Source organism: Cydia amplana, chromosome 24 (genome assembly GCF_948474715.1).
Source record: "Cydia amplana chromosome 24, ilCydAmpl1.1, whole genome shotgun sequence".
In the NCBI taxonomy this organism is placed as follows: Eukaryota; Metazoa; Arthropoda; class Insecta; order Lepidoptera; family Tortricidae; genus Cydia; species Cydia amplana.
In genome coordinates, this window is record NC_086092.1 from 1,238,810 (window position 1) to 1,310,898 (window position 72,089).

A 72,089-nucleotide genomic window follows, 5' to 3' on the forward strand; every position below is an offset into this window, starting at 1 on the left:
ATTTAGTTTAAAAGTCATAAAACACGTTTTATCTTTATTGAGTGCCAGACCGTTCAACTGGAACCATTCGTGCAGCTGTTCCGATACGTGATTAAGCGCCTCTTCCAGGTCCTGCTCAGCGGTTGTGCTGACGACTGCCGTGACGTCATCGGCATACATAAATAACTCCGCGCCTTGTATCGCCGTTGGCAAGTCGTTCAGTAGGATGGTGAACAAGGTGTTAGAGAGGCACGATCCCTGAGGAACACCCATCAGGTTCCGCAGCTCTGAGGACACAACGGCACCCCCGTCACCGACAACAACTTGGGCTCTGTTCGTCATGAAAGAGAGTATCAGTTGATTAGCTGGGCCGCGGATTCCGTAATGGGCGAGTTTGTCGGCGATAAGCGAGTGGTCGGCAGTGTCGAACGCGCGTGACAAATCACAACATATGACCCCCACCGGTCTTTTTGCTTCGCGGGCGCTCATCACACAGCGCACCACTTTACGCACTAGATCTGTGGTGGATCGGCCGTGGCGGTAGGCGTATTGGTTATCGGACAGTACGTTTCTTGATGTCCAGAAATTGAGTAACCTTTTATTTATGCCCACTTCGAAGCACTTGCTGAGGCCTGGGACCAGGGATATTGGGCGGTAAGACTTGATGGCCGATTTCTTACCTTTTCCTTTGTATAGTGGACATATCTTAACCTTTTTCATACTGTCCGGGTACACTCCTGATCTCATGCAACTGTTGTACAGTTGGTCGAGCACGTGACAGATTGACGGGCTGGCTTGTTTCAATAACTTAGAGGATAGGCCGTAAGTGTCTGTGCTGTTTTTAGGGGCAATAAAGTTTTTAAAAATACTTACAACCTCGTCAGGTGTGAATGGCTTCAGTCTCATAGAAGAGTCACATGCGCCATACCCGCGCGATAATAAAGCGATACAACAGTCGCGGTTTGCTGCGGGCGCTCCGCAGGCGGCGGCTGCTGTCACAAACTCGTGATTGAGAGCGTCCACTGCATGTTGTTTGGTCGCGAACGGGCGGTCGGCGCTGTCCACCAGAAGTTCGGTGTAATCAACGCGTTCGCGGGCCTTGCGACCTAACTCAGTGTTTATGGCTTTCCACATCGCCTTGTTCTTATTTGGGTTGTTAGTAATCAGCGAGTTGAAATAAGCAGTACGTTTAGCCTTAAGTTTCCGATTGTAAGAGTCTAAAACTTGCTCGGAGGACTGAATCAAGGAGGTATTACTTGAGTATTTTTTTGAAAGGTTGCTAAGTTCGTTCGCTAAAAGTTTCAATTCAATTATTTCAGAATCTATCCAAGGACATACTTTACGTTGTGATACAATTTTTTTTAATGGTATGTGGATATCCAATAAGTTAGTCAGAATTATTATTACCTTGCTTGCAAATATGTTACAGTTACTGTGATGGGTAGCTATAATCCTATCCCAATCTATCGATTCCAACGCGGAAACAAAGGATGCTCTGTTTATGCTACTAAAAACCCGTTTCGTTATCGGTGCAGGTGTTGAATGGCGGGAGGGGCGCGGGACGACTAGTCTTTGCGCTACGTGGTCGCTCAGATTAGTATCTAGACAGGTGGCGGCTACTCGGTCGTCTCGGATGTTGCAGTACGCGTGGTCCAGTAAGGTGGCGCTTGCGCCGTCCCGCCTGGTGACGCCTTCGACGTACTGACTAAACCCGTGTGAACTTAAAATGTCTAATGTCTAATGGTAGGGATAATGTCGGCTGTACACACTTTTCTTGAGGTGAAGATCTAAATAGGTAACGTTGTAAACTGAAATAGATGTCATTATATTAAAGAAAAAGTGACGAAGTCACGAAGCCCTCCAGTAAAGGATTCGAAATTTCGAACCGGCGTCTTTAGCAATCCGGGCTAACGCCTTGAACCCCTTGGCCGCCCCGCCACGGTGGAACCCGTCCCAATTTCTCGACTATATGCCATCTTACTAAGACTAAAATAAATAATTTGATTTGTTCCCAAAAGTTGTGTAGGTAACGAGTGTAAGGCCTGAGTGGACGCTCGCTCGGCGACGCGTGCAGCGTGGCTGTGGGCTCACTTGTGATGTGAGCAGCGTGCGCTAAGGCCGCTCCTATACGCTTGCATTTGTTTAATATGCACGCCGCACGCCCCGCCCCGCTGCGTCCACAAGAGCGTCCACTCAGGCCTTACACTAACGTTGTCTTACCTTTTGCAAAGATGCATGATCATTTCCTTCTTGCAAATGAACGCGCAGAAGATGTAGCATCCGGACAAGCAGTTGAGGATGTCGACCGCCAGCCACCCCCAATGATCGGGTTCTATGAACGCCCCGACCACATCCAGAATCCAGCTGATGCCGGTAATAATCACCAGCTTCAGGTAAATGATGAATCTGGGGATAGAAATAGTGTTGATTAGGACTCGAGCACAGGGCGGACACGCCATACATCAAATATCATTTGCGTTTATATGTGTGCGCGGCGCGCGGTGTGTCTGTACACGCGTCATTGTATATGTGTGAGTAAGTCGCTTTACTGAGAGCACGCCAGAAATCCGCCAAATTTATGTCGCGGGGCGAGCACGGGGCGAGGTAATGCGAGTCGGGGCGGGGCGGTGCGTGGCCGTTCTGTATGATAATACTATTTTAATGCAAGCGTATAGGAGCGGCCTTAGTTCACGCTGCTCAAATTACTTGTGAGCCCGACGTCACGCTGCACGCCCCGCCGAACGCTCCGCTTCGAGCGTCCACTCAGGCCTTACACTTAGGTAATCACCTGTTCTGAGCTTTCTTAGTGTTCCTGCTGTCGCCGCTGCCGCCGGGCTTGGCGCTGTTCCGACAGATGTAACGCGCCGTCATCGCGAAGAAGCAGATGTTGATGATGGTGGTCACCAGCATGGGCCCGTTCACGTATAGCCGACGCTCATCCTCTGTCGGTTAAACCATTAGATTGCTCACTCCATACATCAGTTTTGATACCAACAAGACTATTAATTTCAGTGTCTACATCTAGCATCGAGTAGCGGAACTATCAGTACTGCTACTTGACAATAGATGTAGCAGTACTGATAGTTCCGCTACTCGATGCTAGATGCTAATAGTCTTTTTGGTATCAAAACTGATGTATGGAGTGAGTACTCTTGTCTTACTATATTTCTCTATGGTTAAACATAGAGAAATATAAGTAAAGACAGAGTGGTAACTCCATACATCAGTTTTCTTACCGAAACGCGAGTTATTTCTTAGTCGATATCTAACGTCAAGCTAGTGGAACTATCAGTCCCGCTACTTGACACCAGATGGCATAAGTTTCGCTACTGACGAAAAACGTACTAAAACAATTTACAACCAATATTATTAAGCAGAAGGAGTTGAAAATATAGTTTCGGTTCGTCTAAATCATAGAGAAATATAAGTAAAGAAAGAGTGGTAACTCCATACATCAATTTTCTTACCAAAACGCGAGTTATTTCGTAGTCGACATCTAGCGTTAAGTAGCGGACATTATAAGTTCTGCTAGTGGACAATAGATGTCGCGGCAAAGTAAAACTTTAATGCTCAACAATTTTTAGCTAATATTATAACCGGATGCACCGGATGTCTATTTTCAACTCCCTCTGCTTATAATATTAGTTGTAAATTGTTTTAGTAGTACATTTTTCGTCAGTAGCGACACTTGTGATATCTGGTGTCAAGTAGCATTACTGACAGTTCCACTACTTGACGTTAGATGTCGACTACGAAATAACTCGCGTTTTTGTAAGAAAACTGATGGAGTTACCACTCCTTCTTTACTTATATTTATCTATGGTCTAACTAAATAAATGAATAAATCTTACCTTTCTCGAAGTAGCAATAAGGGCTGTTGACGAAGTGTGGCTGCACGAAGTCCGGTACCGAAGTCAGGTCGACGTGGTCGATGCCGACCATGAAGGCAACCATCAGAAAGGGTACTCCGAACCCGTATGCGCTGTACCAGTAGAACTTCGTGAGGATCTTGCTTCGGGGCTGCCAGTATTGAATGTAGACGTTGCTGTGTGCAATGAGGTACAAGTTAATCCATATTATATAATATTATAGCCCGCCGAGTTTGTTGCCGGTCCCATATTGCGATACCCTTCTCCAATTGAGGGAGGATTTAAATCTTCTCGAGGCAGAGGTGTAGGGTTGGAGCCGGTGTAGCTTTATTTGACGTTCATAAGCGCATTGAAATATGCCTACTTGAATAAACTATCTTTTACCTTTATTTATCTTATCTATAAATGCGAAAGTGTGTCTGTCTGTCTGTTACCTCTTCACGCTTAAACCGCTGAACCATAGAGAAATATAGTAAGACAAGAGTGCTCACTCCATACATCAGTTCAGACTATTAATTTCAGTGTCTACATCTAGCATCGAGTAGCGGAACTATCAGTACTGCTACTTGACAATAGATGTAGCACCGACCGGAAAGTCTTATTTCAACAACATAAGACTTTCCGGTCGGTGCTAAATCTATTGTCAAGTAGCAGTACTGATAGTTCCGCTACTCGATGCTAGATGCTAATAGTCTTTTTGGTACTAAAACTGATGTATGGAGTGAGCACTCTATGTATTTTTTTCTCTATGGCTGAACCGATTTAGTTGAAAATTGGCACAGAGATAGTTTGAGTCCCGGAGGAGGACATATGATAGTTTTTATGTCGGAAATCATCCCTGAAGAGAGTACAAAGGAGGGTGGAATTGAAAGGGTTAATGAATTGCCTAATAATTGAATTGAATGATTGCTATTAGCATTATCCAGGCGCCATACTTTAGCTGTTCTCGCTAATTCCACGCAGACAAAGTCGCGGGCAAAAGCTAGTAAAACATAATTTAAAAATGTAGTCTGTACCAGGGACACAGCCGCAATGGTTTACGTGAAACGTGATGTCAGCTGTTACAAAGGCCGAAGGCCCAGCGCCGCGTAGGGCCGAAGGCTCGAAGCGTCTAGAAGGTTGCCTACTACTGCTCAAACACAGTACAATAGTACAAATGTCTAACTGCGCAGGCCGAGCTTCGCGTGAGGCCGAAGACCATTGCTCAAAAACAGTAAGTATCTTAATGCAAAGACCGAAGGTGAAGAATTTCTATATTAAAACATATTTTCCTGCTGCAAATATTTAAATCGAGTAGTTATATAATATTGGGAATACCTACCATTAATAATGTATCTATATACAGGAAATTTGATATCTTTTTATTCAAGGAAATCAAATAAATAATTTGTTAGTTGATATTATAATTTAACACATATATGTACGTACTTTGTCCATACTTGTTTATGAATAATTACCTACATGTTACGAACCAAGGGTTAGCTACCTCATTACGTGCTATTCACATTTGATAAGGTGTTATTATTGATTGAATAATAAATACATTATGTTAATTAATGAATACCATGCATAAAGCATGACTCACTCTAGACCGGGCCGAGCCCGGGTCGAGTCATCTATGACGGCTGATCGGTGATCGAAAACGAAGCGATAAATAAATACAATAAAAATCATTTATTCAGGTCTTTAAACCCCATAATACACCACACATCACATTACAAAAAAAAGAGAAAAAAATACATTAACAGTGATATAACAGTGATAGACATAATACATCTGTGTGTGTATAGTAAGGTAAACGTCGTAGGTACTAGTGCTCGACATGCTAATGGCCAATAGATGACACCCTGCTGTCACCTCTATTGACAATGACTTAAGTTTTAAGATGACATGTGCTGGGACCACGTCGAACACCAGTACGTTTACCTTATACATCTCTTTCAGTTTACGTTCGATTTTCATAATATAATAATAAATTATAGACATTAATTCAGGGATCGGAACCGGCGTTTTGCAAAAACTTCGAGATAACCATATTTTTCTAATTATTTTATACTCAAAATGTAGGACTCAGTTGTGATTTTAGGTAACGACTTCGTATTATTAGATTGCCTAATTTTAAATGAAATAAATAGCAAAGAACGAAAAAACACCGTTTTCGTTCCCGTAAAATAAATACCGGTTACCGATCCCTAATAGACATTATAGTCAGTACAACATCTTACCATGTGGTCGTCCACATGTCGTACGACATCACGTTCATCCACGTGAAGCTGGCCCACATTGAATAATACAGCACTAGGCCTGCAATTCATAATTATTAACTAATTATCGATACATATAAATCAAATCAATACATGTTATAAAACAAAGTCCCCTGCCGCGTCTGTCTGTCTGTATGTTCGCGATAAACTCAAAAACTACTGGACGGATTTACATGCGGTTTTCACCGAATAATAGAGTGATTCTTGAGGAAGGTTTTGGTGTATAATTTGTAAAGGTTTTGTTTAAATTGGTTGAACTACTCGTGCGAAGCCGGGGCGGGTCGCTAGTAATAAATAAAAGAGAGTAACATTTATCTTACAAAAAATAATATACTTATTAAATAACATCAAATTGATCAACACTAAAAATACAAACGAATTTAAATGAAATTTGTTGTTCTCGGTTATATTTGGATATGTTACAACCACCCCCCATCATTGTTACAACCGTACCCCTAGTCACACCAAAGACATATGTAACTCCGTATAAGATGAATAAAGTTTAAGGACAAAACATGCCTCGGAAATCAAGAAAAAGTCATTCTCGGATAGATGGCGCACACACCTTTGGCCTATGCTCGGCTAGATGGCGTTGACGACACCGTTTGATATTTAACAATTTTAACACATAGGTATCAGTGAAAGAACATGGGTCGAAATGATATAAAAATAATTCAATCATTTATTCATATATGTAAAAAAAATTGATGGTTTTATACATTTTCATTTTAGTTTTTAATCGTGTGTCGATAGATGGCAGTAAATTTACTGTGACTACAAAATTTACTATGACAGGCTCTACAGTAGGTATCTTTTCTAATTTCAATTTAATTACTTAATAGTTGTAATGGAAACTGAATGCATTGTAAATACATAATTGATATTTTAAAATAAACGTGTGATACTGCCTGCTTATAATGATAATGTTAACTTAATGTACCATGTTTAAGCAAATAAATCATTAATTCATCTGGGGGCACGGCAGTGCCCACGCCAAGTCGAGCGCGAAGCAAACACTGCCGTAGCATCCTTTACTGGAACCATTTCGCCGCATTTTCATTGCCATGTCCAAGTCATTATACGTATTACAAATTAAAGATATCTTATTGATACGGTTTTAACACCCCCTGGCACTGATTAAAATAACCGACTTGGTTTCACATTACATCTCAAAACTTTTTTGTAGTAAAAGCGTTGCGAGACCTGCACCTTTTTACATGTAATGTTTTTGATGGGTTCATTCATTCTCTTTGTGTATACTCAATTACTCACCCACAAAAGTGCATACATTCTTCTCTATGTCTACATGTTCCGTAAACACCTGAACAGCCCTTAAGAAGAACGCGGTCATCAGGCAGGACACCAACGCCATCAGCATGAGGGACGGGAGGTTCCTTTTCTGCGGCAGCACACCGTAGGCCACCAGAGTCAGGAGGAGGAATAAGCAGGATATCAGCATAGCTGCAGAAGATAAGATAAGATAAGGTACGATACGAGAAGATAAGATAAGATAATATCATCATCATTATATCAGCCCTTTGTCGCCTACTGAGCATAGGCCTCTCTTCTAGTACGCCACTTGTCCCGGTCCTGAGCTAATCTCATCCAGAAGTGACCCGCAATCTTCCGGATGTCGTCCACCCAACTAGCCAACGGACGCCAGGCGCTTCTGTCATCCGAAAACCATTTACCATTGACCTCCCCCCCCTTATCTTCGAAATTTTTGAAAAATTTGCTGAATAAATGTTTGATGTTTGGTGTGGTGAAAACTTTTATTCACGTACCAGACGCAATGACAACATCCTTAATGTATTGATATTCGTCCACTTTCGTTTCCTCAATTATGACGCGATGTATCAGTCTGATAGTTTCAACGTCAGTGCCATTCTTGCTTATAGCCTGTAATTCCACGCAATGTCTCGTATAGTTCCATAAACGCCATTGGTTCAGGTAGTTCGGCTTCCTAACTGCTTTACTGCCATCCTGAAATAAATACGTTTGTTAAACAACTATTTAACACAAAATTTTCACACATGATTATTTCTTCTCTTCTCTTCTTCCTTGCGTTGTCCCGGCATTTTGCCACGGCTCATGGGAGCCTGGGGTCCGCTTGGCAACTTATTCCAGTAATTGGCGTGGCACTAGTTTTTACGAAAGCGACTGCCATCTGACCTTCCAACCCAGAGGGTAAACTAGGCCCGTATTGGGATTAGTCCGGTTTCCTCACGATGTTTTCCTTCACCGAAAAGCGACTGGTAAATATCAAATGATATTTCGTACATAAGTTCCGAAAAACTCATTGGTACGAGCTAGGGTTCGAACCCGCGACCTCCGGATTGCAAGTCGCACGCTCTTACCGCTAGGCCACCAGGGCTTCACATATGATTATTTATTACAGCTTATTTATAATCGGAACCCCTAGTGTAAATTTAATTCGATAGCGTGACGTGCGTTGAAGAAGATTTCATGTTTTCCACTTTTTATGCTAAGATAAGGGATACCCTTATCTTATCTTTTTATTATTTTAAAATTTTCACTAGCCTCCAAAAGGTAGAACTCCACAGTTTTAGAACTTGTATAATCTGTCAAATTTGTAAAAACGTCGCTATACACAAACTTGAAGCTTTTCAACGTTTTCCCAGTTTTAATAATCTTCTTCTTTACATCCTTATTGAAAATGCTTACTTCAAAATGTTCCAATTTCGTCACATTAAATACATTGTCAACGCAAGAGCTAGTTTCGTTAAATTTCAAACTTATTTGTGCAACGGGGCAACATTTTGACAGACAATTTTCGCAGTTTTCTAATAAATTGCCGTTTTTCACATATTTAAATACATTAGTAGTATTGGTATTATTTTGAGCTTGAACCACACACAGGACAAGCCACAGGATGCGGTACATGGTAACTGGAACAAAATAAGCCTTTTTATCAATTTTATCGTGAATAATCACTATTATATAACTTGGCCGGGTTTTTATTTAAATTAATTAAGTAACAGGAAAAATGTTATTTAGGTCATAACTAGCGATAAGAGAATGTACAAAAGCATAAACAACCAAACATAATGTATTTTCTAATTAAATATATAGTTTTTTTTTAAGTGGAAAAAGCCGTCCAGAGGATAGTCCAGAGGCCGTGAGTTCAAGTCTCACTCAAGACAGTAATTTTACCACTTAATTTTTTTAAATCTAAGCTTAATAGCATCGTTCGCAGTCATTTCTGCTTGTTAAAAATTAAAATCTATAGATTAGATTACCACTGTCCGTCTGTCTGTCTGTGACCAGGCTGTATCTCATGAATTGGGATAGCTAGACAGTTGAAATTTTCACAGATGATGTATTTCTGTTGCCGCTATGACAACAAATTATAAAAAGTACGGAAACCTCGGTGGGCGAGTCCGACTCGCACTTGTTTTATTAAATGTTAGAATGGCACATATCTATCGGAAAAGTGTTTAATCAAATAAATTCACTTACCGGGTTTCGGAACGTCACATTAACTTAATTTCTTCTTTTTCAACAATTAATAAAATTACTTAGTTTTCAGTATAAAACCACATGTGTTTCGCGACTCGTGTTTTCCTGCTGAATGAGTTTTTTTCCGTGATAACATTAGTTTAGTTAGTTAGTTAGTTTATTAGTTAGGGCATTAAATTAAAAACTGGCCAAGCGCAATCCAGACTTGAATGTTAAGGTTCCGTAATATACAGGCTGGCCCATAAATACGCTGACAACGTTTTTTCTAATTATTTTAATAAGTACTTACGTAACTAGTACAAAATAAGTTAAAATTAAAACTACACTATTTTTATGCAACAAAAATCAATTCTCATCAAAATAGCCTCCTTTCGCTTTGATACACAAACGCAAGATACGTTTGTTAAAATTTTCAACGAAATGCCGTAGCTCCTCCAAGGATATTTTTAGGGTTCCGTACCTAAAGGGTAAAAAATGGGACCCTATTACTAAGACTTCGCTGTCCGTCCGTACGTCCGTCTGTCACCAGGCTGTATCTCATGAACCGCGATAGCTAGACAGTTGAAATGTTCACAAATGATGTATCTCTGTTGCCGCTATAACAACAAATACTAAAAATAAAATAAATATTTAAGGGGGGCTCCCATACAACAAACACGATTTTTTTTGCTCTATGTTTTTGTTAATAGGTGCGGAACCCTCCTTGCGCGAGTCCGACTCGTACTTGGCCGGTTTTTTCCATTCTTTACACACGTGCTACTAAACGCAAAAGTGTTAACGCTCTAAACGCAACACTTACCAATTTTTAATGTAAAATGTATAATTTCAATTTTAAAATGCCCGATTCCTCCTGTCTCCATCATCAGATCAGCTCCATGGCATCATAATATTTGAATTTTTAACCGATTTACAAGCTAGGTAGGTATGCAAAATTTCAGCTGAATATGAAATTGAGAAGTGGGTCAACAATTAACCTATGCGGCCAGCCTTCTGGGCACCCTACCGAGCGACTACGATTTAGGACAAATATTTTATTTATAAGTTTTTAATTTAAGTGTTTTATTATGTTTTACAGAAAAAAAGAATAATGTCCAAGATTTGACCCACACTGACTAACATACCAGGGCAATTTAAATTTAAGTTAAATAGCTAGTATAAAAAGGTTTTAGTCGTTTTCGCGCGAACCCTAAATTTATCTGGACTAATTAAATGTATTAAGGCCCCCCAGGGACGAAGGTAATTCCATTACTTAGGTTAGGGTATTTACTAAAACCTAATAATCTACTAAGAGAGCTAAAGTTTAAATAGATAAGGATAAAAGGTCGACAACATGCATGTGACACCTCCGGGGACCTAGCCAAGATGATAATCTTATTCTTTTATTTAAACTTAATTGCACAAATTTACACAAAAAGAGTACAAAATGTACAAATGGCGGACTTAACGCCTTGAGGCATTCTCTACCAGTCAACCATTGGGCTAAACAGAGACAGTTTGTTTGGTGCAGGATTGTAAATAGTGGATATGAAAACAGACACGAGATTACTATGATACTAATGATACTATACTTACACAAATAAATATTGCCTTCAATGTACGCTGACATCAGTGAGTCTGACAAGCAACAGCTTTAAACATAACAAAATTTGCAATACATTACGTCTTAGAATAAAGTTTAGTGTCATAAAAATCAAAACATAAGTTATTTTAAAAAGGTGCTGAACAAATTATTAAGTTTCGAAATAAATTAAAAGTGGAAAAATTCACTGTCTTGGGTGGGACTTGGGTGGGAAATTAATTTAGTATGGGATGGTATGGGATAGCGCATCGTTACTGGTGAATTTCCAATATGATTTGGAACTCTGGTAGCCGTTTAGGAAGTGTAGGACTCTTACGGTAGATGTCGCTATGAGCCTCCCTAGGGCTCATAATATATGGTGGAAATATTCGCTGAATTGGGTACGGTCTTGGTAGCTCAGATGGCAGAGCACTGTACTAGTGATCCTGTTATCGTGGGTTCAAGTCCCACCCAAGACAGTGAATTTTTCCACTTTTAATTTATTTCGAAGCTTAATAGCATCGTCCGCAGACGTTTCTGCTTAATACAAAATTAAATTATTAAGTTGTACAACGCGGAACTTAATAAACTTAATAATGTGTAAAAATCGTGAAAGTTTAAATCAGGGATGTTGCGGATGCCGATTTTTTGACATCCGCGGACGCGGATGCGGATGCGGATTTTAAAGGCTCACATCCGCGGATGCGGATGCGGATGCGGATGTCAAGATTAGGTACTTAGAAAACGTCAAATATTAAATTTTTAGTATTTTTTTATTTAAAAAAAAACGAAACGTTTAGTATTTGAGCAAGAATATAGGTGCGTTATATTTAATAAACAGTAACTTGGCCGACTTTTCTGGATCTAGACGATTTCGTTATAGGTAATGACGAAATTACCCAGCACTTACGCCGCCGCTAAGACGTTCCTGTAGCAACTTGTTCGACATCCGCATCCGCATAAGCTCCGCATCGATTTTATGCGGATGCGGATGCAGATGCGGATGTCGAAAATAATGCGGAAGTTCCGCGGTTGCGGATGCGGATGCGGATGTTCGCAACATCCCTGGTTTAAATCAGTGTGCTGAAAAAATGTTGGTCAGTTTGAGGAGTATAGCATATATAGTTTAATTTATTGCTCCTGTTACAGGAAACACTTATACAGTGTATAAATCCAATACGGGCGAATATTTAAACGGTGGAGTGGGTCTAGTCAGACTTCCATAGTTTATATTTTAGTTAATTGGTGCAGTGACTGCAGAGTTAGCCTAGTCGGACTATATGGACTCCATACTATTTAAAGCCTGAAAATTATCGCCTGAAAAAACCACATAAAACCAGATTTTCGATTTAGCATATTTAGCAGACATGTGACAAATGACATGCTAACTCTTTCGCACACCTCCAGAAGGTCGCAAGCGACGTTGTCAACCGAAATTCGATGGAAAATATACTTCGCAACGTCGTATCTCGCTACTGAATCTATAAAGAGATGCGAGTTTTATGTCATAATTATTTGTTAAGGATAAGTAAAATACGCTGAGATATGTATAATATGCTCTTTTATGCATGACAGATTTGTTGTAGGTACATAAATGAAACATTTAACTTAAAATGGCGTTTTCCACAGGCGTTGTCACGCATCAAAGTCGTGTAAAGGACCACAATAGTTAAAGATTTATATTTGGTTTAGATAAATGTGTACCAAAGACATAATTATGTAACTCCGTATAAGATGAATAAAGCCTAAGGAAAAAAACAACGGGTTGCACTCAGGGTGTGCCGGCAGAAGTGAAAACTCAATCACTATTGCAAAATGTCTGCAGCACTATGTATAAATGAGGTTAACGCCATCTAGCGTTATTTCGTCGCATTACTTGAAACCCCTAAGCACATCACTGTTAGTATTCGAGTTATATTAATATCAGTTAGAGGGAAACTCACTAGATGGCATTTAAATCAATAAAGAAAAACTCAATGACATTGAAGTAACAGTTTTTCGATCAGGATCTTTTTGTGATGGGGAAACTCGTAACAGGTGTCACGTGACCGTAAGACGTAACACGGACACGTGACACCTGTTACGAGTTTCCCCATCACAAAAAGTGTACAGCGCCGCTAAAGAAGTTTTCACTTTAAAAACGTGCCTCGGAAATCAAGAAAAAGTCATTCTCTTATAGATGGCGCACACACCTTTGGCCTATGCTCGGCTAGATGGCGTTGACGGTACCGTTTGACATTTAACAATTTTTAACACATATAGGTATAAGTGGTATCAGTGAAAGAACATGGGTCAAAATGATATAAAAATAATACTATCAGTTATCCATATTATACCTATACATGTTTTGTTATTTTTATACATTTTCATGTTGTATTTTAATCGTGTGTCGATAGATGGCAGTAAATTTACTGTGACTACAAAGTTTACTATGACCCCTCTATACTATCTATTCTCTTTGGTTATATTATGATCGTCAAGTAGGAAAATAATAATTGATAATAGTTATGTGGTTAAATACTTAATGTCAAGCAACACACAAGCAGCAAGTAAGTCAAATATATAAAATTTTAGGTAGTGGAGGAATGATAATATTAATTAAGCTATTTAGGAGGTGCAAAGCAGGTGCACGAGGTTTAGGAGGTGCAGGAGTATTTATGTTACTAACACATTATGGACTTTTGTTCGAAATAAATGATATTCTATTCTATTCTATTCTAAAAAACAAAATACTTACAAAATACTACACCTTAATTACTTTATGCCCTGATATATGACCTAGGCGACCTGATATACATACGTACAGTAGGTACTTAAATTGGTTACTTAGTTTTAATTAATTAATTACCAAATAACTTAAATGTCTTTTAGTTTTAGTGTTCAAATTTTCCGAATATCTATATGTTTCGATGTATACCGGGCCACAGAATAAATAATAGTACTAAGTACAGAAGACTCACTCTCTAACAAAACGCGTCTGTTACGATCAGCACAGATATAGCCGCTAGGTGGCGACAGCGCCACGCGCGGCTTATGGCTTCCTCAAAATTGGTGTGGAACGGATGTACTTTTAGCTACCTGTAGCAAAGCGACGAAATCGCGGAGTGAGACACGCCTGGCCGGGCTGTGATACCGTGTGTGGCCTGTAGGAGATAGGAGCAAACAATTTAACTGTAGGCTAAAATCGTCCACTTATTGTCATGTACCATCACCATCAGATCGGAGCGGCCAAGGCGCTCACAAATATCTGAACACGCCTCTATTGTAAAGGCGTTAGAGTTCGTGTTCAGATACTTCAGATATTGTGAACACCTTGGCCGCTTCGATATATCTGATGGCGACTCTACATACACTATAAAAGCCTTGATTGCTTCTTCAGTCGTCATCAGTCATTCCATGCATATATAAGAGACGTATAACGCTCAAACCGACCAGTATGTCCGTCATTCCGACATGGGTACAAAACGCGTTAACGTGGCTTAAAGTTTTTTTTTAATTATTGCCTGGATGCGAGTCCTTTAAGCCAAAAACTTTGTCTGCAAATTTAGAGATCGAGGTCTTTAAAATGTTTATAAAATGTGTTTCATTACAAATATTTATCTTTATAAAGTGAATTAAAAATCGCTAATAATGTAATCTAAAATATGCTTTGTTTCTTTCAATTGGTCTAATTTTTCTGTTTGTGTACCTAATTTTAATTGTAAGAAGTTTTTTTTTTTAAGTTTTTGTCCAGTTAAAAGCGGATTTTATTAGATAAATAAAGTCATTTAATGTTTAGTACAAAAAGTATTCACTGAGCGCTTATTTGAGTAAAAAAATCCTTTAAATAGCGCTTAAATTAAAATATAATTACCTATTTAAAGTTATATATAAAGAAAGATTTGCGTGTTTCTGAAAAGACTTTTAAACAAAAATATTGTGTTAAATTCTTCATAAAAGTCATCATGAACTCCTAACAGTGTTTTATCTGAATAAACTGTTCTTCGTCTTCTTAAACTTCCATATTCAATTTCAACTCCAAGATGGACGAGAACAGAACAGACTGGAACCTGACAGAGCCGAGGATAGGTCTACGGTCTCCAGACCTGCTGGGGAACAGTTCTGTCAACCTTCAGGGGAACTTCGAGATTGATCTAGAAGATACAAACTGGATATTGACATCGTCTTTCATCATATTTACTATGCAGACCGGTAAGGACATACAGAATTTATTGTTCAGCTTCAAGCAAAGATTCAAGTAGCGGATCAGACTTAGGGTTGAAAGAACCCAGAAAAATTCCCGTTTTTTTTCTAAAAGTCATGTTTTTTTAAGTTTTGTTCCAATAAAAACAATGTCACTTAGTTTATATATTTTTCCTAGGGGAAACTAGGCCTTATTGGGATTAGTCCGGTTTCCTCACGATGTTTTCCTTCACCGAAAAGCGACTGGTAAATATCAAATTATATGTCGTACAGTTCCGAAAAACTCATTGCTAAAAACCGGGGTTTGAACCCGCGAACTCCTGATTGAAAGTCCCACTCTCTTACCGCTAGGCCACCAGCGTTTTTATTTTTAAATATAATAAATAAATAAATATATACGGATAGTTGCCAATAATGTCAATGAAATTTATTTAATGTGTTTTTGTAAATCGTAAAACACGTAAAGAGAGGCTTTAGCTATGTTTTAAATACATATTACCTACCCATTTAAAACGATTAATCTTGTGTTAGACATTTCGGACAAGGCGCGTGGTCTCGAAGGGTTCCGTGTTATTTAGTTTAACTTATTGGTTTTAATTAATGATATTGAATGTAATATTTATTTAACAAATCGTTAGTAGACAACCCATATTTAAAATGCGCGTCTCCCTAATAAATTAGGAGCCACAAAACTAAATACTAAACCAAATTAATAATTAGCTTAAACATAGTCTAAATTACAAGTTCCTGCATGTACATGTTCGACTAACGTATTATGGATTTTTGTGGTCTGAAATAAATGATTTTTATTTATATTATTATTTATTTATTATTTAAAGCAGCAAGATCGTTGTATCGGACAATGTGAAAACGCTCTGAGAGCCACAACTCGAGACAGTTCAAATTCAATCTTGCCTATTCTATTCTAAATTAAAATAATTTTAATAATTTATTTTATTAATTCCATTGAATTATAAATACATTCAGGTTTCGGTATGTTGGAGTCTGGCTGTGTGTCCATTAAAAATGAGGCAAACATTATGATGAAGAATTTGGCAGACATCTCTCTTGGTGGTAAGTCCTCTTTTTTGAAATTTTCCTTTTGATTGTACCTAATTCTATATTTTAGATTTCATCCTATAACGTAAGTAACGTGACGTACGCGTTTGCGTTAAGTGTCATTTTGTATGGGATTTTGACTTTTGAGTTTTCAAAACGTCCCGCTTAACGCGCTGTTCAAAATCCCATACAAAATAGACATAATGCTGTCTCATGAACCGTTGAGTTGAAATTTTCACAGATGATGTATTTCTGATGCCGCTATAACAACAAATACCTACTAAAAGTAAGGAACCCTCAGTAGGCGAATACGACTCGCACTTGTCCGGTTTTTTGATCAATGTTACGAGGAGAACAAGATAATTTCTACCGGCATTGCAAGTTTACAGGAAAATCTGCCTAATCAGAGATTCTTAATGACCGGTGGCGTAAAGTCTAGCTAGGCAATCTATAAATAGCCATACCTATACCACTTATCTAAAGGTTGACTCCAGGCTCGGAACCGGTTTTTTCTTCATACAAAACGGTTTGTTAACAAGGGCCTACCGGGAAACGCGGAAATAGAAATTTAGTTTCTGCCTCTTTATCGCTCGAATATGCAAGAGTGATAGAGAGGTTAGATAACGAAATTTCGATTTTCTTGTTCTCACAATGAGCTCTTTCATTTGATATAATTATAACACGATATAGTTTGAAAAACTTTATTTTTTAACTTTCTCATTTACCCCCAAATAGTGCCCCCCATATTTAAAATTCATTTGTTCACGTTACATGTCTATCTTTGGCTCACTAATTTACATATGTGTACCAAATTTCAACTTAATTAGTCCAGTAGTTTCCTAGAAAATAGGCTGTAACAGACGCACGACTCCCACGAGTGATCCTATAAATTCCGTTTTTTTGCTTTTAAGGTACGGAACCCTAAAAACGCCCATTTTGTCCCAAATTGACCCCATATTTTTGCCCCCAGGCCTAACCTACTGGATATTCGGCTACGGCATGTCATTCGGGCAGGGTCCGTATTCGAACCCCGTGATCGGCGTGGGCGATTTCCTGATCGACCCACCGGTGGGAGACTCGCTCATGGGGCCCGTTTTTGCCTCCTTCCTCTTTCAGTTGTCATTCGCTACTACGGCCACTACTATTGTCAGCGGAGCTATGGCTGAAAGGTATGAAAATAGTAGTAAATCACGACATAGATAGTATAAAACAAAGTCGCTTCCCTGTCTGTCTGTATGCTTAGATCTTTAAAACTACGCAACGGATTTTGATGCGGTTTTTTTAATAGATAGAGTGATTCAAGAGGAAGGTTTATGTATAATTTGTTAACCCGTGCGAAGCCGGGGCGGGTCGCTAGTATAGTATCATATAAAAAATAATATCTGGGAGATCGAGCTTTGCTAGGAAAACGTATAAAAATTAAAAAATGAGCGTTTTCCCAGAGATAAGAGCTAGCTAGATCGATTTTTCGCCCCCGAAAACCCCCATATAGCAAATTTCATCGAAATCGTTAGAGCAGTTTCCGAGATCCTTGAATATATATACCTACATATAAATAAATAAAAGGTATAAGATTTATTTTCTTTCCGAATTCAATTACTTTTCTAAGAGCCGATATACAGACAGACTGCAACCCGACTGCAATAGGTATGTGAACTGCACGGTGCAGTTGGCCTGCAGTTCCCATACCCATTGCAGTCGCGTTGCAACGCGACTGCAATGGGTATGGGAACTGCAGGTACAACGATGCAACGCGTTGCAACGCGTTGCATCGTTGTATCGGCCCTAAGATGAAGAAAAGAAGGAATGAAATAATTAAAATTGAATACGAAGTCTAAAATATTTTTTTGGGGGTCAAGGGACCCATATATGGTGGAAAGATTTGCTGGCTATGGATGAGGTCTTGGTGGCTCAGATGCCAGAGCACTGGAGTATCGATCCAGAGGCCGTGAGTTCAAGTCTCACCCAAGACAGTAATTTTTCCACTTTTAAATTTATTCTAAGCTTAACAGCATCGTTCGCAGATTTTCTGCTTGTTAAAAATTAAATTAGAAAACTAAGTCGTTAAAATAATAATAAAATAAACTCCTCGATTTATGGTAATTAAGGAACTTGACTAACAATAAAATACAGTTAAGTTTAAATGTTAAATTAGTTTTCTAACATAAACTACAAAGAATTAAGCATACTATGTAGTTTTACGAACACTTTGCAAGGTAATAACAAAAACAGGAAAACTATAGTTTTTAATATTCTTATTTGGGCTATGCTACTTAGTGCTAAATAGTATATTACATATGTTTGTCGACCTTTGCTTGTCATTATATGTGATCTGAGGATTTCCTATTTTGCTGGCCGAGGTGTGTATTACTGAATCGCGATTAGAAAGGGATTGAGATAGCTGTCAATCCATATTGATTTTGACGTAAGTGTATGGAAATCTGTTATTTCTAATCCCTTTCTGATCGCGGCATGATAATACCTACATACTATTTTGTCCTACCAAAGAGAATAGTATACCGGGTTATTGTCATACGGCGCGATTCGGGAAATGAATTAGTGATTCACTATGAAATAGTAAAGATATGTCACGTTCCACGGCAAAAGGTACCTTATGGCGGCTGGGGCTTACGCTATTATTAACGCCGCTCATATATTCAGCCGGGGCAATGGTACCTTTTTCCGTGGAACACATATCTTTACTATTTCATATCTAGTGAATATCTTATTCATTTTCCGAATCGCGCCGATACTGCCCGATTCGAACTTTAAGATAAGTCAATTAATAGATCTAGAAACGATATGGATTAGATGTGTCAGTGTCAAAAGTGACGTTTTTGTCTGAAGAAACGTCACATTTGACACTGACATATCTAATCAATATCGTTTCTATATCTATTAATTGACGTAAGCGTCTTAAAGTTCGAATCGGGCCGATAGTAAATTTTGTAGTCCCAGTAAAGTGATATTTTTCTTTTATTTCAGATGCAATTTCAAAGCCTACTGCCTCTTCTCATTCTTGAACACAATAGTATACTGCGTGCCAGCAGGCTGGGTGTGGGGTTCCCATGGGTTCCTGAGTCGACTAGGGGCTGTGGACATCGCTGGATCCGGCCCTGTGCATCTTATTGGTAACTAATGGATATATAGCGTGCCGAGTGTGGGGATCCCATGGGTTCCTAAGTCGACTAGGGGCTGTGGACATCGCTGGATCCGGCCCTGTGCATCTTATTGGTAACTAATGGATAGTGTATAGCGTGCCGAGTGTGGGGTTCCCATATGGGTTCCTGAGTCGACTAGGGGCTGTGGACATCGCTGGATCCGGCCCTGTGCATCTTATTGGTAACTAATGGATAGTGTATAGCGTGCTGAGTGTGGGGTTCCCATGGGTTCCTGAGTCGACTAGGGGCCGTGGACATCGCTGGCTCTGGCTCTGTGCATCTTATTGGTACCTAACTAATGGGTGTAAAGCAGTATATTTGGAGTAAAGTGGACACATTTTAAGGTTACGTGTTAAAAAAAAACTTGTATTTCCCCCAGGTGGTTCATCAGCCTTCGCCTCAGCGCTCATGCTAGGCCCCCGACTAGGTCGCTACGCGAAGGGCACCGCCCCGCTGCCGCTCGGCAACCCCGTCAACGCAGTGATGGGCACCTTTGTGCTGTGGTGGGGGTGGCTCGCTTTCAACTCTGGGAGTACATATGGGGTAAGTTTCAAAATGAAATTTTGCAATGACAAAGTGTGATTAATTGTGGAACTTTCACACTTTGTCACGTCAAATTCGTCGTAATGCTGAGTTAGCTTAGTCGAACTCTACGAGTAAGACCAACTTGCAGCAATCCACTAACCCGGGGTTAACCGGTTACCATGGTTACCAATACAATTTGACACTACGTCAACGGTTTAACCGCTTAACCCCGGGTTAGTGGGATGGTGCAAGCAGGCCTTAGTAATTATTTACAATGTAAGCGCTGCTAAAACAAAGTTAAATTTTATCGTTAGAAATAAAATTTGCAAAGTCAGTTACGTAATTTTCTTCACGATCTCAAACAAATACCTAACCTCATTTATTTAAACATGTTTTCAATTCATGTAACAACCGTAATACATCTTAACTCACATTTCAAAGTCGAGGACATTGAATAATAGATATTTACGAAGTCAATTAGCTAAATTATACTATTTACTAATGTAGATTGGCGGCCATTTGCAGTAAATGGCGGCCATTTTGATTTAAATGACAGTTTTGTTGCACGCGAATGTGTTTTTCTGAGGCTTGGTACGTATTTAATTAATAAATTATGCACCATTTGAGGAAGTTTATGTATTAAGTAGTAGCGTAAAGAATGTTTCTTTCAGAAGGTAGCTTTTAAACACTTAAACCATTTAAAATAAATTATACCTAGGTATATACCTACTTATATTAACCCGTCTTTCCCATCACGGAACATAACAAACTCCTTTCTGGCCGGTCGACTACGGCAAGAGAGAGGCAGAGAATCCGGACCCACCCTCCCCTACCCTACTTCGGGTGAAATAACTATAGGTACATAAATATTATTGTTATAAATTTCAGGTGAGCGGCGCGAAATGGCAGTACGCCGCGCGCGCCGCTGTCATGACAATGATGGGATCATTCGGAGGAGGCTGCTTCGGTCTATTGTAAGTGTAGGCTACATGTAAACACAGACAAGACATCCTCTAGACTGAGCATAGTAGCGCGGTAGAGGGAGTACCCTCTGCCACAAATATACGGTAGTTTTACTCCATCTTCGAGTCAAAGTGTCTTTGTGTGACGTCCGTGTCTTTGAACGGACCAATCACGGCACGGGACTCGCTCACCTCGTCCCCCGCACCTCAGTATTTTTGGCAGCATCGGTTTCATGAAATAATTGCTCTAAACTCCGTCTAGAGGATTCCTAGTCTATGCACGTAAAAGACGAAAATGTACGAAAGGCGTATTTATCCGTAAAAGGGATATCTTCCAGCTAAACTTAGTTAAAATGGTGTTTCAGATTCACTCTGATTAAGAACAAGGGGAAGGCAGACGTGATGGAGCTGATTAACAGTGTTCTGGGCTCCTTGGTGTCCGTCACGGGTATGAACTGTTTAGGCTGGTTTTAGTGTCACACGGACCAATATGTATTAAGTTCAGGGAGCGTTTTAGAGTGGTCCGCGCGGACGACCGTCCGCGCAGACAGCTTTCTCATACAATCTGGCAATCTGCACGGACGGTCCGCGTGACACTAAAACCAGCCTTAGTAGTTACAAGAACTACATTGTTAGAGTCTGTTCGGAAAGAGAAGAGTCCTGAAATGTATGGGGCCCAATACATTCCACGACTCATCTCTTTCCGAACAGACTCTAACAATAATCTGTTTCTCCGGCTTCGTTGAGTCATTATCACAGCGAACTCACAATGTTCTTAACCTCTAGCCGCCCAGAGACCTACAAAAAGGTCTCCTGTTCCATTCTAATTTGAACTTTGTGTTGACAAAATAAAATTTCATTTTGCTTGGCAAGGTTTGACGTATGGGCTAGAGGTTAAATGCCAAAAAATCTATCTGACGCTTAAATTTGTTATGCGATTTTCTAAACGACCAGACGAATCGCCTGATGTTAAGCGATTACTGTCGCCTAAGGATACTCGCAACACCAGAAGGGTTTTAAGTGCGTTGCCAGTATTTAATGTGTGAGTGCGTACTTTTCTTGAAGGTTTGAAGGTCGTATCGGTCCGGAATTACCGTAGGTTTCAAAGTTTAGCTGTGTCAGGCAAGAAATTTCTGGGGAAACGCGCAGACACAGATCATAATTAGTGCAGATGAGGAGGGAGTTGAGACATGGGAGGTTCGTCAGGTGTAGGTACAGCTCAGAGAGTCACCAGTTATTCATTATGATAACCTTATTTCCAGCGGGTTGCTTCCTCTACCGCGCCTGGGAGTCCATCCTGATTGGTCTAATCGGTGCCGCCATAGCCTGCGCCACCACGCCGCTATTTGATAAACTACGAGTTGATGACCCGGTTGGAGCATCCAGCGTCCACGGTGCTTGTGGACTTTGGGGTAAATTCACTGTTTTCCAGTTAAATTAAGGTTGAAATTGCTATAACTGCTCTACCTACGTGTGGATCAGACGTCCAATGGTATTATATAACCATAGATAGGTTACACTCATACTTGAGGAGCACAAAAAATACTTCCATATTTATTTCTGTGCCTACGAACAAATCTGTTATATTTTATTAATTTTCTCATTCCATCCATCTTTTTCACACTCGTTGTTAAACATAAGCTCGTCTCTTTCTCTTTCGGTGTGCGGGAGCTCGTTAGCAAGTGCATATTTCTAGCTTGTCCAGCCGCGACTAAAGGCAACTTGTACAATTTGTCACAAGGTAAGCGCTACAATTTTGGAGCGCCTATAACCTATCTTGAGTTATAAATCATTGCAGACGTCACGAGCCTTCGGCCTTATACCTACATTCCAATCCGCAGATCTCAGCGTTTGGCCTTGCTTTTCAAAATAATTGGCCATTGGTTCTTGTCCGAACTTAGCTCTACAGAAGCTCGGCCTTGCCTGAACGTGCCTCGCAGGAAAACTCCAGGCCAACCCTATGTGCAGCTTGGCCTTAGGCCTCGCTTACATTTGGTCATGGGTTCAATTCCAAGCTCTGCTTTCCTGCAGCTTGGCCTTCTATTTTCAAGGTTATAATTAAATATAATGTATTTTTCCAGGGGTGTTGGCCGTGGGTCTTTTTGCTGATAACCCGATACCAATGGATACCACCAACGGGAGGTTGGGGCTGTTCAAAGGTAGGTCACAAAACAACAACCACAAAGTAGGTTCTCCGCCAGGAGAGCTAAGTTTCAAAAATTACACTGAATGGCATTTCAAACTTTATTCTAAGTCGGTAAATTTTTTGTCCAAAATTATTTACCTGTAGATATTTCCAGGTGGCGGCTGGTACCTCCTGGGTGTCCAGGCCCTCACGGGGGTCTGCCTCATGGCCTGGGGGGTCATAGTGACCATGCTGCTGCTCTGGCTCATCGACTGCGTGCTGCCCATCCGCATGGACCCCTACGAGGAGCTGCTGGGCGCGGACCTCACGGAGCACAGGATCCGACATGGCCAGGTGAAGTAGACGAATTTTTATTATTATTACAAGCTTTTATTTAACTTGCAATGTATATATGTATGTTTGTACGGGTTCAATCTTGCAAGTTAAGAACCCACTTCCCGACTTCCAATGAAGCTGAAAATTTGCATACATAATATGTAAGTCGGGTGACAATGCAATATTATGGTGCCATCGAGCTGATCTGATGATGGAGTCAGGAAGTGGCCATAGGAACTCAGTGATAAAACAAGGCAACTTAACTGTTTTTGGGGTTTTTAGAATTGTCTCGATGAGTAAAAGTACAGTCAGCGATAAAAAGCTTGTACCAAAAATTAGTTTTTTGCCATAAACTTATTTAATTTTAACCACAGAGCATGTAAGTCATTATCATCTGCCTGGCGTTTTCTCGCCTGGACATGAAAACGGGACCTCATATATAACATTATGACGTGGCCAGAACATAGACTTTGTTAATTTCATGAAATGCCAAGGACGCGTGCGAGTTGGACTCGCCCACCGAGGGTTCCGTGCTTTTTAGGATCTATTTGTTGTTATAGCAGCAACAGAAATACATCATCTGTGAAAATTTCAACTGTCTAGCTATCACGGTTCATCAGGTTCATGAGATACTTACAGCCTGGTGACAGACAGACAGATGTACATTTCCCACCACCTCCTCATGGTCTTTCCTGGCTCGCGGACAGACAGTGGAGTCTTAGTACCTAATAGCTAACCGTGTTTACCCTTTGGGTACGGAGCCCTAAGAATGACTGATTCCAGGTGGGGGTGTCTCGCGCCGTCTCCGCCCTGCGGCCCTACCACCGCTCCAGCAGCATTGAAGAAGTTGGCGGCATCGGCGTCAACACAGGCCACAGTCTGGTCGTCGACAAACTATACGAGGTCAGTTTCATTAAGAGCCAACAGGAGTGGTAATTTCTCCATACAAACGTACTCGACTGTTTCCTCCGTGGGGTTTGAAGCTAGAGCAATGAATTTTTGAACACAGATTAATATTGTCAATATCTGTGTCGGACCGTTTTGCTTTTTTTGATATTTTTGTTTTTTAAGGCACTAGAGCCCTTCAAAAATGGCCAAAATGGCCTAATTGACTATGCGGCAATGAGAGGCGTGCCATTCAAAACTGACATCAATTAGTCAAAAAAGCAAAACGGTCCGACACAGATAATGTCATAATCATTTAGATTTCCAAATTTGGTTACGATTGGTTAAGTTTTGGAGGAGGAAACAGTCGAGTACGAAACCTCGATTTTTGATATTTTTACGCAGGATTTTTCGCCTTGTCCTTATCGCGCTAGTGTTAGGAGCCGCTTCCGTTAGCGAGACGGGTATATTTACCTAAAATATTTAAATCTTAGCTCCTGTTGGCTCTTAACCCAATCAGGCAGCAACATGCCAATCGCTAACGCTCCGTAGCGAACGAAACGCAACTGTCACGGTCACCATAGACATAGAGAAATATAGTAAGACAAGAGTGCTCACTCCATACATCAGTTCAGACTATTAATTTCAGTGTCTACATCTAGCATCGAGTAGCGGAACTATCAGTACTGCTACTTGACAATATATGTAGCACCGACCGGAAAGTCTTATCTCAACAGCATAAGACTTTCCGGTCGGTGCTACATCTATTGTCAAGTAGCAGTACTGATAGTTCCGCTACTCGATGCTAATAGTCTTTTTGGTACTAAAACTGATGTATGGAGTGAGCACTCTATGTATTTTTTTCTCTATGCTATTGTCAAATAAGCAATATGTCCCACACCCACTAGGGCGGCGCCACAGAGCGAACATCTCAATGCTTATAGAGTTAGACCAAGAAAAGTCTGCAGCGATTTTGATAGCCCACGCAGTGCAAGTGTTAATTACACGTCATAAATTCATAGAAGTTTGACGTTTAAAATGACACTTGCACTACGTGGGCTATCAAAATCGCTGCAGACTTTTCTCGGTCTGACTCTAATAGAGTCTGTGCGGAAAGAGAAGACTCGTGGATTGTATATTGTATTGGGCCCCATACATTCCACGACTTCTCTTTCCGCACAGACTCTACACCCCGAATGTTTCTGTTAACAGGCTCAGTTACAAAAGAAGAAGAACAGATTCAGCGGCCTGCAGATATTCAAGAACAAGGCGTTTGAAGAGGAACCGAAATCCAAAATCAAAAACGAAGGTTTTCTCAACCGACGGAACGGTGACCCTGAAAACGAACTCCACAGGGCTATAGATTCCATGGCCGATGAACTAAATGGTACTGCTTTTAAAACAGGAAAAGTTTCTAAGGTTGTTCCAGAAGAATTGAAAGGGAAGAAGTTTAAAGAATTGTCTGTAACCGAGTTGGAGAGTTTAGGGGAAATTAATGCGAATGAAGATAGGTTTCGACATAGGTTGAATGAAGATGATTATAATGAGGATGTAAAGAGGGCTAATATGACTTGGATAGATTAGTATTAGGTAAATGTTATTTATTTATTGCATAGTGTAAAGTAAAAATAGCGTACTTAATACTTAATTAATAGTACCTTGTTAGCAGCGCCGGCCCGGCCCGAACCCGTGATCAGGGTAGAGCGAAATCGGGGTTTGGCGCCCTTCGTTGAATTTTTCAAGCGTATTTCCACCCCCCCCCCTCCCCACACTCCCGTCTTTTTTTTCTCATTTGCCATTTTGCGGCCGCTCCACTCGCTCTACCCTAGTTGTTAGTATTACTATAAATAAATAAATATTATAGGATAATTTTACACAGATCGACCTAGTCACAGTAAGCTCGATAAGGTTTGTGTCATTAGATATATTATTATGTAATAAGTATAGACATAGACATCCTTTATTGGTAATGATAAATTATAGGACACAACTTACATATTATTCAATTATTATAAATAAGCAGGGCCGGATTAACCCTAAGGCAGAGTACGCCTCGGCTAGGGGACCCCACGCGCGCCAAATAAAAATATTTGTTTCATATGGTCAAAAAGAAAAAAATATGGTACCTAATGTCCAATATCAGTTTCTCAGACACACAATCATTAGATGATTATGTAAATTATGTTATTTTATAGCTTTTAAAGTATGTAATGTCGAGCACGAATTTCAGGCTCCTGAGGGCCTAAAACCTCATCAATGGAACTTCGGCCCTCCGAGTAACTCTTGTACATATGATAAATATTATGTTGGGTAACATTTGACGATTGGTTCGTGTCAGAGCGCTGCACGCTGCTTTCTTACAGCTCGATCCTCAGCGTCCGCTTTTTAACAAATATCAACATTGATTTTAGAAGCTTGGCCTTTTGCCTCGCATGAAAGCTCACCTCGCTGGTTATAAGTACGCTTTGGGCTTGTTAAGTAATGTGGAGATTGCTGAGCTCGACCTTCAGCCAAAAGTGAGGCTACCTCAATTTTTGGTTTGTCTTCCAAATCTCCTCTTCTTCAGCTTAGCCTTTGGTCTCGCTGCGCCAAGCTCGGCCTGCGGTCTCGCTTTTTAATACAATGTACATTCGTTGGCGTCTGTGCTCCAGCTGAGCTTGTCCTGAAGCACGGTTTTGACCTCGCATGAAAGCGCGCCTCACTGGGGAACTTCGAATTTTTAGGGCCGGCCCGGCCTTTCTAACACGCTCTCACAATTTTTTTCCAAAAAATTCGCGCTCGCTACGCTCGCGTTTTTTGCTGGTTGGCCCTGTACCTACATAGTAGCTTATTCTTATCCGTGTACTTACAGTGCCGACTTATGTGAACCAGTCGATGTAAGTAATATTTATTAACTCACATTTATAGACGGGTCTATCGCGAATTTATTTTATTAACTTTATTTACCGACCACGACCAGTGGAACCTGTGTCGAAACGTCGGTAAATGAAGGTGATAAAATAATTTCGCGATAATAATGTGACTATGTGTTCAAACGCGAAATTTTTAAATGTTATATTGTAAGTAATATTATTAATTAAACTTTTGTTATTAATGTTTAAGTCGAATAATATTGTGTCACTTTGTCGGCAACTAAATGAAATAGGTAGCTAGTTTCTGCTTTCAACAGTAAAGCTTTCAATGTTAGATTCCTCTTGATCATGAACCTATACCTGTTCAAGAAATTAAAATGCATAGGTAATGACTATAACATAATAGATAAAATAGTTAAGTCTTTACTAACTCTTTTTATTTACTTTTTTTGTAGTTTTTAGAAGAATATAAATAAAACATTTTGTTATAAAAGTATAGAATTTATTTAAACAATTTTACATGTCCGGCCTACCAGCGCTTCGGAAATATATATTTGGTGAGAAGAAACGCCGCAAGAAACTCACCATTATTACTTAAAAACTAATCATTATTATTGGTTTTTATTATAACTTATAAACTAATGCCGGCTGTATACAATCGTCGAGAGCCTCTCGCCGGCAAATCCCTCCGAAAGCAGGCAAGTCTCGGCAAAAAACCGACCCAATCGGAAAAGGGCAAGACGAGACGAGAAAGAAGCAATATGTACACAGTACACACTCGTATTGCTCTCACTCGACGAGTGTGTACAGCCGCCGGCATAACACTTAATTAATATTTTGTTTGTCTCAAAAATAAAATAAATCTTCAGGTTTCAAATCAATCTCGTTGGTCATATGCTGCACCTAAGAAAATATTGATAATGATAATACATTTTAGTTATAGCGTTATAAAATGTCACTCAATCGAAGTTATTTACACTCTCATTTTAAAACGTCGTCATGGTCTAATAAAACATGGTCTTCTCTTCCCAGAGTGTCACTTGCCTACGTCACAATAACATTGCCACTTTATTTCAACATAACATGTTACATGGGTACATTATATCCATGGTTAATAAGTTAATTTATTTCTTTATAATTTAATAATTTTCATTTATATGTATTTTATCTTAAATTTTACAATAAACTGTCATTTTTAATTATTCGTTAGCAATATCTTCCGATTCACGAAAGAAATTTCAGACGTTCGGGTAATTCTGTTTACACTACTGGCAACACAGGATAGCGCTGTCACATTTGACAATCCGCCATTTTGTCCCTGACCGACCGTCCTTGTCGAACGCGTGTTAATTGTTATTTCCTTCTCGCTCAGTGTCAGCAGTCGTAGTGTTTTCCAAACTTTTCACGTCGTAAGCTTGGTAATTAATGTTTTGTTACGAAAATGGTTGGCTGCTCTATTCGGAACTGTAAGAGTAGGAGTGAAAAGTGCAGTATAGATTTGTTTTATTTTACTATGTTTCTACATGAATAACTTAAAATTAATGCCGTTAAAATAATTTTCACCGTTGGTTAAAATTCTCCCACATTTTAAAGTTTGAGAACCTGTAAACAGCATGATGACGTAGGCAAGTGACAGTTAGGTCATTCGCGAATCTCGGAAGAGAGTACCAGGCGGAGTATATTATTATACCATGAACGTCATGCTTAATTATATGATATTGTACTATACTTCGTTTTTTTTAGCATTAGAAATTTGGTAAACAATCTTGATGTGTCTTTTAATTGAAAAACACATTTTAAAAATAAGTTACGGTAAATATGTAACAATTATGAATCTAATACAATCTTTTATAGTCTTCTGCTTTCATAAGTAATAGACTACCCATTACGCCAGACCGGTCGTCAAAATAGTCATACAGTCTATATGTAGGGTAAAACTGGGATAGATGCCACGTTGCCTTGATTGCAATTACTCTATTTTCGCGAATGAAACACATGTTATTTTATTTATCTATCGAGAGACTCTGCAACTGCAACTAAGTTGACCATGTTGCAATGTCTCTGTGCAATTGCATGGGACGAATATGTGCGATCAAAGTTTTTGCGGGATAAATGTCCTCTTTCTCGACGGGGCATCTATCCTAAACATAATTTACATGGATTAGGCAAATATCCCATATATGGGATAGTTGTCTCAAAATTTAGAGGTCCGCAAAAATCGCCAATACTCTGGAAATATCAAAGATAATGTTTATTCCTTTCATAAATTTGAAGATAATAAACCAAAGTACTTACCCGTTTTACAAATAAGGAAACTTGCTTTTTGTACTAAGAGATATCAAGTAATTTCAAAAAGTGGGGCATCTATCCCACTTTTACCCTATAAGTAATATGTAGCTAGCCTCAAATGTTCGGCTAAGCCGGCACGAGCACGCAACGTTGCTCGTCATGTTCTACGTCGTAAGGTTTTAGGGTGATGCCGGCAAACACGGCTAGTTGCTCGCCGATGTCGAAACCGTCGGCGTCGATAAGTTTCAAGGTCACCTCGTCGAGACCTCGAGCGCTGTCAAAAAAAAGTAAAATAATAATTGACGTTACTGATGACTGAAGAGCTGGCGGATTCCTCGCACAACGTATCAGCATTCGAACCCAGGACCATCGACTTCACAAGCAGGGTCACTACCTACTGAAATAAATGTCATATACTAAGAAAACCGGCCAAGTGCGAGTCGGACTCGCGCACGGAGGGTTCCGCACCATCAACAAAAAATAGAGCAAAACAAGCAAAAAAACGGTCACCCATCCAAGTACTGACCCCGCCCGACGTTGCTTAACTTCGGTCAAAAATCACGTTTGTTGTATGGGAGCCCCACTTAAATCTTTATTTTATTCTGTTTTTAGTATTTGTTGTTATAGCGGCAACAGAAATACATCATCTGTGAAAATTTCAACTGTCTAGCTATCACGGTTCGTGAGATACAGCCTGGTGACAGACGGACAGACAGACGGACAGCGGAGTGTTTGTAATAGGGTCCCGTTTTTACCCTTTGGGTACGGAACTCTAAAAAGTGACCCAGGCCTCCAGTGCCCCAGGCTGGAATCGAACCAGCGTCCTCTGCTATCGCGGCAGGTGCCTGTGTCATTCGGCCACCGGGCCACAGCGGCATAGGTCGAATTTTTCCAAGTATATGCACTTCTTACTGAAGACTTATGGCACCCCCAATATTTTCTGAAAATAATTTAATTTGTTCTATGTATGGTCACTAACAGTGCGCAGTTAGAAACCGAGTATTATAAATACTAATATAATTAGTGCCTGCATAGTTTTTAGGGTTCCGTACCCAAAGGGTAAAAACGGGACCCTATTACTAAGGCTCTGCTGTCCGTCCGTCCGTCCGTCCGTCCGTCCGTCCGTCCGTCCGTCCGTCTGTCACCAGGCTGTATCTCACGAACCATGATAGCTAGACAGTTGAAATTTTCACAGATGATGTATTTCTGTTGCCGCTATAACAACAAATACTAAAAACAGAATAAAATAAAGATTTAAGTGGGGCTCCCATACAACAAACGTGATTTTTGACCGAAGTTAAGCAACGTCGGGCGGGGTCAATACTTGGATGGGTGACCGTTTTTTGCTTGTTTTTTGTTGATGGTGCGGAACCCTCCGTGCGCGAGTCCGACTCGCACTTGGCCGGTTTTTTTTTCCAACGTTAGTTCCACGAGACTCTTACTTTTGGTTGTTTTTAGGGTTCCGAACCCAAAGGGTAAAAACGGGACCCTATTACTAAGACTCCACTGTCTGTCTGTCAACAGGCTGTATCTCATGAACCGTGATAGCTAGACAGTTTAAATTTTACACAGATGATGTATTTCTGTTGACGCTATAACAAAAAATACTAAAAACAAAATAAAATATTTTTTTAAGTGGGGCTCCCATACAACAAACGTGATTTTTTTGCCGTTTTTTGCGTAATAGCACAGAATAAATAATAGTACTAGGTACAGAAGACTCACTCTCTAACAAAACGCGTCTGTTACGATCAGCACAGATATGGCCGCTAGGTGGCGACAGCGCCACGCGCGGCTTATGGCTTTCCCCAAAATTGGTGTGAAACGGATATACTTTTAGCTACCTGTAGCAAAGCGACGAAATCGCGGAGTGAGACACGCCTGGTAATAGTACGGAACCCTTAGTGCGCGAGTCCGACTCGCACTTGGCCGGTTTTTACGGATATATTTCCGCCATTATTGGTCCTTCGAGCAATATATGCTCTAGCGACATTTTGGTCCTTCGACCCAGATATGACAACGGCACACAAAAGGCATACTAACATGATTTGCGCCTGCATAGTCCTGTCCAACGTTAAACCCCTGAGCGTCTCGGACACGTCGACCCCGGACACGGACACGGACACGCCGGACACGGACACGCCGGACACGGACACGTCGGACACGGACACCCCGGACACGGACACCCCGGACACGGACACGTCGGACACGGACACGCCAGCCAGCCGGCACGGCACGGCGCGCGCCGGCAGCGTTAGCCAACGAGGCTCAAGCGGGCGAAGATCGGATATAGACACTGTTGCCGTGTTACCGTAGTCTATGTAGAACACCTGCAAAAAAAAGTATACAAATTGAGGTACACATGAGAACTAATTCAATTAAATTGAATTCAAGTATATTAATAAATAAATAAAAAATAAAATAAATAAATATTATAGGACATTATTACACAAATTGACTAAGCCCCACGGTAAGCTCAAGAAAGCTTGTGTTGTGGGTACTCAGACAACGATATATATAATATACAAATACTTAAATACATAGAAAACAACCATGACTCAGGAACAAATATCTGTGCTCATCACACAAATAAATGCCCTTACTGGGATTCGAACCTAGGACCGCGGCTTCACAGGCAGGGTCACTACCCACTAGGCCAGACCGGTCGTCAAAAACGTAACGAAAACGTAAACGTAACGTAACGTAAACGTAAATATTATTAATAAGTTTTGTTTTCCTAGTTCTGTAGGTACCCATATAAAGAGTATTGTTTTGTATTGTTAATAAGTATTCATATTTAGATTATTAGTGATAACACGTTGTAAAAAATTTAGTGCTAACCACCATTTGTTTGTTAACCTGTTGCTATTGGTGGGAACCTATAATTGGCTTTCTGTTATTTACATATATAACTATTGTACAATTGATAGCTGTTGGTTCTCCGAATAATAAATAAATAAATAAAATAAATAAATTCAATTCAATTCTCTTTATTTCAGATAAAGCATCCATATCGTGTTAGTTACAAAATAAAAATAAAAATAAATCTTAAGCTAAAACTTAAATAGGTACTATGTTAGTAAAATAAATTAAATTATTCTTAAAACCTACAGGCCAGCCTATTTGACATAAGTTGCTAAAGGCTTGACCTGATCTAGCCAATGTGCCAGTATACTACAGCTATATCTGTATTTATTGACAGCTAAAGTTCGTTTTTTTTAGCATTAGAAATAAGGTAAACAATCTTGATGTGTCTTTTAATTGAAAAAGACATTTTAAAAATAAGTTACGGTCAATATGTAACAATTATGAATCTAATACGATCTTTTATAGTCTTCTGCTTTCATAAGTAATAGTTATTGATTTTTAAAAAGTGTTTTTCAATTAAAAGACATGTCAAAATAGCTTACCTTCTTTCAAGTTCTTTCTAATGCTAAAAAAAACGAACTGTAGGGAGTTCCTATATCGATAAATTAAATTATCGATACTTTTCCCTAATACTAGTGATCGCCCCCAGTTTCGTTTGTAAATGTATATTATTTGTAAGTATTATTTCGGGGTGGATGATAAAGTTTACACAAAGCCTTTATATGAGAGCTCGGTTAAAAAAAAATTACGATGAGTGAAGATTCAAAAATCTTTTTAAAATAAAGAAGAAGGGAATTTAGTAATTATTTTGTTTCATGCAGCACATGAGAGAAGTATCGATATTTTTTTTTTTATTGTATATGATAATTGAGTTTATCGATATAGTAACTCTCTGCCTGTCAATAAATTCTGCCTCATAGAGTCCGATGTCTGCTCATGAGGTACCTCTTCCGGCTAAGGAGACCTCACGTGTATTTTTCTACAGTGAACGAAACTAGGAAAAAACCGGCCAAGTGCGAGTCGGACTCGCGTTCCAAGGGTTCCGTACATTAAGTCCGACTCACGCTTGACTGCACATTTCTAATAGGTTTTCCTGTCATCTATAGGTAAAGAACTATTTTAGACCCAGTAGTTTCGGAGATAAAGGGGGGGGGGGGGGTAATTTTTTGGCTATTTTCTTAAATAGTTTCTTACCTACTTATTTTAAAATTATAAAAAAAAAATATTTGAAAGCTCTTTAATTTGATATTATCGTCAGGTGACAAGCAAAAGACACCAATTACTATAAAAGTATTTAAACAAAAATCAACCTCCTTTACGTACTAATATGGTTCACTATAGCTATGAACTTGTGGTGGTACTTAGTGAATTTTGCTTCTCACCTGACGATATAACACGATATAGCTTATAGCTTAGCTTACGATATAGCTTATAGCTTACGATATAGCTTGAAAAACTTTAAATTTTAACTTTCTCATTTCCCCCCCAAAAGTGGCCCCCATGTATTTTTTCAAATTGATTTATTAGCGTTACATGTCCGTCTTTGGGTAACCCGTGCGAAACCGGGGCGGGTCGCTAGTGTTATATATATCGTTGTCTGAGTACAACACAAGCCTTCTTGAGCTTACTAAGCGCATTGTAATTATGCCTACTTGAATAAACTATCTTTTATCTTTATCTTATCTTACTGTGGGTCTTGAGACTTGGTTAATCTGTGTAAGAATGTCCTATAATATAAATTTATTTTATGATGATACCTCTACTGAGTCATGTGCTGATATGACCCTAGCCCGGTAATGGCTGCCTTCATACGGAGCCGATACCAACTCGCCAGGCGCCGGTACTAACTGTAATAGGAAATTAACTACAAAATATGTATTAATATTAACACTGATTTAAACTTTCACGATTTTTACACATTATTAAATTATACAACGGCATCCCTAGTAGTAATTATGACATCCCTAGTGCGCCAAACGTTCAAGCGGATAAACAAGACCAAGTGCGGGTAGTTCGAAAAACTCGCGCGGTTAGACGATGCTGATGTCAACTTAAGCCAGTCTTCTCCGAGACCACGGGGACAACGCCGTCCTCGAAACGTCGGAGGTAAATCTTAAAACTTAGATACGCGATTAAGTCCCGTTGTATAATTTAATAATGTATTAATATTATCATTTATCCACTACCTAAAGGTTGTCTGGAAGAGATCGCTATTTGGCGATAAGACCGCGTGTTGTTGCCTCTGTCTTCATGTACCTATTATGTGTGTCTCTCTGTAAATGTTTTAATGAGGTTGTGCAATAAAAAGGATTTGTATTGTATTGTATTTATGTAGAGTTAGACCAAGATAAGAATGGAACTGGACTTGGTTATGACTGGAAGAGACCCCATATAGCGACAAGTTCGCCTTGTTGTTTAATTATTTATGGAACTGTGTTTCTCGTATTTGTTTTTCTACGTACAATAAAGAATATACATACATACATACATAAGTCTGAAAAGATTTTGATTGCACACGCAGTGCAAGTGTTATATATACGATACGTAATAATTTCATAGAAGTTTGACGTTTAAAATAGCACTTGCACTGCGTGTGCTATCAAAATCGTTGCAGAGTTGTCTTGGTCTAACTATAATCATAGACAAATATAAGTAAAGAAAGAGTGGTAACTCCATACATCAGTTTTCTTATCGAGAGTTATTTCATAGTCGACATCTAACGTCAAGTAGCGGAACTATCAGTACCGCTACTTGACACAGGATGTCACTAATGTCGCTACTGACGAAAAATTTAGGTACTGCCAGGCGTGTCTCATTCCGCGATTTCGTCGCTTTGCTACTACAGGTAGCTAAAAGTACATCCGTTCGGCCCCAATTTTGGGGAAAGCCATAAGCCGCGCGTGGCGCTGTCGCCACCTAGCGGCCATATCTGTGCTGATCGTAACAGACGCGTTTTGTTAGAGAGTGAGTCTTCTGTACTTAGTATTATTATTTATTCTGTGGTACTGCTAAAACAATTTTCATCGAAAATTATAAGCGGAAGGAGTTGAAAATAGAGTTGCGGTGCATCCGGTTATAATATTAGCTGAAAATGGTTGAGCATTAGAGTTTTTGTTTGCCGCGACATCTATTGTCAACTAGCAGTACTGATAATGTCCGCTACTTGCCGCTAGATGTCGACTACGACATAACTCGCGTTTTGGTAAGAAAACTGATCTAAGAAGTTACCACTCTTTCTTTACTTATACAGTGTGTAAATCCAATACGGGCGAATATTTAAACGGTGGTTAGCATAGGACCTAAAAAGTATATTGAGATAGATTTTACTTAGAAATGCATTGAAAATTTTAACCATACAAAATAATTCGGCCCGCAATGTAATACACCACACAAGTTACGGGATACGAGCTTTTTAAAGTAACTGTCAACGCTTGTTGGCAGTTACTATAAAAAGCTCGTATCTAGTAATGTCATGTCATCTTCTGTTTCTTAATGTTTGCAGTACATTGCTGCTCGGTACATGTGGAAAAAATTAATCACGGGGTCATAATTAAGTGTAACATAAAAAACATTTTAATTAATGATAAGACGGGTAAATTCTATATCTGGTTTAATTTATTGCCCGTATTAGACTTACACACTGTATTTCTTATAACCTGGTTAAATAAAAGCTTGTACCTATAAGTAATTATGTATACAAAAATACCTTTAAAGGTCCGGAATTCTCGGCGGCGAGGGTCATTTCATCTACCACGTCGGCTAGAGACATAGGCTCCTCTGTAATTAAATAGTTAGCATTAATTAATATTAATTTTATAAAAAGTTGGTGGGACAGTTTACCGCGCCTAAAGTTTACTTTAGGCTTGTGATTTCGGTGTATACAATACAATACAAATAATACAGAAAAGAAGAGATTAAACAACCGGCGGTCTTATCGCAAAAAGCGATCTCTTTCTCTAACAAAATTTCGACTCTCTCGTTTGCGGTAGACCCTTATAGATTGTGACTGATTGTGGTAGTGGCGCCCCCTACGCAGGGTTTCGCGTAATATTCCCAATAGATGTATTATAGCGACTTTAGACAGTTACACCATAGAGAAATATAGTAAGAATAGATTGCTCAACCCATACATCAGTTTTGGTACCAAAAAGACTATTATTTTAGCATCGAGTAGCGGACATTATCAGTTCTGCTAGTTGACAATAGATGTCTAGTGAGTCGCGACTCACGAAATTTGTATTAATTTACAACTAATATTAAAGCAGAAGGAGTTGAAAATAGAGTTTCGGCTAATCCGGTTATATTATTAGCTGAAAATTGTTGAGCATTAGACTTTTGGGTCGGTGCAACATCTTGTCAAGTAGCAGTACTGATAATTCCGCTACTCGACGCTAGATGTCGACTATGAAAATAACAGTCCTTTTGGGGCCAAAATAGATGTATGGAGTGAGCACCAGGGATGTTGCGAATATCCGCATCCGCTCCGCAAAACTTCCGCATTATTTTCAACATCCGCATCCGCATAAAATCGATACGGAGTTTAATGCGGATGCGGATGTGGAACAGGTCGGTACAGGAACGTCTTAGCATCGGCGTAAGTGCTATACTGCTAGGTAATTTAGTTTATTAGACATTATTAAATTATTACAGTTTATTATTATTTAATTTATTAGACAAAAAACCTATTAGAAATGAGCAGTCAAGCGTGAATTAATGTACGGAACCCTTGGAACGCGAGTCCGACTCGCACTTGGCTCGTTTTTTGAAATAAAAATTACTAAAATGTAATATTTGACGTTTTTTATGTACCTATCTTGACATCCGCATCCGCGGATGTGAGCCTTTAAAAATCCGCATCCGCATCCGCTTCCGCGGATGTCAAAAAATCGGCATCCGCAACATCCCTGGTGAGCACATGTATTTTTTCCTCTACGGTTACACTCACCTGGACCTTCAAAGTGCACGTACAGCTGGCACGTGTCGTCCACGTGCGTGACCTTGAGCTTGAGCCACGTGCCCGGCGGGGGGAGGGGCGGGGACGGACACTTGACGTGTACGGACACGCGGTCTAGCGTCCAGCCGTCTGTGGACAGGTCAATCTTATGTCAGGCATAGAGAAAAAATACATAGAGTGCTCACTCCATACATCAGTTCAGACTATTAATTTCAGTGTCTACATCTAGCATCGAGTAGCGGAACTATCAGTATTGCTACTTGATAATAGATGTAGCACCGACCGGAAAGTCTTATCTCAACAGCATAAGACTTTCCGGTCGGTGGCGACATCTATTGTCAAGTAGCAGTACTGATAATTCCGCTACTCGATGCTAGATGCTAATAGTCTTTTTGGTACTAAAACTGATGTATGGAGTGAGCACTCTATGTATTTTTTTCTCTATGGTCAGGGCAGGCGTGGCTCACTCCGCGATTTCGTCGCTTTGCTACAGGTAGTTAAAAGTACATCCGTTCCACACCAATTTTGGTGGCTAGCCATAAGCCGCGCGTGGCGCTGTCGCCACCTAGCGGCCATATCTGTGCTGATCGTAACAGACGCGTTTTGTTAGAGAGCGAGTCCTCTGTACCTAGTACTATTATTTATTCTGTGGCTATGGTCAGGGTCTAATCTAGATAGTCAGACCTAACTTTGCACATTTCGTCAAGTTAATACGAAATATGACTGCTATGGTGGCAAAGTCGGTGAAGAATTCCTAGGGCCACTTGCACCATTCAATAACCCGGGATAACCGGTTAAACCTGGAGTTACCATGGTTACCAGTACAATTTGACACTGGGTTAATCGTTTAACCGGTTAAGCCCGGGTTAGTGGGATGGTGCAGCATAAAATGGATTTTTTTGGCATACATCCTAGGTTTTTAGGGTTCCGTACCCAAAGGGTAAGAACAGAGAGAGAAATTGCTAAGACTCCACTGTCCATCTGTCTGTCACTAGGCTGTATCTCGTGAACCGTGATAGCTATACAGTTGAAATATTCACAGATGATGTATTTCTGTTGCCGCTATAACAATAAATACTAAAAACAGAATAAAATAAATATTTAAGTGGGACTCCCATCCAACAAACTTGATTTTTTGCCGTTTTTTGCGTAATGGTGAGGAACCCTTCGTGCGCGAGTCCAACTCACACTTGGCTGGTTTTTTTATATTTTTATTTTATCTTTTACCTTTAAACGAGCAATTTTTGTATTGTATATATATTTCGGCGATCTCTCGACTAACGGCTCGATGAAATTTCGGCTCTAAAGATTTCGATGAAATTTGCTATATGGGGGTTTCGGGGGCGAAAAATCGATCTAGCTAGCTCTTATGAAATGAAATGAAATGAAAGTTTATTCACGAGAACATACACCGCAGCACATTTAGAACATTTTAAAAGTAAATTACTTATAATTTTCTTTAATAAAACTGTAAATTCAACATTTCGTAGAAAGACAATTAAGAAGGTTGACTTGTATGTTCTCGCAAATTTATATTTTTTTCGCATATATTAGGATGTTTTAATACTTTGGGTGCTGTTTTAATCTTATAAAACTGCCTAAAGTAATTTTTGCGTTACCAATACACAATAATAATAATGGGAATATTAAAAATTAAGAAAAATAGCTTTGTTTCCATACTTTTGGCCTGGGGTGTATATGGTACAGTATGTTATTAAGTGTACCTACATATTGACCCATGATATGTTCGGCCTTATGGCATGTGAAAATTATTTGTATTGACATAATTCATGCATGTCAAAGGAAAATAAGTTACAGAAATGTCGCGTTTACTAAAATTATTTCTGGGAAAACGCGCATTTTTAAGTTTTTATATGTTTTCCGAGAAACCGAGCTTTGCTCCTAGATATTTACATAGAGAAAAACATACATAGATTGCTCACTCCATACATCAGTATTAGTACCAAAAAGACTATTAGCATCTAGCATCGAGTAGCGGAACTATCAGTACTGCTACTTGACAATAGATGTAGCACCGACCGGAAAGTCTTATGCTGTTGAGATAAGACTTTCCGGTCGGTGCTACATCTATTGTCAAGTAGCAGTACTGATAGTTCCGCTACTCGATGCTAGATGTAGACACTGAAATTATTAGTCTAACTGATGTATGGAGTGAGCACTCTTGTCTTACTATATTTCTCTATGATATTTATTATTAAAATGCCAAAAGTGACGTACCTGGGTGTATTTTGACGTGACGTTTTTTGCATCGGTTACCTTTGAAGCAACCCTCGCCGCCTTTGTAATGTTTGCATATTTCCATTTCGTCTCTATTGCTATAACCCTGAAAATTTACAACAAACAATATAGTAATAACTACCGGGGTGAATAGGGATGACTGGGGTGAATAGGGACAAAACTTAAAATGTGATTTACCTGACAATATCTTAAAAAGTTTTTGGCAAAAACTACATTTTTGGTACAAGCTTTTATGCTGCCTGTACTTTTCTTACGACAGACAACGAATACTCATCGAGATCATTCTAAAAACCCCTAACACAATTATGTTGCGTTGTTTCATCAGAGAGTTCCTATGGCCACCTCCTGTCTCCATCATCAGATCAGCTCGATGGTACCATAATATTGCATTGTCACCCGACTTACATGTGTATACAAAATTTCAGCTCAATCGGAAACCGGGAAGTGGATCAAATTTAACTTGCAAGATTTGTTTACAGACAGAAAACGGACAGTTGAAAGTAAATAAAAGCTTGTAAAAATAAAAATACGCACATAAATTCTATCATTTCATTGAAAATAATAAATAGATTTTGTATGATGCAATTTGTGTGGGTATTCTTATGATATTATTTATTTATTTAATCTTTACTGCACAGTAAAAAAAAATGTACAAAAGGCGAACTTAATGCCAGAAGACTTTAAGGGATACCAGTTAACCCTCAGGCCAAACAGAGAACAAGCAGTAATAGGTGCAAGAAAAATTTAATATTAAACATAAATCAAATAAATTATCAGGTAAATAATGTTTTAAGTTTTGTCCCTATTCACCCCAGCCATCCCTATTCACCCCAGTTGACGGTACCTATAAAATTCAATATTTTTAAAAAGATGCACATTTGCCGACCGGAGAGCAGAAATAGTACATTCAGATACAAGTGCGAAAAGTAGAAAATTCGCAACGAGTGGCGAATTACCTTTTCGCACGTGTATTGTACAACGTTTTACAGTACATAATATGGCCCTTTAAATTTTCGACATACGCACGTATAGTCCCTTCGGTCGTGTTTTAATTTTAATTTGTCGTCACTCGTTGCGAATTTCCTACTTTTCGCACTTGTATCGTAATGTTACTATTCCGTGGCTAAGGTTTGAAACATTGTATATTAAAAAGTTACCGTAACAGCTTCAACAGCATTCTCATGTTCCGTATATTTCATTTCATCTAAATTCATATTTTCTATCGCCTCTAATTCTTTAACCCGATCTTCATCAGGTCTAAGGTCCATTCCATCGACCCTTTTATCATTAATTTCATCTGTCTCTATTATATCTTTTTCTAAATTCGTGTCTTTATAAATTTCATCATTAAATGTATTTACTTTATCTAACATTTTATTTTCTTTTGAACTTATATCTTTATCAATATTTTCATTAGATTTGTCAAGTATTATACTTTCGTTTTCATCAGGTTTGATTTTATCATTTTGTGAAGTTTTATTTATTTTATTTATTTCAGTCAGAGAATGTATGTTTTCGTTGTTAATACTGCTTTTGGAGTTATTGTTCAATTCTGGATCGTCTGAAAGCATTTATTTTACATGTACACAAACAACGCGAATGGGTCTCTATTGTTTCCCAAATAGTTTTAAGCCATAATGTATTGTTTGCCCGCATTTTCGTTAGTCATAATTCATTTGGTTCAGAAACGCGTCACTTTTCAGGATTGCCATAAATCAAACCTAACCTAACCTATTTATAGGATAACCTTACGAAAATCCTGAAATGTTACGGTTTCAGTTTTATGACAAACAATACATTAATGACTTAAAACTTTATGGGAAACAACGGGATCCCAACGCGAATATTTTAGCACAGTTAAGTTGATATGTGGTGCTTAGTACTTGTACAACTTACTTGAATCCAGTGCTTGCACTCGCTCATTGACAGTAGTGCCATCGTCTAAGTACACGTAAACACCCAGAGATTGCAAAGAACTGAAATTAAGAAAATTATTAATCCTTGTTTCTGTATCCCACAAAAAATACGAAATTTTTGCCTATGCTGAAATACTTTTGAGCTTTCGCGTTCGTTCGATCAAATCATAGAGAAATATAGTAAGACAAGAGTGCTCACTCCATACATCAGTTCAGACTATTAATTTCAGTGTCTACAACTCTACATCTAGCATCGAGTAGCGGAACTATCAGTACTGCTACTTGACAATAGATGTAGCACCGACCGGAAAGTCTTATCTCAACAGCATAAGACTTTTCGGTCGGTGCTACATCTATTGTCAAGTAGCAGTACTGATAGTTCCGCTACTCGATGCTAGATGCTAATAGTCTTTTTGGTACTAAAACTGATGTATGGCGTGAGCACTCTATGTATTTTTTTCTCTATGATCAAATCACTAAATTACTACACCTTACAAAACAAAGTCCCCCGCCGCGTCTGTCTGTCTGTCTCTAAAAAGTCATAAACAGAACGGATTTTCATGCGGTTTTCATCTATATATAGAGTGATTTTTATGTTAGGTTTAGGTGTATATTTTGTTAAGGTTTACCCGTGCGAAGCCGGGGCGGGTCGGTAGTGAAATATAAAATATAAGATAGGTACTTTTTCGTGCTTTAATATAAATATATGTTTAACAAAAAGCGGCCAAGTGCGAGTCGGACTCGCCCATGAAGGGTTCCGTATTTAGGCGATTTATGACGTATAAAAAAAAAACTACTTACAAGATCTCGTTCAAACCAATTTTCGGTGGAAGTTTACATAGTAATGTACATCATATATTTTTTTTAGTTTTATCATTCTCTTATTTTAGAAGTTACAGGGGGGGGGGGGGGGGACACACATTTTACCACTTTGGAAGTGTCTCTCGCGCAAACTATTCAGTTTAGAAAAAAATGATATTAGAAACCTCAATATCATTTTTGAAGACCTATCCATAGATACCCCACACGTATGGGTTTGATGAAAAAAAAATTTTTGAGTTTCAGTTCGAAGTATGGGGAACCCCAAAAATTTATTGTTTTTTTTCTATTTTTGTGTGAAAATCTTAATGCTGTTCACAGAATACATCTACTTACCAAGTTTCAACAGTATAGTTCTTATAGTTTCGGAGAAAAGTGGCTGTGACATACGGACGGACAGACAGACGGACAGACGGACAGACGGACAGACAGACAGACAGACAGACATGACGAATCTATAAGGGTTCCGTTTTTTGCCATTTGGCTACGGAACCCTAAAAATGGAAACAATAGGTCTAGATTAAGAGAAGAAACTGTAACAATATTTTCTGTACGACCGTTTGTTTCAAATATCAACATTTATTCAGCAAATAGGCCACAAGGGCACTTTTACACGTCAATATGGAATTTAGATACAGCAAAAAAAAACCACATCAATAATTATAAAATACAACTAAGCCGTAAATATCAAATCAAACTAACATAGAGATGTATAAAGCCTCTAAATGTCGAATTACAAAAAACGCAATAACAATAGTATTGAATGAAAAAAAAAACAAAGATACAAAAACTATAATCTAAAATTATTTAGAGATGTAAATGTCTCTAAGTGTCATCATAACTAAAAGATTACAATATATAGTAGTTAATCAAATTATCCTTAGAGATGTATAGGGTTCATACTTAAATAAATAAATAAAATAGTAAGAGATAATTTAAAAATATAGTATTACCCGTCTTCATTTAAGTCTTCAACTAGTTTTATTTTGTATCGTTGCCCCAAGTATTGTTGCAGGAATTCTGTCCGTCTGTCTTCTAAAGTTTTATCTTCCGTCTGTTCAACCTAAACAGAAATCACTACATATTAAAAAAGCGGCCAAGTGCGAGTCGGACTCGCCCATGAAGGGTTCCGTATTTAGGCGAATTATGACGTATTCAAAAAAACTACTTACTAGATCTCGTTCAAACCAATTTTCGGTGGAAGTTTACATGGTAATGTACATCATATATTTTTTTTAGTTTTATCATTCTGTTATTTTAGAAGTTACAGGGGGGGGACACACACACACATTTTACCACTTTGGAAGTGTCTCTCGCGCAAACTATTCAGTTTAAAAAAATATGATATTAGAAACCTCAATATCATTTTTGAAGACCTATCCATAGATACCACACACGTATGGGTTTGATGAAAAAAAAAAAATTGAGTTTCAGTTCTAAGTATGGGGAACCCCAAATATTTATTGTTTTTTTTTTTCTATTTTTGTGTGAAAATCTTAATGCGGTTCACAGAATACATCTACTTACCAAGTTTCAACAGTATAGTTCTTATAGTTTCGGAGAAAAGTGACTGTGACATACGGACGGACAGACAGACAGACATGACGAATCTATAAGGGTTCCGTTTTTTGCCATTTGGCTACGGAACCCTAAAAACAACGTCGCTTCCCGCTGTCTGTCCCTATGTATGCTTAGATCTTTAAAACTACGCAACGGATTTTGATGCGTTTTTTTTAAATAGATAGAGTGATTCAAGAGGAAGGTTTATGTATAATTTGTTAACCCGTGCGAAGTCGGGGCGGGTCGCTAGTATCACATAAAATTACATCTGTAGGCAGACATTACGAGACCCATTGTAGGAAAAAGTTTGGGGGTTACTTACGTCAGCTAAATAACAGAGATGAGCCAAAGGCGGGGTGGTTGCGAACTGCGGGGCGAGAGGGAACAGGCGACTGTGGGTGGCTGGTTGGAATTCCCCCGTGTCCACAAGGAATACCTCTGGATCACCATCCTATAGAGATATACCTAATTGTAAAGTTTATTATATAAAAAAAAATTGTACATTACGATACAAGTGCGAAACGACCGAAGGGAGTGTTTTAAATCGACACGAGTTGCGAATTACCTTTTCGCACGTGTATTGTACAACGTTTTACAGTACATATGGCAGTAAATCGGTCGTGTTTTAATTTATCGCCACTCGTTTCGAGTTTCCTAATTTTCGCACTTGTATCGTAATGTACTATATAACTAAATTGTAGTAGACAGAAGGCTTCTCGCTAAAGAGCGATCTCTTCCAGACAACCATTGGGTACATACCTCTGATGTAATGTAGAGGGCTCTAAGGATGTGCCTAGTTTCGGATTCGTCGTAATAAGCACAAACGCTCTTAGGAATGAAATCTTCCACCATTTCTCGATTTTGGTAATAATTCAACATATCTTCCATAAGCCTGAAAATATACAAAGGAATCGATTAATATATGTATGAATATTACTGCAATGTTCTGTGCAGCACTAGCCCCCATCGTAAACCATAGAGTAACTTATGCATACTGTGCCTTAAACTGTTTTTTGACAAGTTTTCACGGACAATAAAATATGACATTGATACATCAAGGCGGTTTGTTTACAAAGGGCCTACCGGGAAACGCGAAAATCGAAACTCATCTAACTGCCTCTTTATCGCTAGAATAATCATAATCAATTTATTAAGTAATCGTATAAAGTACAAGTCATAGTTATTGCTTATAAATTCTTTAATTTCTCGAAAAGAATATTACAATTACTTTACTTATTTTTGCCTAAAACTAATTTTTGTGTATTAAAATCAATTATAGTCCTATCTAGATAAAGATAAAAGATTTTTATTCGTGACGATCACATAACATGTACGGACATGTACAGACAACAACAACAGCAAGAAAAGAAGAAATCAATTCACAAAATGGACCCAACTCAGCATAATGCTAGCTATAGGCAAACCAGAACTTTGGGAGTATTGTCAAGAGGGCGGGGCGCTCGTTTTGAATTTTATATAGCAACAATTTGTATAGTGGGGACAATGGAAATTGGCAGTTGATTTTTGTTCTATTCCGACAACTTTAATAAGTGCGAAGTTTGATGTTTCGATATTTCTTCGGTTTTTACGCTTAAATGGCTGACTCGATTTAGATAAAATGAATAGCGTAAAGTCAATTTTCTTTTTTTTGTTTTCTTTTTTTTTTAGGTTTGGTCGTTTAATTCCGCCCTTACGCCCTTCGCTAGCAATCCGTGATACCGATGCATGCGATACACCTAATACACAAATCAAATGATTACAAGACATCAACCAAATCGTGACGACCTGACTATAGTGACATTTGTCCATAAGTTTGAAACTTACCCGTCAATTCAGATGCTAATTTCGTTATGTTTTCTAATGGAATAAATTTCTCTCCCGCACGTTTTATTTCCAATAAATAACTATATACACTATTTACAACTTTTTTCTCTGTAAAATCAAAAAACTTTCGGCATGATTATTGCAGTCTAATAATAATTCACACGAAACTAGACAAAGCAATGTTTACATTGTCAATATTGACAACTATCATAGAGGGTAGATGTTGTCTATTATTAAAATTCCGAAACCACCTCCTCGAAACGTCGGAGGTAAATCTTAAAACTTAGATACGCGATTAAGTCCCGTTGTATAATTTAATAATATTATTAAAATTGTTGCCATTGCTAGAAATTAGTACCAACAAATTTCCGTAACATGGCGCACCCTCAATAGATCCTGGTTCACCTATATAAAGCTAGCGCTGGTCTTCCGTGGGCCCCATTTGGTGATGCCACCACAGATAACACATAAGCTAGGTACATATTAAAACACTACAAAGAAACACAAAAGGAATAATTATAAGAAAAGGGATCATCCATTAATTACGTCACACGAATTTCTAGGTTTTTTTATCCCTCCCCCCCTCCTTGTCACACTTGGTCACATTTTGCAAACCCTCCCCCCCTGGTGTGACTAGGGCTTGCAAATATTCGAAACCCTCAGATATTCGAATATTCGACTTTTTCTGACGACGTATTCGAATATTCGAATATTATAAAAAATAAGAAAAGGAACGAGAAATCGGTTTATTATCGTTTTATTCAAAAGCTTTTATCACATATTGCTAAAACTAAGGATATTTGGCAGAAATCCACTTAATTGACTAGATTTTATCATCCTACTATTTATAAGATGCCCACATTTATAAAAACAAATAAAACGCCAAAATTATACGTATTTAATATTTCTAGATAATACTTATTATAAATGCGTCGTTGCGTGAAATAATGGGGTCGATGTTCAAAGGGCTTTCATCTGCCAAAAAAAATGTATTCGTGCCATATGTGGAGTGTACCCAATGGCTTCTTGTAAACCTCTTTTCACTGAATTAAATATTCTCCCTCTACCCTGTCTCTATGTGTTTGAAGTCTCTAAATTTGTAAAACTGAATATGAATTTGTTCAGGACAGCCAAAGAGGTGTTTCCTAGAAACACTAGGAATACAAATAGGCTTGTTGTACCTAAACAGCAAAAAACTGCTGCTTTTAAGAAAAACTGTTACTGTATGGGTGTCACCATATACAACCGGCTACCACAGCATATAAAAGATCTGCCATACACTAAATTTAAAACAGCGCTTTTTAAATGGCTACTGGCGAAAAATTTTTACTCCATTAATGAATTTATTGCACATAATAATGTATAAAATTAATTTTAGTCAAATTTATATTATTAATATTTTATTAGTTTTATTTATTACCATGACATACTCAATTATTTTATTATCAATGGCTGGGACTGTATGTGTATATTGTAAAGTTAATTTATTGTGCTTTCTATTTTAGTTTAATTTAAGTTAATGAAGTTAGTAATTAAGTTTAAGTACAAATTTAATGTATTATAAGGACCCATTTGCATGCTGTCAAAAACAGCTAAAAAGGCTTGGAAATGTAACTTTATAACACCTGTATGTAAAACCCTTTTTATGTGCAAATAAATGATTATGATTATGATTATGATTATAACTTTAACCACCCAAACACCTAGGTATGTAAGATATTTTTTTCAGTAGGTAATTATTTTCCGATTTAAATTAACTTGTAATCACTCAGAGGCCTGTAAAAAGGCCTTTAATTTCATTGTATTTTGAATCTTTATTGACTTTATTTGTTTTGGCAAGAATTCCTAATGGTCGGCTAATTATATAATATTGGAATATTTAAGGGAAAAAGTTAGTTGAAACACACAGAAACTGTGACTACAGCGGATGACATAGATTTTTTTATAGTAATAAAAAATATTCGAATATTCGAAACCTGAGCGGCCGAATATTCGAATATCAAAACAGGCCGAATATTCGACAAATTCGAATATTCGAATATTCGAATTGCAAGCCCTAGGTGTGACGTCACATTTTAGGCAATTTTGTTTTCAACGTAATCGATAATATTAACTCGGCATTATTTTTTTAATAAAAAAATATTTTTGATATATAAATATTAGTAATTTTATAAAACAACGAAAGTTACATCCAAAATCTCATTATTTAACTGTACAGCGAATAAAAAAATATAAATTAATTTTCGGTTACTGATGAAGTTAAAGTGACATCACAATGTTTGTGACTCCCCCCTCCCCCATGTCACAACATGACACATTTTCTTGACCCCCTCCCTCCCCCTAAACGTGTGACGTAATTAATGGATGACCCCAAATAGAGAATACAAAAAAATAATATATAGCTCTGTTCTGGATTGTGTGTATAGTAGGTACTTACTTGAAGAATGAAGTATCGTCGACCACTATCCATAATTGGGCACCTTCCACGGTTACAATAGTAGCTTCGGGCACCAAAGGGTCCAACTTTGGTTGCGGAGGCAGACCCACCGGTTTACACCCTGGGCATAGGCAAAGATAGGTGGATGTCTTGTATGTGCAGAGAGCACAGACAAGACATCCTCTAGACCAGCGGTCGGCAACCTTTTAGCAGCCAAGGGCCACATAGTAGTTAACGAAGTTGACGCGGGCCGCACTTTGTTAATATTTATGACTTTATCAGACATTGTCGTTTGTCAATATTACATACAAAATAGCCAGGGAGGCTCGCGGGCCGCAAGTGACAGGTTCGCGGGCCGCGGGTTTCCGACCGCTGCTCTAGACCAGGGATGTTGCGAATATTCGCATCCGCATCCGCATCCGCGGAACATCCGCATTATTTTCAACATCCGCATCTGCATCCGCATCCGCATAAAATCGATGCGGAGCTCATGCGGATGCGGATGTCGACCAAGTCGGTAACAGGAACGTCTTAGCGGCAGCGTAAGGCTAGATGTCGTCATGTCATCAAGTAGATGGCGTCAATTTTTGATATTTTACAAATTAACACATATCAGTGAAATAATAAGGGTCAAAGTCAAATGGCGTTCTAACAGTTTTAATCTTCTGTCGAAAAATGTCAGCAAATTTACTGTGGCTATATAATGTGGTTGGCAACTGTCAAAGGTTTGCATAGATGCATCATAGCTTGCCCCTTTTTAGGGTTCCGTACCCAAAGGGTAAAAACGGGACCCTATTACTAAGACTCCGCTGTCCGTCCGTCCGTCTGTCACCAGGCTGTATCTCACGAACCGTGATAGCTAGACAGTTGAAATTTTCACAGATGATGTACCTATTTCTGTTGCCGCTATAACAACAAATACTAAAAACAGAATAAAATAAAGATTTAAGTGGGGCTCCCATACAACAAACGTGATTTTTGACCGAAGTTAAGCAACGTCGGGCGGGGTCAGTACTTGGATGGGTGACCGTATTTTTGCTTGTTTTTTGTTGATGGTGCGGAACCCTCCGTGCGCGAGTCCGACTCGCACTTGGCCGGTTTTTAGGGAAGAGCTGATACTCCTTCATTGCTGGATCGATTTTTATCAAACGTAAACAAAGAAACTAGCTTTAACGTATAAAAAACTAGCGACCCGCCCCAGCTTCGCACGGGTTAACAAATTATACATAAACCTTCCTCTTGAATCACTCTATCTATTTAAAAAAACCGCATCAAAATCCGTTGCGTAGTTTTAAAGGTCTAAGCATACATAAGGACAGACAGACAGCGGGAAGCGACTTTGTTTTATACTATGTAGTGACGCATTGTTATAAATACCTGTATCAGGTAGATCTTCATTTCTCTCCACAACAGTTTCATTTCCTTCCGTGTTATTTACTTCATTTCGCTCCACAACTGTTTCATTTCCTTTCATGTTATTTACTTCATTTCGCTCCACAACAGTTTCATTTCCTTCCGTGTTATTTAAATCTCTCCCATTACTCTCTCTGCAATTCTCTTTCTTATATGTTTGTCTTGTATTATTCATTCCTTTCTCTCTTTTGTATGACTTTCTATCTTTTGTTGGTAACCTCTGCGTGTTAGAGTGAGATGGTGTGTTAGAGTGAGAGGACGATATTTCACGTGCATGCTGTGGGTTTTTTGGTGGTACAGGGTGATATGGATCCATGTTTACACTGTTGGTTTCTGTAAAATTTACATAACTTTATGCAAATAAGGCAGAAATTAAAAAAAATCTTATATTATTGAAATTTCAATCAAAAATAACCAAGTTATTTGCAATTTTTTAAATTTTTTTTCAACAATGGGAAAGATATAATCATATTTATTTTCTGTTTATTACCTACCTACTACCTACCTCTACTACCTACTAGCCTGCTACCTACCTGTCTTTACTAAACAAGTGATTTTTTAATTACTTTATCACATAAGGTCTTCTTTTTTGTATAAAAATAAAAAAAAATAAAATAAAAAGTCATTTATTGTCGCTAAACACAGTAACAAAATAAAACAAAAGGAAAAAGAAAAAAGAAACAATAAGCACATAGTATAACAGCTTTGGCACTTGGTTAAACTAATACTTATTTATATTTCTTAATTATGATGAAACATAATATGTTTCATATAACATATTTCACGAAAAACTCATTGGTACACGCCAGGGTTTGAACCCGTTACCTCCAGATTCAAAATCGCACGCTTTTACGACTCGGCCACGACATTGAGCGACTTGCGACGGCGGCAGGGACAACCATAGGTGGGAACGAAAGGTCCGATCGCTGTATCTCCGCCGTCGCAAGTCGCTCAATGTCGTGGCGGAGTCGTTACCTCTAGGCTGAGAACGCTCTAAAACAATATTTGTGTTGTATTGTATAAAACATACCGAAAGTGCTCGCTGCCAAGTTGAAGTCTGTGACGGCATACATGAATTCGTCCAGCTGCCTGCTGGTCTGCAGGAAGCGGTGCTTAAACTCCCCCGGCTCACATAATAGCTGGGACAGGAAATTTCTGGCCTGTAGTGAGAGAAAAACATTGTTAATCAAACCTGGGATAACTCATGGCACTTATAAGTGACGTAGCAAAATATTATATCAACAATTAAATATATTGATGTTATTGTCAACATCTAAACGTTCTACAAAATAAATATATTTATACAAATATCTTTTCGAGCGATGGTGCCATAACCTTTAGCCTATGCACGGCCAGATGGCGTTAATTTCAATATTTACAAATGAACACATATCAGTGAAAGAATAAGGATCAAAGTCAAATAGCATTCTAACAGTTTTAATCTTCTGTCAAAAGATGGCAGGGTAAATTTACTGTGGCTACCATTGACATAGATATAGGGACTGGCTTTACGGGCAATAATAATGAGGCATGACAGGGGCCAGTACAGCGGTGTGAAATCGCTACAACGCGATTGGTTGACGAGTTCGCATTTCGCGCGCTATTGGTCGCAACTAGTCGCGTTAGACTGCACGATTGGCTGGAATTCGTGGGTAGCACCGCTGAACTAGTACGATGTTTAGTGCCCCATTAGCCCGTCCTTAGATATTATACGTCAATGGTGGCTACATAATTTATCATGACAGTAACTCTCTATAAAATCTATTCTCTTTGTATATATGTAACACCTACTTACTATTCATAAGTGCTTGTTGCTAGGCCTACATGAATAAAGTATATTTTAAGTTTGACTTTACCAACCGCCTAATCATAACTCGTTGTATATCTGTCGCACTTGTCACTCGATGTCATTGTTTATAAAATGCAATCTAACGGCAGAGTTTGAATTTAACAAGCTAATTACAGATTAATTATTAATGAGATTGCACCGTATAAGTCTTATTTAGTGTTTTTACTATGAGAGTCACGGAACACCAGCACAGTAATGTGTATATATTTTTTTAAATAGTTCGTTTATGAACGTAAAAGCGCTGTTTGATGCAGGGCTTTTTCTCTAAGTTTTTAATGTTATATACCGTCCTTTCGGTTTCGAAAACATTGTCACACACACTTATGTCACTGATATAACTATTTAAAACACTATTAACTTAAAAACTTCTTGTTAACTATTATTGCGAATAAATATATAGGGATCCAATGTTTATAGGGCGAGCAGCGCCATCTGTCACTCAATAATGATAATATCTCTGGGTATAGGCCTCCTTAAGTTTTTGCCATGCATCCCGGGTGTCTTGTTAAGTAAGTAAAAATGTAAATTCAGCTACCTTCTACTAGAAAACCATCGTACTACTCCTTTACCAACCGCCTAATCAATTAATCAGTATGTATTGGTAATTAATTAATCAGTGCTTTTGTTACATCTGCCCACTTACTTGCTCTTGCAAACGTCCAATATGATGCACAGCCGCAACACACACACTATCAAATCTTCTGATCCGTTCCTCCATCTCCCGTCGATGATATGATTGAGAATTCCTAAAACATTAGTTAAGAATAAGAAAAAAATATTCAGAAAACCGTATTACATATTACGTACATTGTTATGTGCACCTGAACTAGGAATATAATCCTGTATCTCAGGTAGAGGTTTTGTTTTGAGGAAAAAGTTACATTAAAAACTAAAACGTAGTAGACATTGTGTAAAATTGTAAATATAGTAGTAGACATACTTACATTGTTGCAGTTGCTATTTATTTCATTCATAAATAAAGAAAAGCTTCAGTCATGCATGACTATTTCCACCATATCAACAAACACACCACATGTATTTAAGTAACAAACACGATGCTATAAAGTTAGTAAAATCGTTAGCACTTGTGATAATGACATCGTTTTAACTTGTAGCATCATTGAAACAATAACGCGGATGTTTCTATACAATATTTTAAATTGATATTCGAAAAGAGCTTTCACGATAAAATATTATTCATGACGAAAGTTGTAAAATGACACTGAAGTTGACGTCACAAGTCACAAGTGCTGACAGTGACACTTTGAAGTGCGTTCAGATACTCAGCCCAAGTCTAATCGAGAGGCCCAAATTTATAATCTCCTTACGAGAGGGCTTCTTTCGTTCGTCTATTTGCCTCTATTTCGCTCAATATATCGCTCGAACATGCAAGAGTTTATTAATTATCAATTTTCTAAATTTATTATCTGCCTCTCTTTCTTGCAAATTCGAGCTCCGTGGTATAGGTATACGAACGAACGAACGTGGCTACTGCAGATATAGTTGGTCAAACCAATTTGTCAGTCAGTAAGAACTAGGAAGACTATACTCATCCTTTTCTTTTGGGTGTTAGTACTAGTGTAAGACAAAGATAGTAGGATTCTCTCTGCCTATGTTTGAAAAGAGACAGCCCTTTAACAAACTATAACTCCTGAGAGGATATAACATAAACCATGGCCTCTTAAAGGCCAATCCAGACAGGATGATCAAATCAACTGATTTGATGAGAAAAAAGATTAGCGTCAATCTCCAATTTAATCACTAAGTAATTTAAATTTATGGCGGTATTGGTTGAAATCGGCAAGCCAAATTGACGTTTGCGTCCACACACCACCTGATTTGATCAGACAATTTTATCAGATTGACGAAAAATTGTTCCCGTCTGGACTGGCCTTTAGTCCCAGAAGCTTTTAATTTGAAATTGAAACCTTGTCTTATTTAATAAAAGGTAAAATTAAATTTAAATTATATTATTGTCCCTTTGCCGACTGTACCTACCTACTCCTTTATCCGGCCATGTACAGTCACAGCCAGCAGCAAAAGTAACTAAGCGGGGGAAGTGTTCAAAATGATGTATCCACCGTTTTATTGTTCCTTAGCTGTCTGTACCTCTATCCGGTGACGACAAATTGCGTTTGGAGCACTCTGTATCAGTCAGTACGGTTGACATTCACACCGATATAATCTTACCCTAATCGACTGGTATTTTTTTTACAAGCTTTTATTTAGTTTCACCTGTCCCGTTGGCTGTGTGTGAATCTGTCTGTACAGATGTAGTGACTTGAATAATTGTTTTACATTGTATTTTCTCGGAAACGTTCGTATTTGTCATGCTACTTTAGTCAAACTAGTACTTTTTGTACCGAGACTGGCTGAAATAGCAAGACACGTACGTTCATAAGTTTCCGTGAAAATACGATGGAAAATAATTGGAAAATAATTACCTATGCACTACATCTGTAATCAAATCTTGCAAGTTTTCGACCTATTTCCCGGTTTCCGATGAACTGAAGCTAAAAATTAAAATGTAAATCGGGTGACAATGCAATATTATGGTATATATGGTATCGAGCTGATCTGAAGATGGAGACATGTGGCCATAGGAACTCTGTAATAAAACAACTCAACCCTAATTGTGTTTGGGGTTTTTAGAATTGTCTCGATGAGTATATTAGTTACCTGTCAGTTACCTGTGGAAAGAAAAGTAGGTAGGTACAGTCAGCGATAAAATCTTGTGCCAAAAATTTTCAAAAATGTATTGTTAAAATAAATATAGCCCCGAGCAAGAATGATCAAATTAATCGTAGATCCCCATTGCGACGGATCGTAAGATCATAAGAACTTGCATGCGATTGCGGTATAAGGTCGATACAGTTTTAAGACTTTTAAGGGGCCCACTGATTAGGTACCAGTCCGCCGGACGATATCGGCCTGTCAGTTAGAACAAAAAGTTGACAGTTCCAAACAACTGACAGGCTGATATCGTCCGGCGGGCTGATAATCAGTGGGCCCCTTAAGGCACAGTATGTACCTATGTTACTCTATGGTTTACGATGGGTGCTAGTGCTGCACTCTGGCGTCTCTGGCGGCAGAACATTGCAGTAATACTTAATAGTAATACCTCCTATTGAGCAGAACGTAACGGTGTTTACGGTGTGATAGTCAGCTCCCGGCGTGTAAAATACACATACGCCATACATTGTGCCACCTTCCTGTGTTTCTGCATTTTGCATTTGAAAAGTTTAGATCAGATTTTTACGGAACGTGATAAAAGGAATTGTTACACTTCTATTTCCAACATTGTCATGTTGCATTGCTTAGGATTTATTTTTTAACCGATTGAAAAAAGGTGTTTTTTGAGTGTAAGATTGTCTTGTTCGCTTCTTTAAAACGAGAGTGGATGACTGAAAGCGCCTTTTCGTACAAACGTGAAAATTGCTCAAAGGTTGACTGGAAGCGATCCCTTATTGGAGTTAATTCGCCTTTGTACATTGTATTATTTTTGTTTAATTGTATCTTAACCTGTCTTATGTACAATAAAGTGTTTATATACGTACATACATACAACATTTAAAAAAAATAGGTAAGTACTTAAATGTAAAAGATTGTTTATCTGCATATTTGGATGTTCGTTCCGCCATCTTTTAATTTAGGGCCGGTACAGTCGGACTGCAACCCGATTGCACCTTGTATGTGAACTGCACACCGACGTTGCAGTTCGCGTGCAGTCGGCGTGCAGTTCCCATACAAATTGCAGTCGGGTTGGGTTGCAGTCCGTCTCTGTCGGCCCTTAAAAACCCCGGAGGGATATCAATGAAATTCGACACAGACAGTTTACATAAATTTACTATATAGGGGGTTTATACGGGAGTTGCAATTCAAGGGAAGGGATTGAAGGTAAATAGTTTAAAGAGTTAACTAGTGACAAACCCCTCGCTTGCTCAAGTTTCCATTAAATATTTACATTGGAACTTCTTGGTAGTTATCGTAATGTAGTAAGGCAAATGCCTTTTTTTATTAAGTAAGTAAATACTTACTTAATAAAAAAATACCTCTATTTTAAGTACATAACTATAGTTCATTTTTAACCTAAAAATATACACAAGATGTGTAGATTTGCTCCTAATATAAATACATCTCGTTATACATCATTTCATTCAAAATTGCACACCGTTGTCATTGTAAGCTGAACCTTGTTCTATTGAGATAAGGTCCACGGGAGAGAATCGGACAACCCTCTAAAAGTCTAAACAAGACCCTCCGATTGAATGGGCAAACATAATGTTTGGAAATGCAAGTCACCACCTCAATTTGTTGTAACTTAGTACAGCTTGGGCATTTGTAAAAAAACCTCTAATATTGCAAAATCAGAGAAAAATGTCGGAGTCATTGTATATATATTATATATGTATGTATGTATCTAAACACTTTATTTTGTACCTACATAAGACCGGTTAAGATACAATCAAATAGAAAAATTAGTATTAGTAAGTATATCTTTGTTGCGGTGGATAATTTTAATAATAAATATCTGAGAGACCGATCTTTGCTCGAAAAACACATTAAAACTCAAAAATGTGCGTTTTCACAGAGATAAGACCTAGCTAGATCGATTTTTCGCCCCCGTAAAGCCCCATTTAGCAAATTTCATCGAAATCGTTACAGCCGTTTCCGAGATCCCCGAAATATGTAAATATATACCTATTATACACAAATAGGTACATATATACAAGAATTGCTAAGCGCCACTTGAACCATTCCACTAACCCGGGGTTAACCGGTTAAACGTGGAGTTACCATGGTTGCCAGTACAATTTGATACTAGGTTAACGGTAGGTAGGTAACGCTTAACCCCGGGTTAGTGGGATGGTGCAAGTGGGCCTTAGAAGTTTGACGCTACGATGCGATGCGTTTGGCGAGACCATTTCGTGGTAAACTATAATATCTGTTTAAAATATACTTTTTGTAATACGTTTGTATTAAATGTAGTTTAGTTTGCCATGAATAAACGAATTCTTATTCTCATTCTTATTCTTATAAAGAGCACGATACGATCCAAAACCACATAGGCACATACATAGACTGCTATAAAATCTTAGAAATAGAAATAAAAGTCCAGCAGGGTTCGAATTCTGGTAAAGACATTTTCTATTCTTCCCTCTTCTGTGTACCGCTTTGATTCCTCTTTCTCAAAACCACTTTCTATTCTTCCCTCTATGTAGCGTTTTCTTACCCACCGACTCCGCTGCCCCACAACCATCTGTATTAACACCATTCAAACCTCTGTAGCGAAATTGATGCGCTGTCCGATTTTGTATGGAAAGCGATTTCGGATCGCCGCGTGAGTCGAGGGGGGAGGGGGGTAACTGGTACTGACGTGGCAGTTATTATATTTTATGTTTCGCGTTTAACACGTTTTTTGTCAAAAAAAATTAAAGGTTTTGTTGCTGGTTGTACTTTTTTGCACAGTTTAAAGTAGGTTGTTATAAGGGTGTGCTCGTGTGCTCCTGGTAGCTGGTAGCCAGGTAGGTACTCTGGTTTCATATACAAAATAATTTAAAATAAAATTTTACACGATGCATGAAATAAAGCACCAGAAGATAAATAGAGTAACGCGGACAGCACTTATTTTTAGACACAATTTCTATTTTAAAATCCGTATAAAACTATAAAGTGTAGGTAATTTGATCGTGACGTCACATGCTAGTGTTTCATATGAATTCCATAGCAGCAAAATCGTTTTGACAGTTCGAAAAAAGAAACTGATTTGACTAGTACCTAGTAGTCAAATGCCTATACCCTATTAGGGCCGGTTGCACTGAATATATTGATGCCGACTGTACACACTGGGGAATATGACTCGTGGATGTACATAAAATGTTTTAATTCAGGTTATTTCCGTAGCATGAAAATAAAATGGCGGCGTGGCTGTGCGTGAGGGGAGAATCGCTAACGAAGATGCGTTTTCGTTGTCACACGTCTTTTTAGGCTACCATGCCACTGAGGTGGAAGTTAGTGGAGATAAGGAGACGTACGTAATCAACAAAGCATTAAATAGTGGGTGTAATTTACTAAATCCACATCTCTCCTCCGCTTCGCTGGATTACCAGTTATTAGAATTAATTAGTCAGTAGAAAAAGGTGCGAAATTGGTGAAAACAATTGGTGCCTACATCAGTACATATATATATATAATCACGCCTATTTCCCGGAGGGGTAGGCAGAGACCACGGATTTCCACTTGCTACGATCCTGACATACTCGTACCTACCTCGGATCTTTCGCTTCCGTTACTTTCATAAGATTCATCTTACACGCTCGCCGGTTTAGGGTGCTCTTGACCTGGCCTTTCTTCAGGATTTCCCCGATCTGATCAGAGAAAGTCCGCCGAGGTCTACCCCAACCCCCTCTTCTACTTCTCCCTTATATGCCCTTCTCTCAGGAGACTATTGAAAAGCTACGCGACTGAGATGCAAACCATGATCGCCTACTGTATGCTACTCGTTTCCGCACACGGTGCTACGCAAATTAGACTATATTGTATCATTTGCAAACAACATTCATGCGCCGATGTCTAATAGTGACTCCAGCGATGAAGACAATCTTCTTATCTATTTATATCCAATTATTTTGTATAAATTTAATCAGACCTCATCCATAGCCAGCAAATCTTTCCACCATATCCTTCTTTCTTTGCTGGCTATGGATGAAATATTGGTGGCTCAGATGGCAGAGCGCTGGAGTATCGATCCAGAGGCCGTGAACCCAAGACTAATTTTTCAATTTATTCTAAGCTTAAAGGGGCCCACTGATTAACAGTCCGCCGGACGGTATCGGCCTGTCACTGTCAGAACAAAAAGTTGACAGTTCCGAACAACTGACAGGCCGATACCGTCCGGCGGACTGTTAATCAGTGGACCCCTTTAATGCTTGTAAAATTCGTATAGTAGTCATACGGCCGGATGATACAATGGAAACATAGTCAGTTCTTGAAAAGTGCGTAGAGTCCGCGAGTGTGCGTTCCTTTCACAGTCCAGTGACTTCAGCATAATATATATCTACACAGCTACATAGCATATAGATAACGCATTAGGACCGTAAGTCAGCGTTTTCCTGGTGCGTCCTAAATAACCTGGGATTTACTTTGATATCTACTATTGTTCCAAAAATCCTAATAGGGAATATTACGCGAAACTCTGCGTAGGGGGCGCCAATCCCACAATAAGTGACAAGCTAAGGGTCTACCGCAAACGAGAGAGTCGAAATTTTGTTATCCAACCCCTCTATCTATCACTCTTGCATATTAGAGCGATAAAGAGGCAGATAGCCGAGTTTCGATTTTGCGTTTCCCGGTAGGCCCTTTGTAAACAAACCGCCTTGATGTGATTTAAAAAAAACATGACTGAGTATTTTTAATTTTACACTGTTTCTTGAGGGTACTTTGAATTAACAATTTAGATAAAAGAATCGTTATTTATGAAATGGAGAGTTAAAAATCAGAATGGGAATTGTATAACAAATCCATTTAAAATCAAATTTCTATTGTTTATCTTACAAAAATGAAAAAAATCGTACTTGGAAAGGTGAATGCTCTAGTGCAGAAACGTATCATTTTCTGCACACCTTTTAGAACAACAATGACCCTCTTTCAGAGCATGAGATATGAAAAAAATCATAACCCTCAATTTCTCTGCAGTCGAGTATCCCCCCAACCGGCTTCCCCACCGACATGTATACATATATATGACGGACGCGTGAATTTTCACGCCCCAGCTACAGCTCGCTTTTTTTTTAATTACAACCCCACTGCGCTATTGTACTCTAGTGGGGATCTAGCATTAGGGTTGGCGGTAGTTGACTAGAAATAAAAATTTTGCCGTCTTTTCCGTCAATAGATATTTTTATTTTGTACAGAAAAGGTTTTTGTTTCAAGGGGCCCACTGATTACCAGTCCGCCGGGCGGTATCGGCCTGTCAGTTGTTCGGAACTGTCAACTTTTTCTTCTAACTGGCCCCTTAAAACTTACTTTTTAGTGTTGATCTTTCTTTAGTATTTTGTATTTTCCGTACCATCTGCCACTTTTTACCGCCACCACTAAGGTGGAATAAACTGTCGCCTGCGGTATTTCCGGGCCGATACGACCTTGAAACCTTCAAGAAAATAGCGTACTCCCATCTTTAGGGCCGGCAATTAACGCAATTACAACCCCTTTGGTTTTGCGAGTGTCTGTGGGCCACGGGTGGCCACGGTAAAAAAGCAGAGTAGACTCATTACTAGACCAGTAACAAAATATAAAGCCAGACCGAGCTAACTCAGCATGGCGTTTGTAGTGCTAAAGTGTGGCAAAGACATCATTAATGTCAAATTTCTTTAAAAATATGCTGTTAATGCTGACACGCCCTGACTTTGTTTTGTTCAAGCCGGTGCAAAGCAAAGTTGCTTAGACAGACTTTGAACAGCAAGCTTCATAAAGCTGGTGTTTTGGGTGGGGCCCCGTTGTTTCCCATAAAGTTCTAAGACATAATGTATTGTTTGTCATATTATCATTAGTCAAAAAACTGAAACCGTTCACTTTTCAGGATTTTCGTAAGGTTATCCTATTGATAGGTTAGGTTAGGTTTGTTTTGTGGCAATCCTGAAAAGAGACGCGTTTCTGAACCAAATAAATTATGACTAACGAAAATTCGGGCAAACAATACATTATGACTTAAAACTTTTTGGGTAACAAAATTTATTTATTTGTAAACATAGGTTAAATAAAGATCTTATACAATAGAGACCCTTGTAATTTATATGACATAGGTGAAGTTAACTTACTTTTAGCCTTCCCGCAATCAAAAAAGGCTATGAAAATATATGAAATTGTTAACCTAGGTACCTACTAAGCGTAGATAATAAGAGTTGATAAGGGTGACATTTTCAATTGCGAAAAAACTATTTTTTAGGGTTCCGTACCCAAAGGGTAAAAACGGGACCCTATTACTAAGACTCCGCTGTCCGTCCGTCCGTCCGTCCGTCCGTCTGTCACCAGGCTGTATCTCACGAACCGTCATAGCTAGACAGATGATGTATTTCTGTTGCCGCTATAACAACAAATACTAAAAACAGAATAAAATAAAGATTTAAGTGGGGCTCTCATACAACAAACGTGATTTTTGACCGAAGTTAAGCAACGTCGGGCGGGGTCAGTACTTGGATGGGTGACCGTGTTTTTGCTTGTTTTGCTTTATTTTTTGTTGATGGTGCGGAACCCTCCGTGCGCGAGTCCGACTCGCACTTGGCCGGTTTTTTTAATAAATATAAAAAAAACATATTTCCAGGTAGAAAGTGGCAACCCTGCTTGGTGCGTTATCGAACTGGGGGGCCGTCAAAGAGCGCCACTACCACGGTAATATAAAAATACACGTACAGCCCTATTCATAGTCATCACTACATAGTATAAAACAAAGTCGCTTCCCGCTGTCTGTCTGTCCTTATGTATGCTTAGATCTTTAAAACTACGCAACGGATTTTGATGCGGTTTTTTAATAAATAGAGTGATTCAAGAGGAAGGTTTATGTATAATTTGTTAACTGTGCGAAGCCGGGGCGGGCCGCTAGTAGTCAATATTTATCAATGGGTATATTCTGATAGCCCACGATGTGAGAAATCTTAAAAAAAATTTTTGGACGTCGAGGTTAAGACCAACCTGTATTATTCTGTTCAAGTAACTGTACTTGTCTAACTATAACTAAGTATAACTGAATAACATTCTATTGACTGCAATTTGTATTCGATCTGCACGACGACTGCACACCAACTGCAACGTCGGCGTGCAGTTCCCATACAAGTTGCAGTTGGGTTGCAGTCCGTCTGTACCGGCCCTTATGTGTTATATGTAACTTACATCGCAAAATGTTTTTTTTTTTACTAAAAATTGTGTTTTAAATGAAAAGGATACCATGACTATGAATACGGACCGATGCGCGTAAGAGCGGTGTGGCTGCAAATCGCATAATTAGACGGAAAACAATCTCATACCAGACACCTAGGATACCTAGACATCTAGGTTCGTAAGGGCTAGCCTACATGACATCCAGTCCCTACTTATATTAATAATATACATGCAACTAGATATTATAAATAATCATTTGAAAGAGCTCACATTGTATTTCAAACATATTTTTTTTCATAGGTACTTAGTGAAAAAAAAAATGATTTAAGAAGGAAAATGTAAAAAAAGATCTATGAGATTACAATTAAAACACCTTCTTATAGATAGGTACCTAAATTAAATAAAAAATCTTGAAATCGGTTCACATAATCTAATACCTTTAAACGAGCAATTCTTGTTTATATATATATATATATTTCGGGGATCTCGGAAACGGCTCTAACGATTTCGATGAAATTTGCTATACTTATGGGGGTTTTCGGGGCGAAAAATCGATCTAGCTAGGTCTTATCTCTGGGAAAACGCGTATTTTCGAGTTTTTATATGTTTTCCGAGCGAAGCTCGGTCACCCAGATATTAAATAATTATTGCAAAAAGTCTATTTTACGAAACCCTACACTGAGCATGGCCCGACATGTTCTTGGCCGATTTTTTTATTAGTCATTAACGTCTACTGGGATATAAGTTTCTTAGAACTTATTACTTCTGTACAGAAACCGAAAGTTAATATAAGCTAACATTATAAGTAAAGAAAGAAATAAATCCCGGCAACACGTTGATTGTCACTAAAAAAGAAAATAAAAAGATGGCGCCCTCGGCGGTTTATCGCTACTGAATATGCAATACATAATATTGCGCCGAGGAGAAAGAATATTGGATGTGACAAGTTATATGTTAAACTCTTCTGATGGGTAGAAACAACATGAAAATATCTTTTATCTACACACATGTCATTAGTGCTCTATAATGCGTTCAGAAACCGTAGGAAATTACAAGCTTTATTACAACCAATTTTACTATGAGAACTTTCTTATCTGTGGTAGTAGGAAAATTTGTACTTTAATGTACGAGTACATAGGTATATTAACGTTATAGATTTTTGTAAGGTTATGAGTTTAAATTTGGAACAGCAGTTAAAACTCAAGTGGGTCTCTATTCTAGTATCCATAGATATTAAAACAGTTATCGATACGAAACGTCAATATAGTATGTTTTTTTAATATAAACCGCACGATATTTGATCTCGAGTGACATGAGAATAGGGACTTCATTATTTTGTCTAGGAATTAAAAAAAACTACGGATGTGTGACATGCGTGAAAAAAGTTTTCATTCGCCGCCATTTGACGTACAGTTTAACTTTTAGTTAGTTTTAAGTATGTGTTTAGATAAAGTAGTGTATGTAACTGTACATAATTAGGCATTAAAACACTCGTGTGATCCTTTTAAGAAACTCACTAACGTTCGTTTCTTAAACCCACACTCGTATTTTAATGCCTCTCATTATGTAGCAGTCACATAAACTACTATAGTACCTATTGCAACCTTCGTTGTCCGATATATTATTTCATTTGCCAAAGCCAAATTTTCATTTCACCGAACGCGTTTATAATTTTAAGGTAAAACCATACATTTATCTAAAGGGGCCCACTGATTACCAGTCCGCCGGACGATATCGGCCTGTCAGTTGTTCGGAACTGTCAACTTTTTTTTCTGACAGGCCGATACCGTCCGGCGGACTGTTAATCAGTGGGCCCCTTAAGGTTTTGAAAAAGGATCCTGTAGAACCTGCACTGGAGCCATGAGGTCTATACACATTTCCTACCCAAAAATTCGCTACTACAAAAAAATCTGTTGCGAAAATCATCTAACAAATCTATATGTCTGCCAATCAGACACAAGCCTAATTTCGCCAGATACATCCGCCAGACAGATTTAATAAACCTTCTCCAATTCCTTAAGGGGCCCACTGATTAACAGTCCGCCGGACCATATATCGGCCTGTCAGCTAGAACAAAAAGTTGACAGTTCCGAACAACTGACAGGCCGATATCGTCTGGCGGACTGGTACTTACGGGCCAATTCTAACTTTAAAATACGTCAAATACTAGAGATTGAAACGATATGGATTGGATATGTCAGTGTAAACAAGTTTTGACACTTGTTTGACACTGACACATCCAATCCATATCGTTTCAATCTCTAGTATTTGACGTATCTTAAAGTTAGAATTGGCCCGTTAATCAGTGGGCCCATTTAATGCCTTCTCCATTATTATCGACTCCACCCCCAAAAAATCGTCAAGTATTCTCAAGAACTCTTTATATTTTTAATGTCTGTGTCCCCAAAGAAAAAGGTCAACAAGATCCCTTGAAACATTCGTGCTATCCTCAAAAACATGTACACGTTTGTGAGCCTTATTTAGTTAGAATAAGATAGAAAATTGTATAGAAATGTATGTAAATTCATAGTAACTTAAGATCATTTGGATGTATTGTGTAAGTTATGAGAGTTTCATTGGTTTCCCGAACTTTGGTGCTTCTGGCTTCAAGATTTGGCCTATTCACCGTGTACTGTCTTAAATTATGTGTTTATGTAAGAATTTGTGAATAATATAGGTATGATAGAGCTTGAGTTTTCGTAGGGAAAACATCGTGACGAAACCGGACTAATCTCAATAAGGCCTAGTTTACCCTCTGGGTTGGAAGGTCAGATGACAGTCGCTTTCGTAAAAACTTGTGCCTACTCCAATTCCTGGGATTAGTTGCCAAGCGGACCCCAGGCTCCCATGAGCCGTGGCCAAAATGCCGGGACAACGCGAGGAAGAAGACGATGATTAGGGCTTGAGTTTACGTTTAGGCTTTATTGCTTTATTTATTTATTGACTAACTTACATTTACAGTTAAACCAGACATGCCGCGGTATTCGGAAAACAAGATCCGTTCTAGAGAAGAGAACGATACGATATGTACTAGATACCTGGTAGTTTAGATTTCAACTTGATATCTTTTGCAGCTCAATTCGGGAAACCAATGTCACTTTTACGTTAAATTATCGTATTAAGATCGTTTCAAAATCGTTTTGAGATCTAAAAATACATAACGAGACGTTTTAGACATTGTGGAAATCGTTCAAGAGTATCTCCAGAATCGCGGAAATGTCAAACTTGACAGGCTAATATATAGATCTTAAAAATATCGTTGTCGTATCTTAGTGATGTCTAATAGATATCTAATGGATGTCTAGTTCAAAATCCGAATCGGGCCCATGTAAGTTATTAAACATAACAGATTCTTTCATTCTTTCTTTTATTACTTAGTACTATACTATATACATGACTAATAAATTTAATACTAAATTATGACGGTAACACGACGTGTGGAGATCAAATCCAAATATTTTTTAAATTCATAAAAAAAATACAATGTAGTATATAAGTACCACCACAAGCACAATAGGTCTCAAGTAAATAGGAAGTAAGCATCACTAGAATAAAGGACTTACAGCATGGGGGCACTTTATTCCAGAGGCGTTGAAGCATAGACTAATAGCTTTGTCTATGGCTAGGCTGGGATAGGCATTGTGTAGTCTATGGAAAGGGTGTGCTTTTGTTTTAATTTATTGAGTTTTAAAAATAAAATTAATGTCGGGATACACGTAGCGTAAAGCCACTGAACAATAGTTCAAATTTAAAAGTGGAAATATTACTGTCTTGGGTGAGAATTGAACTCACGGCCTCTGGATCGATATTCCAGCGCTCTGCCATCTGAGCCACCAAGACCTCATCCATAGTCAGCAAATCTTTTCACCATATTAATATGGTCCAAATGTTCCCAACTATGGTCCAGTCAGCAGCAGAAGTTGCTAAGCGGGCGAGGTGTTCAAAATAATCTTGACGCGACTTTATCGTTAAAAGAATAAGAGAGTGTTCAGGTAATTTTGAACACCTCGCCCGCTTAGCAACTTCTGACTGTCGGAAACTAACTCGATTAGATTAGGTGCGAATGTTATTCTAAAATCGCACTTCTGATGCAAAATAAAGTCATAAAAGGATGCTAATATTGCTAATAAAAGCAATAAACCACCAATAAACTAAAGTAACTAGCCAAGACATACAGTACCGACTATACAATGACGTACTGACTGACAGTTTAAATTTAATCTTCTGTCGAAAGATGGCAGTAGATTTACTGTGTCTATGTAGCCACAATAAATCTACTAAATAAATGATGTAAGTAATTTACTTTGACAATCCGCGCCTCTATTTCAAATTCTCATTGGCTATACCATGGAGAAATATAGTAAGACAAGAGTGCTCACTCCATACATCCAGAGATGGGCATCATTCGAATAAACTTTTATCGGAATAATCATTCGAATAAACAATAATTGACGAATTTTTTATTCGCGGATGATTCATTCGCGAATAATTCATCCGCGGATGATTCATTCGCGAATAATTCATCCGCAGATGAATCATTCGACCACTTTTCAAATGACGAATGATTTATTCGTTATTTCATTCGAATAAATCCACGAAGAATATTTAAGTTTTTTGGCTTATTCCATTCAAATAAACAACATGAATAATAGCAGGTTTCATATGACTTGTTTTTACTGTATATTTGTTCAGAAGTTGAAGATTGTTAAGGGTTAAAAGATAAGCCCAGGTAGTATAATAAAATAAGGATTAGCGCATGAACAATGAATACCTACTCACACACAAATTTAGTAACTTTCTGGCCTGACCTAGAAAGAGATAGCTGTGTAATAAAAGAGTGAGAACACCAAATTTTCTTAGCAGTTGTTTACTTCAGAGCGAATCTCACGCATTTATATTTACAGTAACTATTTAGGTAGTTGCATTGCACATCACAGTTGCCAATCTTTCTAAACCGTGAAAAGTTAATAAGGTATCCAACTAAACCAATTATTCGTGGCAATTCATTTGACGAATAATTTATTCGCGGATAAATTATTCGACGAATAATTATTCGACGAATAATTTATTCAAATAAGAATAATCATCCGACATTTTTATTCGTCATTCGCGATAAATTTTGTTATTCTTGTTCGTTATTCGTCATTCGAATAAATTTTGCCCATCTCTTGATACATCAGTTAGACTATTAAGGCGCTAGACGCTGTTTTTGGCCGAAAACTCTAACATTCTAGAGTCTATATCTTCTTAACGGTTCAACAAAAAAATATGAAAAATATATATATGATTTTACGTTTTATGTACAACATTTCTAACGTTTGACTTGTTCCCTATGACTTATAGTTTTTCCAAAAAAGGAACATTACGACAGGCCGTTTTGCGACTAACTTTGCCTATTTCTAGTAAACGGTTTATTCGATTAAAGTTATTTTTAGATTAGAATAATTGTTTTAACAGATACTACAAATGCAACGTAGAATAATGTTAATAAATAATTTTTTTTTTAAGAAATCGAATATTTTTCAACATTTTGTGCGTATGTAGCTCGAAAAAGGCGTGACCGGCAGTCGTGTGCTAGCTTTGAGACGAGGAGGCTGTGTCGCTCGTCGCTCCGTGCATTCCTTGTATTCTGCATGCTTGTTCTGAGCCGAGGTGCTATAAAATTGGAGTTATTGTGGCCAAAGATTAAATAACTGCAGAATGTTGATTTGGTTGTGACGCGCTTTAGCGCGCGCAACACGGTGTTTCGCAGCCTATTATTACGAACGTAATGACAATATTTCCACTTATGTTTGAGAAAGCTTCATTTGAAATATATAAAAAATGTTTTCGAACATGCGCCGACATATTGCCATTAAAATTTAACGTTTTTAATAAAGTTCAATTTCTAAAAAAATTGATCAACATTGGCAATTTATGTTGTAGGTATATACTATACTGCCCTGCTAACATGCTTAAGATATATTCTCAAAAACATTCAATTTGAACTAGTAGTTTAAGAATTATTGTACGTCAAAGTTCCTTATTTTCGACACTGACACACTCCCTCACCTACGATCATCATAATTCTAAGGTACTTCTAGTATATCCACAAGCTTCAAATTTTAAACATAAGTAGTTTTCAGCTTATCAAGCCATAGAAAACCTAAAAATATTGCAATATCAGTCACGTTTTAAAGATCTAAGAACTGCATAAGTAAGTTTGTAATCCCATATAAATATTTGCTATTACAAAGTTACTGTTGCAGTTCCTACAAATAGTAGGTAGTAAAGTAAAGGTACACTACGATGTACGATGTGAGTATGAATGAAGACGTGTTTCTTTATGATATGTGTATACATAGTATGAGTACCCGAAAAGAAGGACTGCCTACAAAAAGAGATGAGATCCCATCAAAAACATTACATGTAAAAAGGTGCAAGTTTCGCAACGCTTCTACTACAAAAAAGTTTTGAGATGTAATGTGAAACCAAGTCGGTTATTTTAATCAGTGCCAGGGGGTGTTAAAACTGTATCAAATATATATCTTTAATTTGTAATACATATAATGACTTGGCAATCGCGCATAATGCTTTACTCGTGGTGCGTAACGGGATGGGTAAGTAATATATAATAATAATATAATTTTATACGGCGTTTTAAACAGGACGCGAGTCGTATTAACCGTGAAATGTAATTTACGACCTCCACTAAATGCATTATCTACTCAAAAATCTGCAAACAAAAGGTATACGAGTATAGCGCCAACTGCACGCCTCTGGACTGTATCTTATTCTTTGAACCTCGTGGCGGTGCAGCGATACAAAATTCACGTACGATCGCAGCGAGCGGGGTAAGCGGGTGGTGCGGGTACAGAGCGCTTAGCTCCGCCCTGACGCTCAAGGGCATTGGGCCTTCCAATCGTCTTAATTTCAGTGTCTATATCTAGCTGCTACTTGACAATAGATGTAGCACCGACCGAAAAGTCTTTTGTCAAGTAGCAGTACTGATAGTTCCGCTACACGATGCTAGATGCTAGATGCTAATAGTCTTTTTGGTACTAAAACTGATGTATGGAGTGAGCAGACACCAAATACTAGTAATAGCCTAGACATTAACGGGCAGCTGCGTCCAACCAACTACCTACCCCCTTTTTCAAAAAACGTCATATAATAATTCAAAAAAAACTTCACTTACGACCTTTATACTGAAAACTCTAGCTACAGGACCTATTCTGATCAAAAAGGCTTAAGTACAGTGTAGGGTCGATTTAGGTCCTTAAAGAGTTGACAGAAAAGGGTCCTACAGTGAATGGGGCTTTAATAATTGATATGTTTACCCTTCGTCATGTTTGAGGTCCGGCCGGGCAAAGATTATTTCCGTTATTCGCTGTTTGTGCCTACTAGTACAGTCAGCTCAGGTGCAATAGTTGCTAAGCGGGCGATGTGTTCAAAATTACCTTGACACGCTCTTATTATCTTAACAATAAAGTCGCGTCAAGATCATTTTGAACATCTTACCCGCTTAGCGTCTTCTGCTGCTGACTGTATGGTTAAGAGTACAGTAGACACTTGGTTGCTGTTTGGGCCTACTAGTACGGTTAAAGGGGCCCACTGATGATCATTCTATCATTCCTTCATTATAAACTGTTTAGACGACAACGGTTTCACTCACTTGAATTTTTAGTCGCTATTGGGTATTGTTTCGGGCCCTTCGGGGGTCCTTCCTCAGACTCGAGTCTCGCGGCGACTGCAACTCCTGCATTGAGCGCACCGCCTGCCTCGTTGCTCGTTGCGCGCGCGCTGACAGGGCGGGGCATTCATTCTTTTAAAATGATGGCTTCAGTCCAGTAGAACTATTTCGCCAGTATCAAGGTATTAGGAGCTAGCTATAGATACGACTAAAATTGTACGGTTAGTACAAGACAGTGTACGGAGATTTTATGCTCTTGTAAAGCGATAGCTGGACTTTACACGTAGCACGTGGACTATCGGCCGTTGACTCCAAAATGGTGGTTAAACGCGTTTCAAGATTAATAAAAGTGACGCGTTTCTGAATCATATTATGAATTATTTATGACTAAAGAAAATTCGGGCAAACAATACATTATGACTTAAAACTTTTTGGGAAATAATAGAGAAGAGACCCACTTGAACAACTGTTGTGTGTCTTATGTCATCATCGAGTATCAGTAAGATTATAAGGCCCTAGTTCCATAGACGATAAGCGGGCGCTAATGACAAACACATAATTAATCGTTTCTTAAACTTTTTAAATATGTATAGTGCAACGATACGATAGCACAGAATAAGTAATAGTATTATCATACAGAACAGACACGCACCGCCCCGCCCCGATTCGGATTACCTCGCCCGCGACAGGCCGCGACATGAATGTGTGCGTAAGTCGCTCTACTGAGAGCATGTCAGGATTCCGTCAGAAACTCAATGACGCGTGTACAGACGTGCCGCGCACACATATAAACGCAAATCATTTTTGATGTATGGCGTGTAGGCCCTGTGACGATAGTAAACTTTAAAAAACAAACTTGCATTACACTTTGCCCGTTCCAGTGACCAGTGCGTGCAGAAAAAAGTAATTGTTCATTGTCTATGCTTTAAGTAGTCTATGTTTTAAAAACAAAAAGTTACAACTCTATATTGTCTCCTTTCCAGTAAAAATAACCTTAATGCTTTAGTCACTTACGTCATTGTTAACGATATTTCTAAACAATTATGACGTTTTATGACGTAAGTGACTATTCTACTAAGGATACTTTTCCTAAAAATTTACACATTTATATTGAAATTGCACTTAAGCTATTTTAAATAGAGAACCATAGAGGCATTTGAGACATTTTATTTTTACAAACTTATTTTTATCACCCTCAAAATATTGTTGATCTTTAATACGTTGGCAATAAGGTTCTAAATTCTACGTATGTTAATATATTAAGTGAAAATGTTAGTAAATGCGTCATATTCTATTCCGGCTTGACCATTAACTTAAAGAGGACTTGAACAAACACTTAAACGGTTTTTGAATCGCTTTGGAACTGCATTCAAAGGAATCAAGGGAATGAGTTTGAACGGCCTCATTATTGATTAGTTTAAAATACCGCATTATGTGCCTGTAAAATGGAATGTGTAATGTACGGTCAAGGAATGTAATAATGTTAAGCAAAATAAACGCATTTCATTTTATTTCATTTCATTGTAATTTACAGTGGGTATAGTCAGCAGCAGAAGTTGCTAGGTGGGCGAGGTGTTCAAAATTACCTTGACAATAAGCTCTTATTCTCTTAACAATAAAGTCGCGTCAAGATAATTTTGAACACCTGGCCCGCTTAGCAACATATGCTGCTGACTGTACATATGGTGCTTCTTTAAATAAATAAATAAATATTAGGGGACATCTTACACAGATCAACCTAGGCCCAAACTAAGCAAAGCTTGTACTATGGGTGCTAGGCGACGATATACATTACTTATATAGATAAATACATACTTATATACATAGAAAATACCCATGACTCAGGAAAAAATATCTGTGCTCATCACACAATTAAATGCTCTTACCGGGATTCGAACCCAGGACCATCGGCTTCGCAGGCAGGTTCACTACCCACTAGGCCAGACCGGTCGTCAGACTTAGCCGCCCTAGTGCAGTAATTAGCCCAATACGTGCCTATATGTCGAAAATTTAAAGGTCCATATCTACTGTAAAACGTTGTATAATACACGTGCGAAAACGTAATTCGCAACTCGTGTCGATTCAAACACTCCCTTCGGTCGTGTTTCAATTTCAGTGGAGTCTTAGTATTAGAGTCCCGTTTTTACCCTTTGGTTACGGAACCCTAAAAAACGATATCCAATACTAGTGATACATATATAAAATGCATGCGCTTTAAAAAATACGTCCCTAAATTTTTTTAAATATTTTTTTTTCTAAAATCGACGCGTCAACACTTATAAACTGCCAGTACGAAAACAAAGGCCGAATGCATGCTACAAATTAAATTAAAACGTAATTTTTCAATTTCGACACTATTCTATTTGCAATACAGTTCAATATTGAGCTATTATTTGTTGGAGCGTATTTTCGTTATGGGCAACAGAAATCCTGTCAATATGAAATGCTGCGAACCGAATATTATATCGGTTTTTTGGGTTTGTCAAAGAGATATGAAAAAAAAAAGAGTTTCTAGATGCTTTTTTGTTTGATGTTTTCAATTTTGTTATTTAAATAACGTCCTCTTGATTGGTCAAAAACGGATAGCAAAGTTGCATTTTATCCACATGTGAGGCAAAGTAATCTGATGCAAATTTTGAGTTGATTCCTTATGTTGGCTGATAGAATTGACTTTAAAATAATGATTTTGAATGAAATATATTTTATAACATCCATTTGTATTTGATTAGGTTTGATTCCGTTTGAAATTTTACGGTTAGTATTTTAGTCGCATTAGTGTGGTGAAAAATTTCGTGTTTCCCTCGGTGGAAAATTTTGTGTAACCTTCGTGCCGTTACCGTGAAACCCTCGCAACGCTCAAGAGTACACTTTTCGGACCACTCGCTAATTTTGGAATCTTTCGCCCGGGTATCAATATTAGCACGAGCGGTTAAACAACAACTTTGCCACCCCAATATACAGGGTGACCTTAGGCATTGGACAAAGCCTGAAATCCCACGTAGGGTTACTTCTGAGGAATGCTCTAAAGTTAATATTTTTTAAATTAAAACAAAAGACAAAAAAAATAATTTTCAAACAAAAGTTAGGTATTTCCAATAATGGACCACAAAAAGAAACAT

At 38.4% G+C, this 72,089-nt stretch overlaps 2 protein-coding genes across 2 annotated transcripts; one reads left to right on the plus strand and one right to left on the minus strand.

Annotated features, from left to right (window-relative positions):
* The first annotated feature begins 15,145 nt into the window (after positions 1–15,145).
* LOC134659133 (putative ammonium transporter 2) lies at positions 15,146–26,037 on the plus strand. The gene is made up of 12 exons (XM_063514758.1): positions 15,146–15,341; positions 16,320–16,406; positions 17,362–17,560; positions 19,377–19,522; positions 19,932–20,095; positions 20,966–21,051; positions 21,405–21,487; positions 22,302–22,451; positions 23,121–23,198; positions 23,340–23,518; positions 24,284–24,403; positions 25,598–26,037. The coding sequence occupies exons 1-12, from the start codon at positions 15,173–15,175 to the stop codon at positions 25,967–25,969; spliced, it is 1,833 nt and encodes a 610-aa protein (XP_063370828.1). The 5' UTR covers positions 15,146–15,172; the 3' UTR covers positions 25,970–26,037.
* A 3,603-nt stretch (positions 26,038–29,640) lies between these two features.
* Positions 29,641–52,143, minus strand: LOC134658994 (uncharacterized). The gene is made up of 15 exons (XM_063514600.1): positions 52,069–52,143; positions 50,607–50,736; positions 49,541–49,909; positions 48,164–48,284; positions 44,662–44,794; positions 44,225–44,353; positions 43,296–43,405; positions 41,504–41,583; positions 40,765–41,168; positions 39,587–39,692; positions 37,340–37,477; positions 36,101–36,171; positions 34,152–34,241; positions 31,570–31,856; positions 29,641–29,860 (listed from the first exon to the last, which is right to left on the minus strand). Exons 1-15 carry the CDS (start codon positions 52,141–52,143, stop codon positions 29,653–29,655), a joined length of 2,451 nt encoding a protein of 816 aa, XP_063370670.1. The 3' UTR covers positions 29,641–29,652.
* Positions 52,144–72,089: the final 19,946 nt, after the last annotated feature.

Bases quoted from the DNA above. Each gene is read 5' to 3' on its own strand.
- LOC134659133 (XM_063514758.1), top strand. From the start codon at position 15,173: ATGGACGAGAACAGAACAGACTGGAACCTGACAGAGCCGAGGATAGGT. The intron at 15,342-16,319 runs GTAAGGACATAC...AAATACATTCAG, and splicing joins CATATTTACTATGCAGACCG to GTTTCGGTATGTTGGAGTCT. The intron at 19,523-19,931 runs GTAACTAATGGA...TATTTCCCCCAG, and splicing joins CGGCCCTGTGCATCTTATTG to GTGGTTCATCAGCCTTCGCC.
- LOC134658994 (XM_063514600.1), bottom strand. From the start codon at position 52,143: ATGGAGGAACGGATCAGAAGATTTGATAGTGTGTGTGTTGCGGCTGTG. The intron at 49,910-50,606 runs GTATGTTTTATA...TAAATTTTACAG, and splicing joins CTTGGCAGCGAGCACTTTCG to AAACCAACAGTGTAAACATG. The intron at 37,478-39,586 runs GTACGTCACTTT...ACCTGTCCACAG, and splicing joins TCACGTCAAAATACACCCAG to ACGGCTGGACGCTAGACCGC.